The sequence below is a fragment of the Aplysia californica genome, unplaced genomic scaffold (assembly GCF_000002075.1).
Source record: "Aplysia californica isolate F4 #8 unplaced genomic scaffold, AplCal3.0 scaffold00081, whole genome shotgun sequence".
Classification (NCBI taxonomy): domain Eukaryota; kingdom Metazoa; phylum Mollusca; class Gastropoda; order Aplysiida; family Aplysiidae; genus Aplysia; species Aplysia californica.
This window is the reverse complement of record NW_004797351.1, coordinates 1179768-1251856: the sequence shown is the minus strand read 5'-3', so window position 1 is coordinate 1251856 and position 72089 is coordinate 1179768. Positions and strand designations below refer to the sequence as shown.

General features: G+C 39.1%; 2 protein-coding genes and 1 long non-coding RNA gene across 4 annotated transcripts in view; 2 read left to right on the top strand and 1 right to left on the bottom strand.

Annotated features, from left to right (window-relative positions):
- Positions 1–28847, top strand: part of LOC101857778 (STE20-related kinase adapter protein alpha) — a 29449-nt gene extending 602 nt beyond the window's left edge. Inside the window, exons 2-13 of the mRNA XM_005094409.3 lie at positions 4558–4642; positions 5879–5968; positions 7469–7574; positions 9111–9229; positions 11915–12023; positions 14198–14321; positions 16845–17016; positions 21658–21762; positions 23329–23410; positions 24345–24468; positions 25499–25623; positions 28560–28847. Of these exons, the coding sequence (XP_005094466.1) occupies positions 4631–4642; positions 5879–5968; positions 7469–7574; positions 9111–9229; positions 11915–12023; positions 14198–14321; positions 16845–17016; positions 21658–21762; positions 23329–23410; positions 24345–24468; positions 25499–25623; positions 28560–28633 (1242 nt within the window). The 5' untranslated portion in view covers positions 4558–4630 and the 3' untranslated portion in view covers positions 28634–28847. The remainder of the gene's footprint in view (positions 1–4557; positions 4643–5878; positions 5969–7468; positions 7575–9110; positions 9230–11914; positions 12024–14197; positions 14322–16844; positions 17017–21657; positions 21763–23328; positions 23411–24344; positions 24469–25498; positions 25624–28559) is intronic.
- Positions 28848–40923: 12076 nt separating this feature from the next.
- On the bottom strand, positions 40924–50957 carry LOC101857631. Its single transcript, XR_220262.1, has 2 exons — positions 50750–50957; positions 40924–41801 (listed from the first exon to the last, which is right to left on the bottom strand). It is a non-coding gene; the product is annotated as an uncharacterized LOC101857631 (long non-coding RNA).
- A 33-nt stretch (positions 50958–50990) lies between these two features.
- LOC101857239 lies at positions 50991–65538 on the top strand. 2 transcript variants are annotated; one of them, XM_005094408.3, is made up of 9 exons: positions 50991–51058; positions 56028–56324; positions 56742–56922; positions 57718–57915; positions 58777–58911; positions 60470–60546; positions 61781–61892; positions 63110–63271; positions 64039–65538. In XM_005094408.3, the coding sequence occupies exons 2-9, from the start codon at positions 56056–56058 to the stop codon at positions 64141–64143; spliced, it is 1239 nt and encodes a 412-aa protein (XP_005094465.1). In that variant the 5' UTR covers positions 50991–51058; positions 56028–56055; the 3' UTR covers positions 64144–65538. The 2 variants fall into 2 exon arrangements, with proteins under 2 accessions (XP_005094465.1, XP_005094464.1); XM_005094407.3 differs by lacking the exon at positions 50991–51058 and adding an exon at positions 51096–51440.
- Positions 65539–72089: the final 6551 nt, after the last annotated feature.

Genomic DNA, 72089 nt, shown 5'->3' with positions numbered 1-72089 from the left:
GAACACTAAAGCCAGAATCAAAATTCAATAGCGCTTTTTGTGCATCCCTCCCCCCCCCCCCCCCCAATTGTTATATTCGCTGGTTTGGGCCCCAAGAGTCAAGATTAGGGGGGTTTCAGGGAGGGGGGGGGGGGCATTTGCCCCCCTGACCCCAATAAAAATATGGAGGGGGGGTGGATTGAAGGGGGCATGCCCCCCTCGATTTTACCATAATTTGATGTTTTGCAGTAGGTTGTATTCCTCCTCTGTTGCCTATTTTGTCATCAAGACTTCCGGATTTCTTTCTGGATGTAAACAACTGGATCGTGGACTTTTAACGAACGGAACTTCAAGATCACCAAATGATATTCTCTGTAAATTCCTCAATGAGTAGGCCTACACAAAAAATGGGTCTACAGTCTACAGGCTGGACATTCTTGAGTAGTTATATATCTATTTGTGGTGGCCGAATTTTGCTATTCAAAATACTTTTTAATGGCTGCATCAATCGACATGCGGTTTTCGCCAAAAGATTCTTAAAAATATTCTCCAGATCATGACGCCCTTCGTTTTTTTTCAGTTTTGAGACTGTTTTGCAGCAATTATATGCTAAATTTCTTTATTTCGCCGATCGCCTTTGTAGGCCCAAGCTTCTGTCTCTGTAATTTTAGAAAATCCACCAGGTTTGTTTATTTTAAGTCGTACTTCTCTAAGTCGTACTTCCGTTCGATACTATCACACATTGTCGCGAAATACTGAGCTCTATTTTAGGTACACATGCGATCCGTATAGATCTAGCCTCATGTTTTCTTTTTTAACTTGATGCTAAATTCGACGGTGATCTTTCGTTTGATGCTCATCATCGCTTTTTCTGGACTCCTTTGTCGAATTCTTTTTCTTGCTACTAGGAACAATCAACTTGGAAACATGAGTTTCACTTTTCTCTCAAGTTTATTGCTCCATTCCAGTAGAGTGTAAATATAGTAGGCCAATGACTTTCAGTTGATGTTAATGCACCGATCATTCCTTTCATCGAAAGGGGGCCCAGCTAAAATATAAAAATCCATCAACATGATAAACCTGAAGTCCTTCTATAATATTTCTATACCATTTGTTTAGATTTTCAAGTTCAGCCTGTCTTTTGGGGGCTCTCGTGGCCTAGAGGTTAAGGTGTTGGCCTCTCATTCAAAGGTCACGGCTTTGAATCTAGGTAACGACCGGAAAAGTTTTTTCTCTAAAATTGTCTCCTTTCACCTCCTTTTCTGCTCTCCGTTCTGTCATCTGCTTTCATCTCCTCTTTCTGCCCTCACCCCTTCACCTCCTTTGCCCCCTCCTCTAGGCTCCTGACTCTTTCTGCAGCCTTTCTACTCTTTGGCTCCTTCTTACTGCTGTCTTTCTGCCCCACCCTTGATCTTCTGGTAGGAAAGATCTACCCCTAGCCTTCTCAGACAAGGGCGACAAATCTCGGGGCCCGTGTGCAAGTTGCGTTCGTTAAAGATCCCTTGGTGGTCTAAAATCGATAAGAGTAGGCTTCGGCCGCCACCCGTGCAAAATTCAAAATTTCCTACCAACTGAAAAAATTAGGTGTGTCCCGCTCACTCATATGATCTTATGTCAGTTGCGAGCGCCGTAAATCATCACCATCATCATCAATGTCTTTCACCCCTGGCAGGGTATATAGGCCACATACAAGCTCCTTCCATTTTTATCTCTGTCCTGAGCCATCCTTCCAAGCTCGTTCCAAGTGAGCTTCATTTCTCTCATGTCCCTTTCCACGCATCTCCTCCATGTTTCCCGTGGCCTACCCCTGCCCTGTGCTCCTTGTGGGTTCCACTGCAATGACTGTCTTGTGATGTTTCCGCTGGGCTTTCTTAAGGTGTGTCCCATCCATCGCCACTTTCTTAGTCCTATTTCCTATTCCGTAAATCACTTGCCAAAACAAAAGCCTGTTTTTTCCGTTAATTCATTTGATTGCTGCTGCAGACCTAGAATCATAGGCTACACTTTTAAGCTTACAAATCCATCTGAATTGATTTGATTGTTTGGAAGTAGATTAAGGACTAAGATCTGTCAACAGCTGCTGTGAAAAGGCAAACCATATTGTCATTTATAATGGAATTAAGCCTGATAAATCAGTTGGGATGAATTCTAATTGAAGAAACATGGCAATGCAATTTTTTTCCACTGTCTTGCTCTGTCTGTTGAGCACTTCTGTCTAATTTTCTAGAATAAACATTTTGTTCAAATAAAAGCATCAGCCCCCACACTGACTGTAAATCCTTTATAGGGAGACTGTTCCCAAATATTTTTGAAATGACCAGATCAACAACTGTAGGCCTAAACAATTCTAGTTTGTTGTATCATGACCTTGATTGTTCTAGCCGTATTTCCACACACATCAGGCTTACTTTGAGAACGTAGCGGACATTGTCCGACCAGCAGCAGAGCAAAGGCAAAGATTCTGCACATTTCAAACCGTCATACACATCAGAACCAAGAGTTTGCATATTTTCATAGTATGCATATTTAAATGTATGCCTTTTAAAGTTTTGAGTTCACTTAAAGGAAACAGAATCGGAAAAAACTGTTTAAATAAGTTGAATGACCAGAATGCTCATCCTCAGTGAGTAATTAACTTGTGATGCTTTCCTGTATTCTCTGTGATTTTGTTTTTGCCTGCTGTACCAGTCATATTTCATGAGACACTATCGCTGATGCATTGAATGTTTTTGCCAATGGGTGCTCTATTTCAAATCAAATTTGAACTGATAGCTGCTGATACCCCCTTGATATTATATTTAAAATGTACATTTCAAACCATGTAAATGAAAAAAATAAGACAACTCATTTTTAGGTCTAATACCATTGTGCTGAGGTTGATCTGTCGATCATCTCACTAAAAGGAGGAGTCAACATGTACTAATAGCTGGTTGTGTGGGATAACTTAAATGTTGTCTCCTCTTATCATTTTTATGTTAGTAGTCTAGTTGACAAATTTAACAAGAGACTGGAACAGAAAGAGTATTTACTATATGTTATATTTATAACCCCGTCAATATAATATTTTCATAGATTATCTCTATTTAAATTTAGTCAAGTGCATTGATTCTACACACGGTCATTTCCCAGTCTGTGTGGTTGTTTGAGCCCAGAATTACCCATGAAATTGGGGCCTGTGCCAAGAGAATAGGATGACCACCTGACTTTTGTGTGTGTATAGAGATGACCTTCTCTTCTGGAGATTTAGTTTCAGCTCCGAACTGTTTATGGCCCATAAAAGCTTGCCAAGTTATGATATTTATGTTCCACGATTATCGCTGGAATTTGGTTAGATTGAAGTGCAGTTGGTTGGAAAATATTTTAAAATTGTGTTGAATTTGAAGCAATTTTTTTATTTTAAAATAATATTTATAATGCTACTGAAGCTAAAGAAAATTATTGGGTCAGTGTCTATGTTTAAAGCAATTTTACTAATTCAATAAATGTGAAAATAGTAGAGTAAGTGCCTATTTGTATTACCTTAGAATCCCAAGAACCTGTCTGCTTGTGATTGCTCTCCTTCACACTCAATTTCCTGACTTTGAGTCATGATGTGAAGTGAATTTATTTTCTGTTGGAATTTCAATTTGTTATATTTGTACCCCCACCCCCACCCTGCAATTCTTCCCTTTGACTTTAATGAGTTGTGTTGATCTTGAATACAGTCGAACCTGCACTAACATCCATCAGTATAGGACAATCACCTTTAAAAATAGCTGTTTCTAATTTCTTTCTTTGAGTATTTTTTTTTACATTGCAGCAACACTGTATAAGATGGGCACTTTTCTCCACGATAAAGGGTGGCCATTTTAGACAGTGTCCTCTGAACTTTTATATGTTGCATCCTTTTATAATATGTGCTACAGATTCTTCAGGAAAAGGAAGGAGAGAAATATGGGCAAACTTTCTTTTTTATTGTCATACTCGCTATTTGTTCATGTTTCACGATGCGATGGAATCAGGCGCTCGTAAATTTTTTGACCCATAGAGCTATTGGTATCATACGAAAGCTCATTTATTTGCCTTGCTTCCCATTTATCTTTAATAAAATTCAAGATATTTGTGACTGAAGGAAATGAGGTCACCTGGTTTCAGTGGTGAAATTAACGAGAAAATGGCCACCAAAGTTTGGTAACTCCAATTGCTAAAGAGTCTTTGGAAACTGAAGAGTGACATATTTTTGTGTCTTTAATCAGTGTTTTCCAGTAAACTTCACATGGAAATGTATTTTTGTATTGACCTTTAAGAGGATGAGCCAAAAAATACAAATTCGACAAAAATGTCCAAACTGGCGGAAAAATGCCTGTTTCTCAGGTTTCAGTATTTTGATGAGTGCCCGATTTCACCACGCTGCCTCACATATAAGAAAAGATGAGAAATGCAGGAGATAAACAGACAGAGAAAGATAGAGGAGACAAGGTCGTTGAAGTATGGATATCTTCAATCGACGCTTTTTTCATTTATTTTAACATGCTCTTCAACCAAAATGGCATTCTTTTTTTCCTTCAACAACACGTGTTTATTTAATTTATCTTTCAGACCCTGTAGCCACGGAGTCCAGGGAGGAAAGAATTGACAGTGGTATAGGAGGTTGTCCTGCCACTGGAGACCAATGTCTCTACTTGTGAGTGGAAACTTCTTGAATTTAGGGATATGCACTGAATATGATATTACATCATATTTATGTCTTGCCACTTGTATGATTATATCTGAAAGTCTGAATTTACTTTTTGTTTGTTTTCTTTTCTTGACTTAAAGTACAGCCAAGAAGTACGAGCCTGTGTACAATCTTACCCCCTGCCTGTGGTTATAACTTTTCTTTTCCAGGACTGGTCTTAACTTATATGTTGTTTTGCGAGTGCTCTGCTTAACTCTGCTTCTTCTTCAGTCTATCCAGCCTGGTCATAGCAAAATGTAGCCTTTATCATTCTGACTTGCAGTGAATTCATGTGGAGCTATCCTAAGAATTTGTCTGTATTGCTTTGTTTTTGTGCCAGATATGGAGTAGATCTACATTTATTAAATATCAGAGAGGAATGGTTTGTGTTTGGTCAGCTTCCAACTGATGACCTAGCTCTTTTATTCAGTACACACAAACTGTGATACCACGGAACAGGTAGTGGAGTATGCGTTACATTGGGTGCAATTATTATTTTTTTTAAAGTATATTATGTAGAGGATGTGGAGTATAATAAATAGTGAATACATTACATGTCTGTCCTGTATTGTTATGATGTTGTGCACATGACTGCATACACGAGGCTCCCACCTATTCCCCAATCTCTTTATTGTAGAAGTTTGGGGTTCCTCCTGAACGCTTTCATGATAGAGCTTTTAGTATCACAACACTCGTATACAGCTGTAAATAGACATGAAAAACTTGCAACAGTAAAATGATTGATTAACAAATTTTAATCATGGCAAAAATTTGTGTTGCTAATGTTTATTTATTGTCCATTTCAAGTTTGAAAAGCTCACTTTTGCAAGTGTAAGGTAAAGGAAAATTCATAACAGGCTTGCCAACTGTCCTGAATTTCTCAGGACTGTCCTAGATTCTGAAATGTTTTAGCCTTATCACATACAGTATACACTTGTCCAAAATGATTCCTGCTTGATGTAACTGTGTCTGTTGTTATGCAATCTATTGTTATAACTTCAGTGTCCCCATTGGATTTGGAAGAAGTTGGCAAGCCTGCAAGATAGCTTTTTTAAAGGGAAGGGGATGAGGGCTTGAGGTGAGGATATGGAAGACTAGACAAATCCAAGATTGTGGTGGCAAATGTGGCTTGATATTTTATACAAAGGTCACTATTATCATGCATATTCACTTATAATGCCCTTTATTTTACTATAATTTCAGAATTGTGCCTGCTCAAAAGAAAACCGTTTGAGGGAAAACAGATCAGACAAGAAACTGTTGGACAAGGTGAAAGAGAAGACAAAGGAAGAAGTAGGTTGATGAAGTGTGAACTTGAAATTCTATGTTGTAACATAGTTGTGATTCACACCTCCTCTCCGAGGTGTTCTTGAGCTTGGGTTGCTGGGGAAGTCTTCAAAGATTTTTTTCTACTTCACTCAGCCCAACCTGGGCATTACATTTTAGAGGTCTTGCCTTTTGAATGACTTAATGAAGATAATATATTGTTACGGAACACAGCACTACCACATTTCTAAACTAATATTTCGAAGTAATAAATACGAAACTCTTATCGTAAGTGCTGGATCCCTTTATTTGAACCAGAGTAGTGCATAGTAGATTTCCCGTAAAGTGGGTTGGCTTTGGCTCTGTCCCTTCCTCTTCTCTCTCTCGTCCGACTGCCCCTCACAGGACGTGAGTGAGCAACTATATATAAGCCCACGTGAGCTTCCCCAGCACGATATCCCCGTGCTCCGCTCGAGACCCCGGCGCTCCGAGCAAATACAGACCAACCTCCCTTACACCAGCCGGGCTGCCAGGAAAGTTGTCATTTGCTAAGAAAAGTGGCCAAGTATCCACAACAATATATGGCATTTTTGTAGCACTCATGCTTGATTAAAGTACACAGCACTTTATAATGCAACAGTAACATATAAATAGTACATTGTGTTCTAACCAAATTTCACTATTTAGAAACAGAAATGACTTTAACTGACATTTAAATGAATAAAAAAAGATTTGATCTCCTTTGAATTAATGGGCAAAGCATTCCAGATCTTGGGCTGTTTACACAGGCAGGGTCGCAAGCCCATCTCCTAATTGGTCTAAACTGTGTCAATGGGAGTGTAAAAAACACCTTTTTTCTTTTAATCTCTGCCTCTCTGACATCTCAGAGTCTTGTGTGACCAAGTTCTGAGCCAGTGTAATGTTCTCAGCACTGAGATGTGTCAAGTGTGCACCCAGCACAGCAGAATTAGAGAAAAAGATTCAGACCACAGAGATGAGATGTTACCACAGACTCCTTGACATTTCGTACAAAGGCCACATTTCAAATGCTGAGGTACGAAAGAGAATCACCAACGCAGTGGGGCAATATGAAGATCTACTGACCACATTGAAGAGACGAAAATTAAAATGGTTTGGGCATGTCTCAAGATCCACAGGACTTGCCAAAACAATCCTGCAAGGAACCGTACAAGGAAAGAGAAAGAGAGGAGGGCAGAGAAGGAGATGGGAGGACAACATTACAGAGCGGACAGGAAAGACGATGGGTGAAAATCGGAGGAAAGCAGAGGGCGAGAGCTGGTTTTTAGATGCAGTGGTGCCCCCACGGTTGCCCCAACCACGGGATAGAAGAAGAAGAAGATGCAAAGTTTGAACGAAATTAATAGAAAAATGAGGGGAGGGGAGTTGGTGGAATTGCACTATGAATGGGTCCTCTTTTATTTTGTTAGACATACTGTATTTAAAGAGCAGTTTGCTAAATTCTAGTTTCTTCCAGCTTGTTTCAGACTAGAATTTTGCATTTTGCAGTCTGAGAGTGTGCAAGGAGCCGTAAGTGCCTCTCCAGAAAAGAAAATGGATGGAGTCATATGTTACCCGCCAGACAGTCAGCAGTACGAACTGTTTGCTGTAATCGGTAAGTAAATACTGCCATCTTCCTCTCTCGAGATTCCAGTGCTAAAAATAAGTTTTATCATAAAAGACATACCACTGTTCCAAAAACATTTTTCAAATTTATATCTTCAGTACGATAGTTTTAAAGATATGCCACATTTTGTAACTCAGGGTGTTAAAACAACGTTTGGAGAAGAACAGCTTTAACCTTAGTATATTGACCAATTTCTAGCACATTTTTAACGTTTGGTGAAGTACGACATGTGGCAAAATAATTAATAAACAGATATTTAAGCTTAAAATTTTTTTAATCCTTTCAATATGTTATTAAGTAGTGAATAAATGTGTATTTTCTGATGGAAGTAAAGTTTTGACCAACTGCAACTTTTTTTAACCTTTTCACACCGTTGCTCAAAAATAGCGTTACCGACAACTGGGACCTTTCTCCAGGCACACACACATACTCATTGTTGCTTTCACAAGTAGAATGAGTAGTTTCATTTGACGATGTACTTACAATGTTATATTATAAAGAGGAGTGAAAGTTTCTGTGACAGCACTGTCAGTGTCCTATTTTATGCATGAAATTGGCTCATCACAGTACAGAAATTAAATGGCTGCTTATTTTTTATTGAAGGAAGCTATAGTGAAAGAATCTGTTGGCTTGTGGAATGTCACCACACAATTGTGGTGAGGTGGAGGAGGGGGGATGACAGTACTCAATTATACTTCACAATGTTTCCCATAACATGAATTTCATATATTCATATATATATATATATATATATATATATATAATGTGTTTATTGTTTTTTAGATGCGTAAATTGATATCGCTTCCTTAGAATTTCAAAGTTCTATCTGACATTTTTGGCCATTTTGAGCTACTAGGACCACGAGTTCAGAAACCAAATGTTCTGTCTGCTCTATCAAAATTGTAAGATTATTCTGAGTCGTTATCAAGATATTCAAAGGATTACTAAAACTAAAAGAATTGACTTCTAAAACGCTTGAAATATTGTGAAACTCATGAAATTTTTAATGTCAAATTCCTGAAAACTAGGTACTGAGCAGATAGAACTTAACAATTTTAAGGTAGTGATATGTTGACCTAGATTTGCCAAATGCTGATTTCAGTGCTTTAACTTGTCAGAACTATGGTAAACTCGAAAATAACAGCAATGAGAAATCTTTTATTTAAAAACTTAGATATCACGTTGAGTCTTTCTTTCACTTGTTTAGGCAACTGGATTGACATCCTGCTCTTGAAAATGCATGCCTGTATTTTCCAGCAGAAAATAGTGCTCCTAGAAAATGTGTCATACCTGTAGCCTGAAGTAGTGTATCACAGAACAGCAACTGAATGGCTGCCTACATTTAATTAAATGAGGAAACAGGAGTCGAATCTGAAGGGTTGTCTGAACTTGCTGAATTTCACACCTCATATGAGTCCTCAATAGCAAGCACTATAAGCAGTATCAAAATTCTTCCTGAAAAATGTTCAAAGAACCAGTCTCATAGTTAGAGCGTAACACATCTTTAAAAAAATAAATTTTCAGGCAAAGGTCATTCCAATTCATCCACCATATCCCTGGCAAAGCATGTGTCCTCGGACGGTCTTGTGGCTGTGAAACGCATTAACCTGGAGATGTGGGATCGAGAGCTCTCCTACCTACAGGTAACATCATCACCATTATCCGTCTCCTTCTCTTGTCAAATGTCGGGGCACCATTGATGATTTTCCAATAATGTCATTCTTCTCTAGGAATAGACAAAGACATGAGAAGTGCCAACACTCCTCCAGAACATGATGAAACTAAAACTGAACTTTGGGCATATCGAACGCCATGATTTACCCGAGAACTATATTCTGGAAGCAAAGGTAGGAGGCTTAAGATAAAGGTTGAGAGAGACCTAACAGAAAATGGAAACCTATCTTGGAACCAAAACAACTCAGGCGAGCAGAATGGCCTTTTGACAGGGTGTTTTACTGCCAAAAAAAATTTTGAGTGGCAACATCCAACAACTGGAAAAGCTGAAGAGAAGAAGAAGAGGTTCACTCTGAGATGAAGAGGACCTTCAAGTAGCCTTGTTTACTCTTCTTACCCCGTCAGTCTATGATATATCATTGAGATACACTGCCGTGCCTGTATAATTCTGCAGTCCGTCATCCATGTAGTTTTCTGGCCTAAGTCTTCATTCTAGTCCATGTCTGTGAAACTTTTTAAAATTAACTATTTTTGATAAATCTTATTTGAATACTGTAATCTCCGCTTAAACGCATGCCATACATGCATTTTCCGCTCAAACACACGTTTTCGCCGTATGACAGTTTTTAAAAACTCTTTAATATAACCCTTAAAACCCTGAATTCTTTTTTTTTTCATACCTCCCTAGATTCCTGAATTAAATTGGAGATACTAGAAAAAATTAGGTTGGTTCATTGTTTTTTTCACTGTGTCTTTAATTGTTAGATTTTACTGAAGTTTGAAAAATGTCATTATATGAATGCATGTCTTGACAAAATGAGAAAAGGTTAAATCACTTGTTTTTATGACCAACTCTATTTGTAAAGTCTAATGTGTGATCCCTGACTCCACCTCAGTCGAAGCATCATTAGACCTAGCCGTAGATCTAGCCTCTGATAGCTCTAGTGGTGATCCCCTGCCACTTCCACTATCATCAGAATCATCATCGATGTTATGCGGAACATTGCAACCGTCTTCAATGGTCATATTTATTGATATATCCGACTGGGGGATCATCATTGGGATTTGGTTCATGATCAAAAATGTCAAAAATTTTGCGCCCTGAAGGGCCTGGCAGCGAAAAGTCACTAATTTGTCTTTAAAACTCACAAAATTTCCTAACTTTCGGTGTAGAACTGCTCTCATGACATTATCGGTACTTTCTGCTCGCGACAGAGTCATCTGGAGTTACATCCCCTGTTTCTAGCACCGGGAATTAAACGATAAAGTTGACCATTTAACACCTTTTGTATTCACAACCGCAGTCTGGGACTCCTTCATAAAATAGTCACGTGTCGTCACATTATCAGCCAAAGTGACTGTTCCCTCCCCCCCAAGGGAGGTCACTAAAATATCAAGGCAATGAGATGATATGCGTCCCTTCCTCCATTTGCACAGGTTCATGTAAACGCACGTCTCGTAAAAACACACGCTAAGGAGCTCTCCGAAGCACCGTGCGTTTACGCGGAGACTACTGTATTTATGTTAGAAACAAGAATCTTCTTATGTCTGCTTGTTAAGTGTTATAACGTTAGTTCTTATGCTTGAGGTGAAAGGTAGAACTGGGCAATTTTTCGGTATGTTTCCGTGAGCGCCTACGCATTTCAAAAGGTTCAGGATTTTTTGTCAGCAGTCACTTTTATCCCTGTATTTCATTTTGTCTCTATTTATTTATCCACCAGGAGAGACATTTTTGGCAGGGCGCCTCGTACATACAATTGAACATGCTCTAACAACTGTTTAAGACCTGCTCAAACTACCACTTCGTGGGTGGTTGGCAGGTGCTCTGGTGTGGTTTGCTCTTTCTTTCCTATCAAACATCTATCGTCCTTATCTCCCCTTCTTCTTTTTTATGTTTGTTACTCTCTTGTAACACCTCTAATCTTCTGGCGCTCATATGTCCTTATGCAGTTGCGAGCGCCGTAAAACCTCTACTAAAACTAAACTAAAACTACCCCTTTCCACTTCCCCCTTGTATATTATTGTAGCTGTAGTGACACTGTCCAAGACATCTACCTGTCTAAACTACCACTTTTCTCATCTACAATGAGTGGCCATCTTGAAAATTTTCAACTGCGGTATATTTGTATATATTTTTCTTGAGAATTTTATGTAACTCACTTCGCTGGCAGCCTTATGGTGTTTTTGTGGGCACTCCACCTCATGAACTTAAATACCCTCCGGGGTCACACTCATAACTGTGCCTGATCTACAACAGGGAACTGCTGCTTTTTCTTTCCTGATCCTTACTATTGTCATTTTCCTCTACTTCTTTTGTATGTTTGTCACTCTCTTGTGACCTGCTATTTCGGGGTGCCTTGATAGTCGAAGCAGACCTTGTGCTGTTGAAGCTAGAGAGGTGAGCAGTCTGATTCCCTTTAAAGACTTCTCTGTTAACACCCACCTCTTGGCGCTCAGAGGACCTTATGCAGTTGCGAGCGCCGTAAAACCCTCTACTAAAAAAAAAAAAATGAACTTAAATATAATGTGTCTGAGCTGGACTACCTTTATCCTTTTGTGTTCCAAAAAAAAAAAAAAAATACAAAAACCAACCAACCCAACAAACAAAACGACTAACAAACAAACAAAAATTGCTGAGCTGCTTGTGTCCCCAGAATGAGATAGTGCTGACTCAGCAGTTGTCCCACCCCAACATCCTGCCCTTCTACTGCAGCTTCATCACACAGCAGGAGCTGTGGGCCGTCATGCCTCTCATGGCTTTTGGTGAGTGCGCCCACCCGTGTGCTTTTGTTTGCCTTTGATTTTTCTAAAGAAGGGAGTGTCGACCAACAACATCATCTGGGTTTTTGTTGTTTATTGTGCATCTCGCCAAATTATGAAAAAACAACAATAACAAAAAACGAACCGTAAAAAAAGGTTGGTCCTTGTAAGAAAACTATTTTGGTACGTAACTTTAGACAAGTTATGGTGGGTAGTTGGCGGGTGCTCTGATGTGGTTTGCTTCTTCTTTCCCATCAAACATCTATCGTCCTTTTCTCCCCTCCTTCTTTTTTGTGTTTTGTTACTCTCTTGTAACACCTCTAATCTTCGGCATTTATATGACCTATTGTGTTGCAAGTGTCGTAAAACTCTTACTAAAACTAAACTAAATAGACATGTTATGAATACTGTAGCGTCACCCTTTTCTTCCTTCGCCTCTTGAAGCGTTTGCAAACTTTTCTTTATTGAAAATACCAGCACCATACTACCCTCTATTTTATCCATATTCTGATAAGGGGGCTTGAATGTTTACTGCTTTTAACCTCACAGTTATTTCGAGCATGTGTTGGTGACACAGTGTGTGTCCTTGAGAAAAACATGATCACTCTTGCTCGAAAATAAGGTGTTTCTCAGTGACAACTTACAATGGAGAATTAATCGCCTGTACTGGTGTGATATTGTTTGTTTGCTATAGTACCTTTGTGCTTGTATTATGAATGCCATTTTTTTTTAAAATTTCTCTTCGAACATCAGTGAAAGGGGAATTCGATTTATTTACAGTATTGTACAAAAAGTTTTAACAAATATAAAGTAATAGCTACAGTGGAAATCATATACAACAGGCCGGGTAATGACAGGGATCCGGTAATAACAGGGATTTTTTTAAATCCCCGTTTATTTCCTACTCTTTGTCTCTATTAAAAGTTATCGGCAATAACAGGGCCTCATCGGAGCCCTATCGGTTATAACAGGGACTAAGGCTCATTAACAATGTGTAAAAAGTCAGAAAGCACACTCAGCAGGTGAAGCGAGAGAGGGCTGCGATGTGCTGCAGACTTCGATCTATCCCTAAGCCTAGCTACACTCACACATAATGTGTCATGCGCAGGCCTGCCACATGGCCACAAGAGAGGGATGCAGTGTGCTGCAGACCTCGATCTAGACCTAACCCTGGCTAAACGCACGCGTAATGTGTCATGTGCACGCCTGCCGCATGGCCAAGTCTGAGAGCCCTGGTCATGCGCAGAGCTTGCTTCGAGGCTTTCACAGTTCACATGCATCACACCACACAAAAAAACCCTAACATGCAATAATTATTACCTAGTCCAAAACCCCTGTTCGTGGGTACTTGTGGTAAGGGAAACTACCCTTGAATTAATACAGCTGGATTAGTCCACAAATGCTTTCTTGCCTTGCATTTCTGATTTAACAGACAGGGATCTGATATGACAGAACTTTTTCTCTGATCCCACCATCCCTGTTTATATCAGGTTTCCACTGAACATGTCAACATACTCGCTGTTACCAAAGTAGCCACAGTGAAAGAGGGAGAGAGCATGGTCACAGTACATGTAGGAGTGTAGGCCAACAGCCTTTAATGCCAAGGGCAATGATGGAGGCCAAGGACTTTTTATTTCATGCATCACAGAAGATTGCAGAGACAAATCATGCCTGAACATTCCAGTTACGTGTGGGTAGTCTACAGCTGCATGAAGACACATCTGATATTTTCATCTCATGTGCAAGTGTGTTTTATCTTCAACAGAGATTACATAGGCAACTATTTTCCGGCTTTCTCTACAGATAGGCTTAGGTGAAGTTGTAGTAGAGAACGGACCATGGGGAAGCGAAAGAAGCAGAAAAGTTTCTCTGTTGCGGAAAATGGCTGATCCCAGCTCTATTTGAATTTTTTTTTTTTAATCAATGTCAGAAACCCAAATCTGGGCTGTTCTGAACCCAACTTGTGTGTTGTCATGGTATTGGGGACAAAATTCATATAAAATGTTGACCGAACTGTCAAACTTTTTCTGCCTCCCTTGATATAGCCAGAAATACGCACGTAGGAAAATTTGTACATGAGGAGAACATTTCCACTGCCCTCCGAATTCGCTTTGTGCACGCTAAACTTAATTCGTTAATTCATGACATGTTGACGTACACATTATATTTTATTTCAGGCTCCTGTCGAGATTTGATGCACGCCTACTTCAACTCCGGCCTCCCAGAGCAGGCCATTCTGTTTGTGTTGAGAGACGTGTTGTCAGCGGTGGAGTACATCCACCACAGGGGGGTTATACACAGGTCAGCTTGCCACAGGACCCGACTTGTCTCTTGTTTTGACCACTTGTCGGCTTTGATACAGTGCAGTCCGCTTGATCCAAATATGATTAATCGTAAAGTGATGATTAACCAAAAGAAAACCAAATTCCAGATTTTTTTCTATTCTTTTTGATCAACCTCTCTAAACTGAAGAAAATCTGGGTAAACCACAGAGTTTAGTTGAAAGGCAGACTCCATTGTATTTCGCTCTTTACTCCCATGATTTTTTCCTCCACTTTGTGAATTGCTTTGTTACCAGGTTGGTTTTTAATAATCTTTTTATTCATGACTCTCCTTTGGCTTAGCTTGCTGTCCAATTGGATTGGAGTTGGAGAATGTTGCTTGGACAGACCATGCCTCTAAAATGTCCTTGCTATGTGTTGAAAGAGATGTGAAATCCTTACCATGCTGATAGTAATCCGACAGTCGCGTCATAGTAACGGTCGAAGAAGTCGCATGAACAAGAATCACATAATTTTGCTGTTTTCGATACCTCTGTACGTTTCACTAGTTCTAGTGCCTCAGAATATGATGTGTCTGATAGCTAGGACCCTGGATATGTACCCGAACACGGCCAGAGTCAAAGTTTTAGGGCTAGATCTAGCACTAGATCTAGACTGGTGTTGTTTGCGCAACGAAATCACAATGTCATACCATACATCTGTCTCATGTAATTCAGTGTATGGGTCTGAATAAACGCACAGACCAGCTTTTATATTTTCACCAAACACTCACACATGCATAAAAATCAAAACAGAACACTGAACTTTTATTTTTGTTGTTGTTGTGAATTTCATTCTACCAGTCAAGTCTCTGGAAATTTTTAGGAAAATCAAATTCATGCCAATTTTTTTTAAAATCATACGAATTAAAGTATTAGACTTATACAACTTAAGTTTTTTGTATTTGATTAAGCTTGAATGTTACTTGAATGTGTCAAAAAATAATTACAATAGGGTAATTCTGAGAGTTGTGGTGATTTATTGAAATACGCCCAAAAACGCCAGTCTTCAACGTTTGTGACTGGTGAAAGGGCCCAGTAGTAAGTGAGTTAAGCGTTGAAGACTGGTGTTTTGGGGAATATTTCTGTAAACCACCACAACTTTCAGAATTATCCTATTGTAATTATTTTTTGACACAGTAAAGACCCCCCGGGGTAGTGCCACTGACTGTAGAGTCTTTAGGCCATTCCCAAAGGGGGACACTTCTCGTTCATGCACAGTAGAATTATCCCCAGGGGCAGTGCCACTGACTGTAGTGTCTTTAGGCCATTCCCTAAGAGGGGACATTTCTCGTTCATGCACAGTAGAATTGTAAATGGGCTGATTCATCCATGTCACGCTCATAACTGTGCCTGATCTACAACAGGGAACTGCTGCTTTTTCTTTCCTAATCCTAACTATTGTCATTTTCCGCTACTTCTTTCGTATGTTTGTCACACTCTTGTGATCCGCTATTTCTGGGGTGCCTTGATAGTCGAAGCAGACTTTGTGCTGTTGAAGCAAGAGAGGCGAGCAGAGTACGTCTGATTCCCTGTAAAGACTTCTCTGTTGACACTCACCCCTTGGCGCTCATATGACGTTGTGCATTTGCGAGCGCCGTAAAAACCTCTACTAAATAAAATAAAAACACAGTAAAGTTACATTCAAGCTTAATCTAATACCAAAAAAACAACTAAAGTTATCTAAGTCTAATACTTTAATTTGTATGATTTTTTTAAAATTGGCGTGAATTTGATTTTCAGAAAAATTTCCAGACGTGACAGTTAGAATGAAATTCACAACAACCACAAAAATAAAAGTTCCAAGTGTTCTGTTTTGATTTGTATGCATGTGTGAGTGTTTGGTGAAAGTATAAACGCTGGGCTGTGCGTTGGTTCAGACCCATACTCTGAATTATCTGAGACAGATGTAGGACAGGACGTTGTGATTTCGTTGCGCGAACAACACCACCAGTACTAGTGTTAGATCAAGCCCTAAAACTATGACTCCGGCTGTTTTCGGGTACATATCCAGGGTCCTAACTATCAGACACATCATTTTCTGAAACACTAGAACCAGTAAAACGAACAGAAGTATTGAAAACAGCGAAACTGTGATTCTTGGTCTTGTTCATGCGACTTCTTCGACCGTTACTACGACGCGACTGTCAAATTACTATCAGCTGGGTACAAAAAACATAGAGTTCCGGTCAGTTCAACCCCTTTTGGGGTGACTGTTCTTCCCCTTCAATAACTTAAAAACTGTCGGCCCCAGAGAGAACTAAGTCTAAGTAGCTCAGGACTGGCCAAACAAGGGCACAAAATGGGTCATGCGACACGTGCGCGATTTGTATTGCGAAAAAAAATTCCAAAGTTGATCACGCAGGACTTGCAAGAACCGTCACAAGCGTCGTGGCGGGGGTCACGCAACTGTTGCCTCTTTTGCCTTTTATTTTTTTAGTGAGGTTATGATTGTTTCTCTTCTTGATCAAGCTAGAATTGAACAAAAATGATTGTGTTCTCAGAGGTATCAAGGCCAGCCATGTAATGATCTCAAAGACAGGCCAGGTTCGCCTGTCCGGACTACACAATGCCTTCGACACTATACAGAGCGGCAAACGCATGCGTCGTGTACATGATTTCCCTGACCACACAGTGGACTGTGTGCACTGCTACAGCCCAGAACTCTTGGAACAGGTAACGATGGAAGGATATTTCTACAGCTGTTGGCTTGTAAATGTTTTTCGTCCTCAATCACCTCAGTTAAATTGTTTGCTTTGGCTACTGGCTGCCTGTCAGGGCTAACGTGAACTGACATTATATTTCTGCAGATAGACAGAGATTATTTGACAAGATGTATTTTCTCCACTCAGGAATGGAACTCACACAATCTCCATACCATGGTAAAGAACGTCACCATTACACTATAAACAGCCGTCCTCAGTTTAAAAAGTATAAGGAGAAACTTTTTTTATTTTAGGGATTACTCTCCTGAATCGCTGTTTTTGATATTTCTGTCTCACGATTATTTTTTTCCCTGCTGCGTAATTTGTGAGGCTGTTTGTTCTGTCCTAATGAAAAAAAGGCTCCCGAGATTTTTTGTTTGTATACCTGTACGTTTGTGTGGGCGTTCTGGGGGTGCGCACGTGTGTGTGTGCGTGCACATGTGTGCGTGTGTGTGTGGCGGAGATGGGAAGAAGGGCACGTTCATGTTAGGCTGCATGTATACATGTTTGTATGTGTGTGCATGTTTTGTGTTGGAGAAATTAATAGAGTATAATCCACTTTTATCGACATCCGATTTATCGACATCAACTTATTTTCCAAATACAAAATTTTTCCTTCAATATCTTCACTAAACAATTTCTCTTATATCGACCTTTTTTTTCGGCCCACTCTGCTTTATCGACATGCTTTCTGGGTACCTGACGAAGCCGACGAACATAAATGGGGGGGAAAAGCCACGCTAACTATCAATGCATTAGTTCTTCATTAAGTCCGCATACCCACCAAGTAGCTTTATATCGACACACCAGGCTTTAGTAGGTCGTGTAGGGCCTACACAGTGTAGTCTCCAACACAGTACAGTGCCTCACAGACGTGAGCGTCTCACGCGCTGGGCATCACCTCCCTACCCCCACTCCCGATCGCTCACTGCCCTTCTAAGGATGCTACAACAAAGTTTGCCCTGGAGTGTAGTGTGCACCTTGCATTGCTCAGTCTTTGGTACCGTAACTCCTACTTCCCCCCCCTGCCTCTTGTTAGTTTCACTGTGTAGTGTGTAAGCCTACATCATCTTAGTGGAGCTAGAGATCTATTTTTAGTAGTGTTGTCTTTTTACTTCCAACCCCTCGTCCACGCCGTGGGAGATGGAAACAGGACAAAGTAGGGGATAGCTGGGTCTGGGTGAAGTACGGTGTGACTTTATGTCACTGAGGCGTTACGCTAGCCGTGAAGGCCGACCCGGGTCACCCCGAAACGTTGCTGGCCAACGGGGCTCTGGTGAAACTGCGACTGGCTTAGCAGGCCGGCAGTGGATATAAACATTGCTCAAGAAAACATGAGACACAAACGGACTGATCAAAACGGAAAACGACCTGGCGAGAAAAATGGACAACGATCAAGAAAAAATGAAAAAATAGGGACATGGAACATTTGCAGCTTGACAAATAAAGAACCTGAGATAGTGGAGTTCATGACCCAGAACAAGATCTCCATCATGGGCATTACAGACATCAGGAAAAAAGGGACAGGCACAAAAGAGATCCACTCTAACTTTGTCCTCATTTGGAGTGGGGTAAGAAAAGAACAAAGAGCTGAACACGGTGTGGGTTTCATCATACACCCTGACAAAGCAAAGGAAATAATGAGTACAGACTTCATTTCTGAAAGACTCATCAAAATCAGCATTAGAGAGGGCAAAAAGACCACAAACTACATTCAGGTGTATGCACCGTGTAACGACTCCTACTCAGACGAAGAAAAGGACTCTTTCTTCGAACAACTCTCGTACTTAATTAGCAACATCCCAGACGAGGAAGACCTTTATGTAATGGGAGACTTCAACGGAAGAGTCGGAGAAAGAAGAACACCGTGGACAAAACACCTGGGTCCACACAGTGACCACAGAACACCATGCAATTATAACGGCAACCATGTACTGGAACTGTGTGCAGAGCACAACTTATTCATCACCAACACCTTCTTCCAGCACAGAGCCTCTCAGATCTACACCTGGTACAGATGGAACAACATCATGGTCTCATCACAGATCGACTTCATATTAACGAGAACACGAATGCGGATCACAATCACAGACTCAAGAGCCATCCCCAATGCAGGCCTGGACACAGACCACAGGCCAATCATCACAACGTTGACCACCAAGAAAGAAAGAAAACCAAAAAAACATAAAAGACAGCAAGAGAGACTAAATAATAAATATGCATAAACTCAGAGATGATCAGGTGCAGGCTCAGATCAGAAGCACGTTAAATGAAAAACTAGGCTCTATCAACTCTACAATACTAACCGTAGAGGAAGCTTGGGATACCTTCAAAACAACTCTCCTGGACACAATGAAAGAAGTCTGTGGTACCAAGAAAACAAGAGGAAAACACAGAAAAGCAACAGCCTGGTGGAACGAAGAAGTTAAAGATGCTATCAAGGAAAAAAAGAGACTGTATAATGTATGGGTCAAGTCAAAAAACGAAGAGGACTACATTAAATATAGACTTGCAAGAAGACACAGTAAGAAAGTCGTTATAACATCAAAAGAAAAGTCATGGACCCAGTATGGCGAAAAACTAAGTGAAACCTGCAAGACCTCACCAAGAGAGTTCTACAAGAAGGTAAAGACAATGAGAACGAGAGATGAACCCTATGTACCCACCACTGTCATCAACGATACTAATGGAGAAGCTCTGCACGAAGAGAAAGAAATAATAAAAAGATGGGAAGAATATTTTCAAGAACTACTAAACCCATCAGGAGTACAGGCACAAAACACACAGTGCCCATTCACCGCCAACTACCCTGAGCACTCAGAACCTACCATCCTGGAGAGTGAAGTGAGAGAAGCACTGAAAACTAGTCCAAAGAACAAGGCAGCTGGAGACGATGGCATCACAACCGAAGCCATCCTTGCATGCGGCGAAACCGGAATACATTGGCTTACAATCATCTTTCAAAAAGCATGGAAGGAAAGAAAAGTGCCAGCAGACTGGCAAAATGCGATAGTGGTGCCAATATGGAAGAAAAAGGGCAGCAAGAAAGACTGCAACACCTATAGAGGCATATCTCTTCTCAGCCATGTGGGGAAAATGTATGCAAAAATCCTAGAGCGACGTACTCGCGCAAAAACCGAACATCTTCTCAGTGACGCCCAATTTGGCTTTAGAAAAGGAAGAGGGTGCACTGATGCAATCTTCGCACTCCGACAACTGTATGAGAGGGCTTTGGAATACGACAAAGATCTCCACCTCGTATTTGTGGATCAAGAAAAAGCCTTTGATTGAGTAAATAGAAACAAGCTATGGAAGATCTTAGAGCAGTACGACATCAAGGGACAACTGCTAGACAACATCAGGGCTATCTATGCCAACAGCAAAAGCGCTGTCCGAACTACCAGTGGAACATCGGACTGGTTTCCAGTAATATCCGGAGTGAGACAGGGCTGCAATCTCTCCCCTCTGCTCTTCGTGATCTACATGGACCAGATAACAAAAGAGGCCAATCCAGACCCAGAGGCACTCAACGAACTCATGTTTGCAGATGACCTGGCAATGATTAACAACAAGACTCAGCTACAGGAGCATATAAACCAACTAAATGCGAGCTGCGAAAAATATGACATGAAGATCAGTATAAGCAAGACCGAAATCATGACAATTAGCAGGAGACCAGGTAAAGTGGATATCAACATCGATGGATCCCAACTAAAACAAAGCAGAGAATTCAAATACTTGGGCAGCATTTTCACAGAAAATGGAAAATTAGATCGAGAGATAGAGACTAGATGCCAGAGAGCCAACGCAGTCAGCTACCAACTGGGCCCTCTCCTGAAACATCCCAATATCCCCATGAGCACCAAGGCGAAGCTCATCAACGCCATTTTCCTTCCAACGCTCACATATCAGTGCCAGACATGGACTCTAACAAAAGCCCTAGAGAGGAAACTGGTCACATGCGAGATGAAATGCTTAAGAAGAGCGGTCAACAAAACAAGAAGAGACAAAATTAAAAATGAAGTCATAAGGGACACCGTGGGAGCAACACCAGTCCTACCACACATTGAAAAACAAAAGGTCAAGTGGTTCGGACACCTCACGCGGATGCCCTCAAACCATCCAGCTCTGAGAGCATACAACATTAAATATTCTGGATGGAGAGCCAGAGGAAGACCAAGGCGACGATGGAGTGAATCTGTGGCAGACACCCTTAAAGATCATGGGATGTCCCTCCTACAGGCCACACGACTTGCTGCAGACAGACACCTGTGTCTCCCCGCGACACCCCAGGGTACAAGCGGAAGAAAAAAGTAAAGTAAAGTCTTTTTACTGCTGACCTCCCAGTGTTTTTTCCTTTTTGGCTTTATATTTTAATTTTTTTACATTTTTATATATAATATCGACATCAAATCCACTTTCCAAAGCATGCCGATATAAGCGGATTATACTGTAAATATGTGTGTGTGTGTGTGTGTGTGTGTGTGTGTGTGTGTGTGTGTGTGTGTGTGAGCATTGGTCTGTGTTCATGTGTGCAAACTCAACCAGACTGTACACCCCTCAAACTCCGCCAGGAATACTGATACTAATTTTTCCATTTTTCTTTCCCCAGAATCTGGCAGGTTATAACTGCAAGTCAGATATGTACAGTATTGGAATTTTGACGTGTGAGTTAGCCAATGGCCAGTCTCCATTCTCAGACATGCCTGCCACTCAGGTAATTAAATTATTATAAGTGAAAATGTTCCATGAATTTTACATTTTGAGGTGTAGTGGCAATTCCTCCTTTGCCTTTTTGTTATCAAATACTTATACTTAACCCTCTGAGTACTGGCCTCCTGAGCCTACAGGACCTGTGCACCTGAGCTATGCTGGATATACACAATTGTAGACTGAGGGGTGCATTCAGTGCGCAGAAGGATTAAGGTAGCACATACTTGGGTCATTTGCCCTTTTAACCTATAGGACCCTTACACATTGAGCTTTGAGAGAAAAGCTCCTCGATTTAAGATGTGTTGTACTGAGGCATCCTTGCGAATGCAGAAAAGTAAAAGTATCACAAGGCTGGTAGTATTAGTATTATCCCTTAAAACCCTATACTGCTGGTCAACTTTATCGTTTAATTCCCAGTGCTAGAAACAGGGGATGTAACTTCAAATGGCTCTTTCGCCAGCAGAAACTATCGATAATGTCATAAGAGCAGTTCTGCACCGAAAGTTTGGAATTTTTGCAAATTAAAAAAAAAATATTGACTTTTCGCTGCCAGGCCCATCAGGCTGCAATATTTTTGACATTTTTGATCGTGAACCAGACCCAGATCTTGATTCCCCGTCGGATGTATCGGTGGATATGACTGTTGAAGAACGAGTGCAGTGTTTCGCATAACATCGATGATGATTTTGACGATAGTGGAAGTGGCAGGGGATCACCGCTTGAGCTACCAGAGGCTAGATGTACGGCTGGGCCTAGTGATGCTTTGACACACAAGATTTTACTCATAGAGTTGGTCCAAAAAACAGTGTTTTAACTTTTTACCCTTTTGTTTAGACTGTCCATTCGTATATATACATAACTTATTCAAAGTTCAGTAAAATATGACAATAATTAAAGACACAGTAAATAAAACAATGAATCAACTCGATTTTTTTCTATTATCTCTATATTTTATTTCAGGATTCTAGGGAAGTATGAAGGAAAAAATCAGGGTTTTAAGGGTTAAATTATTAAAGTATCAACAAATTCTTGTGCCAGTTCTCCATTTCCAACAACACACATGGCTTTCTTCCTCCTCTCATCGTCTCAGATTTCTAGGAAAATGATTCTCAAATCTTCAGATTTTTCTTTTCCTGATATTTGATGTATTTAATTTGAGCTTTTTGCAGAACACTTGTAAAGGAATAAATGGTGGGCCTACTCCCAGGGTAGTTTAACCCTTTGAGCCCTGACCTCCTGAGGCTACCATGCCCCTCTACTTGAGCGATATATTACTAATATTTGTATGATCGTCAGAATCACATTCCATTATATCCCACTCAGGGCAGTCCTTTTCATTACCAGCATCTAATTCAGAAAGATCTTCAAATTAATCAATACTGCCTTTTGTAGTAAATGCTGCTTTCAGTACACGTTTTGTCCCTGGCAGGGCGGGTTGGGGGTGATGTTTCGCTCACCACTGTACCGGTGGCTAGGCATACTGGCAGTTTTTTAGCGCCACCGATTTACCGGTTGCTAGGGCTGAAAGGGTTAAAGGTACAGCTCCTCCATAGAACTCTTCTGTTTTCAGATGCTCCTTGAGAAGCTGAGTGGTACAAAGCCTCGACTCGCAGACTCAACAACAGTGGGCGAGTTTATTATCGATGAAGATGGTGAGCTATGTCACCCACTTTTTCCTCAGTTGATGATAATGATAATGGTTGTAATAATAACAGTGATAATTATAATTAGATGATACTGATGTTAAGAAAAATAGAGATAATAATTATTGAAAGAATAATAGTAATTGTGATTACCATGATAAATGACTATAATAATGAATTATATATATATATATATATATATATATATATATATATATATCTTTGACCTTTTGGTCCTCAAATGTTGTTAAAATTTCTAGTTTTACCTTTGTGCTTTTTTTCTTCCCGATTGTCTGCCTCAACAAATAAATCTAGCTCTAAATCCTCACCATTGTCCATTTTGTTTTTCTGACAAATCGCTAGATCCTGCCCCCTTATTCATTTAGCAAACTCCTGACAGATTACAATAACGATATAGTAGATTGCCATGGTGGAAAAGATCAAAGATTAAAGATTCAAGCTCTACTCGGACAGGGGGGGTAAAGGAATTGATGAAAAAAATGTCAGATTCTAACAATCTAGACAGGCAGGAAGGCTCATGTAGTGATCAACTTTGGTCAATCTGGACAGGAATGGCTAAAGTCGAGTGGATTCTCTCGCATCACCATAAGTTTTGCTCTATTGTGTAGTGTTTTCTTTTTTTCTATTTCTATTTTTTTAAATCGCCCATGTTATCTTTGTAGGTCATGAAAAAAATTAATCAACTTGGATGTGTGCAAATGTTTAATCAGATTTTCTTCTCAACTTGAAATAAGGAATAGCAACCATTGCAGATTGCACTGTAGTCAAAAAAGCTTAAATTTGGCTGTTCTAAAATAGGTTGTTGCAATGTATGTTTTCGAAATGTCTCTCTGGGCTTATATATAGAAATTGTTGCATATGGGGCTTGACATGTTTACCTGTTGTAATGGCATTTTTTTTTTCTTTATCATTCATCTTATAGAAAACGCTGATGACCAAAGTGGCACCCCTCAAGAAAGAGCAGATGATATTTTTTTCAAAAGAACATTCTCACCGCATCTTCACGACTTTTCCTCTTTGTGTTTAGAGAGGGAGCCTCTGAGCAGGTAGGCCACATTGCTGTTTCAGTTGTGGTTAATGTGTTGGAATCTGCAAATCCCTGCCAGTGTGTGTGTGTAAATGATGCAGTAGTTTTTTCCACTTTATTTCAAAATAATTTTTAATCTTTTGATCATGTCTCTCTTCTTTGGGTGCAGCATTATCTGAGGATATCTTCAGCTGCGTTCTTCAAGCCCATAAGTCATTAATTGAAGTTTTGGGAAAACTAAAGAAACAGAGAGTGTGTAAATCAGAATCATGATTTGAGCACTCCAAATAAACAAACAGACAAAGTTCTATAAAATTATATAAGATTCTCAGTGCTGTCTTTATCTAAATAGTATTCCTGAATTTATTATTTCTTTTTCATATTTTAACCAATTTATACTCAATGCATAAATATGTCCAGTATAATGTTGTTAAAAAGCTCACTCAAAGTTGAAGAGATTGAGATTATTTATAGCCGGATGCCAAGATTGGACACAGTGTGCCAAATGTGAAAAGGAGGTCACTCCCTCGATTCGTTGGTTGAGCAGTGGTAGAGTCACCAGTACACAAGTTTTGCTTCCCTTAAAAGCGAGCACAAGATATCATCCTATGTGCTCATCACCGATGGGAAATGAAACAAAAAGAGAGACACTCTTTCTAGAAGTGTATTTTGCTTTTCTTTTCAGTGAATAGAAACTTTGTAACTTTTCAATAAAATCGAGTGAAAAAAGCATGTTTCCTCTGGCTAGTGGCACAATAGCCAGTTCTGAGAACCTAATATTAGTAAGGGGAAATTGAAATGAAAAATAAAATGTCATAGATTTATTTTCTATTTTACTCCCAAATTAGTAGAGGGACATTGAAAAATAAATTGTCATTAATTTATTTCTATTTCTATATATAGACTCCCAAGTAGGGGGAAATTGAAAAATAAAATGTCATTGATTTGTTTTCTATAAAATAGCAAAGGGAAATTGAAAAATGAACTGTCATTGATATATTTTCTATATTAATTTAACTGATTTTTGTATTACTCTACTCCTCCCTCAGGCCCTCAGCTAGTCAGCTACTTAGCCACCCTGTCTTTAAAGCCATCCACAACAAATCCTGCTCCATTCTGCCCAGCCTCCTGCAGCCGGTCACACCTCTTACAGATATCAGCCGAGCCCCAAGAGGTGAGAAATCCTTTCCGTTGGGCTAAAATGAGTGTCTTCTGACTGAAATTGTCCCGAACCAGAAACTTAGTAATTAAATTGCTCTGTCGCTCTGTACATTATGAAAAAGTTCCGCTTTTCCTCGTTACAGTGGTGTAGGTTGTTTGTATGTTTGTGTATTTAGAGCTGGAGAATCTTCAGTGAAGGCGAAGTCCCTCATGGTCAGAATGCGAGGCCAGCCAGGTAAAAAATAAACACCCAAACTTTCAAATGCTTCGTAGAAAGATGGATGATTAAATACCAATGTTTCATTCATGGGGAATGACAGAGCTTCGAAAAGCATTTGAAAGCTTGGATGTCAATTTTTTTTAACTGGCTTACCTCACTTTCCCCTGCTATTCTGTGGTTTTCCAAATACATGAACGTAAAAACAACATGCATCATTGTAGTGAAAAAAGCGAAAGTTTTTCAGGGTGCGCAGCATTTGGTGTTTAATTGTGATAGAACAAAGAAACAGCCATCTGAATTACCCCGTTTTCTTCATCTAAACCACCCACTTAGAAGGCCACGAATCGGCTTACACGCAGAGTTTATGCGACTGAGAGTACTGAGACATTGTTAGGCATCATCTTCGAGGAAATGATGTCTATATTGGTGGGTTTTGTTTGTCTACATCTTCTTTCTTTTCTTCTTCCTGCCCCTTCGCCTCTCTCCCCATCGTCTTTTTAATGTTTTGACTTAAACCCATGAACTGATTATGTCTGAGAGGATTAGCAAATCAGACGTCACTGTGATGTGATGACCAAATTTGTTGGCCGTTACTTTCTACATGACAACAGTGCTCTCAAAGTACTGTGAAAGATGCTGCCACTGAACTTGTAATCAAGAAAACTTTGAACTCACTGAAAGGAGAAGAAATCTTAGGGGGAGGGGAGAGTTGATTAATTAAAATCAGTCAAATATCTCATAATAAACTAACATGTAAATGAGAAAACTTGGACTCACTGAAGTCACTTACAAAGCAAACAGCACCTGCTAATGTGGTTTAGTGAATTTTTTTCCCTCAGCAAACCTTACCAGATCTACTCTATTCCAAGGGACTGTTGACCACTCTGCTCCAAGGATCTTTACACACTTAGACAACCAAGGGTATTGAATATAATACACAAATTGCAAATGTACGCGGTACACTAAGAGTGACCTCTATGAGAGACACACAGCCATCTTGTGGAACTAATCGGAGGTTCTCTTCCACACTAACATGTGTGGTGTAGGCACATGCGCAAGACACAAGTCTGAACATGTACCAGGGTCAGAAGAGGTCATGAGGGCGACTAGTAGGCCTACACATGCTGTATATGTGCTGCCCCCAGGGTAAACATGTGGGAAACATTGACTGTTGGCAGAGGTTCGATGCAAACGTGTCATAATATTTTTTTTCCATGATAGATTTATGCAGATGACCCCATTATCTGTAGATAGAATGGATTTGCAATATTTTGGCGGCATCTTCAATACATATCAGAGAAGTCCTTGTATGAGCAACCTTGAAAATAGTATTTTGGATTTCGTTTTTCATCTTGACCTTAAACGTCGAAGTCAAGGTCACAAAAAAACGCAAAGTTTCAAAAGTCTATCAGATATTTCAAAATATATTGCTAGACCTGCATGTTTGCCTACAATCGTCTGAAATCCGACAATTGCGACCCCGACCCGCGAACCGGCCGATGCTATGGCTAGGCCCACCTGTATTAGTCAATGTTCGAAGTGCGAGGCCTGGCCGTGTGCCAGCGACCCTTTTTTCTCCCGTCGGCTTTGTCGGCACTTTCGTTTTCGTGTCGACCGCCGACGCGCGCACCGCCGACTGCCGACGTCGGCGTTTCCGACATAATTGTCGGAACCTGAGTAGAAATACGAATACGAAAAAGTACGACGACTTAAATTATCTACTTTCAGTTTCTTGCTCGAGCGGCCATTTTGAATTTCGTTTGTTTACTGATTGTTCAGATCATGTGGATTCTTTCAAGTCCGACTCACTTGTTCTACTCTAGATCGAGATTTATATAGATCATTATAGACCTCAATGGAGGATTCATATTCCAATTCTATTGTGTCAAACCATATTATAGGTTGTGCTGTAATATTAATGTTGGTAAAACGCATTTTATCAGGTGCGTGAATTATTTACTTAGAATAAAGATCTATCTAGATCTAGATCTAGCCCCCTAGACTCAGCTGAGTCCCTCTCTTCGGAATCGGATGCGGATTTCTCGTTCAAGGCCTAGATTCTAGATCTATTCCTATTCACTTGTTCTACTAGATCTAGATCTAGATTTATTTAGATCACTGAGATCTATATGGAGGATTCATGAGATCTTTATCCAATTCTATTGTATCAAACTCTTTTATAGCAATGTAGGCCATATTATTTTGATTATAAATTATAAATGCTCCTTGTTTGTTTTGGAGTGTGCTTATTTCTTCTTTCTTTTTTTCTTTTTTTTTTGGACTTGTGCTGGCCTTTTTACACGAGGGCCGTTGCAGGTTCTTTTTTGGGTTTGGCCTAGGGGTAGGCCGATAGGGTTTGGGTTAGGGTTAGGTCTCTTCTTTATTGTGTTTGTTCGGGTGGTCGCTCGTTACTCGGAAATCCTTCCTTTTATGACACCCACAATTTAAAAGCTCTAAAGTTAAGGGGGGGGGGGTTGCACAAAATTTTCAGACAATCTGGTTGAGGCTCACATGCAGGTCTATATATTGCATAATACCTTTCTGAAAATGTAATAGATTTATAGTCTCTAATGGTTTACCTAATTTCTAATATTTTCTAAGACCCATAAAAAATCTGGACATCATCTCCCCACTACCGGTGGTTACTATCAATAAATTTTTTAGCTTAAAATGACATTTGCCATTGATTGTAGAACATTGAAGAACGCCATCAATTTCATCATCCCCAGATGTCTCGGCAGAGGAGGAAGATTTCAGCAGAAAGATGAGTGAGGTGTCGATGCAGGATGACTGGGCGTTTTGACGGCAGCAAGTTAGGACCAGAATAGCAATCTGTAACTGAAAACTTCATATTCTCTTTTTGGTGGAGTCTGTCCAACTTTTATATGCTGCTTTTGATTTCCAGGATGTATTACTAGGTACCACAAGTGAAAATTGTTTTTGAAGAGTACCATAACAGGACTATAATTTCCATATAGTGCTCAGTGAAACAAGAACTATAAAAAAAAAAAAAAGAATTTTCAAAATCCATCAACAAACACCAGAGATATGAGATTTCAAATATTTATTGGACTTGCATGACTTGTGTACAACTGGCTCGTAATGCTGTTTCATGGTCACACTACATGAAAAATGTTGAAAATCAAAAGTGTGTAACATATTCTTAGACAAAATCACTCAAACTTAGTGTAAAAGAAATTAAAATATAATTCATGTAGCTATTGAAGTGATTATAGTAGTTAAAAACCGGAAGAAAACATGAAAATGAAGTTAAAAAATGGATGGGAATGGCTTGGAACCCCCCTTTTCAAAGGTACGTAAAATAAACATTTATGTAGGTAGCGTAAACACGGCCTCGCGGGCACTCGCGGCCTTCCGACAGCTTGGTATCGGTGAAATTGGGGTAATTCCGATCGCTGTTTCTTTGCTCTTTCGCTATTAAACACCAAATGCCGTACATCTAGTAAAAGTTCAGCTTTTCCTCGTTACAATGGTGTAAGTTGTTTATATGTCCGATTATTAGGAGCTGAAGAATCGCCGTCGAAAGCGAAGCCCCTCGCAGTCGGAATGCGTGGTCGGCCGGTTCAGAAATTGACACGCGTGCATTCAAATGCTTCGCGGAACGAGGGATGATTAAATACTGTCTTTTCATTGGCGGAAAACTGTAAAGCTTTAAACGGGCTTTCCCGTGGTATATATTTGGCCTTTGGCGTTTAAATAGAAAGCTTTTAAAAATGCTGTCAAAATGTTTAAAGATCACTTTTTACACAAAATAAAATACCGGCTTAAAAAACCTAGGCCCAAGCTTTTCATCATACTTTCATGGTTCATATTTTTATGAATAAAAACACCTTTGGTCAACTTATTATGAAAAGTAGTTGCATTGAGGTTAAAAAACCTAAAATATTACCAAAAGGTAAGGTTGAAAATGTGCGAAATCGGAAGCAACATTACTACTTTCTGTTTCGAGGGATAGAGATTAAGATCATTTGGCTGTTCTATCAGTGTGCATTGACTCCCGTGAAATGACCAGTAGCTTAAGTACTAAAATATTTTTTTGCTCGGAAAAATCTGACGCATGATCTATCTTAAACAACTAAAACGTGAAATTACTTACCAATGAGATTGAACAAATCCCACCGTTGGCAGATTCGTTGTTTCCCATCTTAATCCACTCACTTGCCGGTCGGTGTGTCGAGTGCCTCGACAGCTGCCTCTTCAGCCATTATTAAACAGAAAGATTTTGCCGACACACGCTTCCACAGTTTGAAGTCCAATAACAGTACAGTCTGTGCCGGCTTTAGGTATGCTGGCATAAAGCGCATTTCGGACTCAAGCACTCTAAACGGCTCTTACCGAATATTTGCTATAGAATAAATCACCCGCCTTTAAGCACGGTAACTTCGGCTTCAGGCTCGCTTCACATTTACAAGACAATCAATACTTAACCCTTCCATGATGACCCATCGAAGTTTGAACACAGTCTACACCGCAGAAGTGGAGTATGTTAAGAGAAACACAAAGAGCACAAGTGATGGAGACACACACTCACACGGGCGGAGAGGAAGGCAGAGAGATGCACACAGCCGCACGCGTGGACATAGGATCTGATCTAGGGCAAAGCTACACACAGACCAAAAAAAAACCAAAGAGAGTCGTGGAGATGAGAAAGGGAGGCTGGCTGCGATTTCACCTTTGACCCTCGCTGTCCATTAATCCTGATTGTGTATCACGCGCGAGGTGGGATGAAGGCAATGGTATGAATGTGGCTCAGCGGGCAGTGGTACATACAGGCAGCGTGTAGGCCTAGTGTGCTGTATCGTGACTGGGCGTGTAAATCAAGTTTTCATTTCCGATTCGACCACAAAACAAAAACAAACAAGCAAACAAAAATTACCACGGCTGGTAAAAATAACAGTACACACTTTTGCGGGACCGCTTTAGGCCTACTTACAAAGGGAAATAGCACGTGAAATTTTCTACTTGAAATCTCTGGATTATGTCTACTTCGCACTCAAGTACGCTTCGGCATTAAGCATGCTTAAGCTTTCTCCCGATGACCGTGCTTAAAGACTGTACTGCGATTAAAAAAACTTTCACAGTACCGGTACTTGCTTGAATAAAATATGTTGTGAACTAAGTGCATGTGTAAAGCAGAATGTCCAGAATACTGAGATTTTATTGAAATTTCTCACAACATTGTCTTTCCATTTCAAATCTCACACTATTTTTCAAGTAAATTCTGGCATGCTTAGGATGGGGGTAAAAGTCAGATTTTCACCTTTCTTATAGTGTAAAAGTTATTTTCGTACACACAATCGCGACCGAGCAGTTTATGATAAAAAAAGAGTGGTTGTGGCAAGGTTTCGATGCAGGGCACCAGTAGGAGGCAAAATGCTTCTTTTTCCCCAATTTTAGAGCTATATTAAGCATATTTTCACATATATCAATTCTGTCCATGAACAGCACACATATATTAGAACAAAACAAGCTCTTTTAACCAATCAAGCAATCATGAGTGAAAAGGTACGTTTGTGAAGTTGGTCAAAACGACAGTTTTCCTCCTCGGGAAAAGCGCTGTCTAGCGCTATCGGTAGACCGTTTTGGTACCTAGTATTACAATACACATAGCTGTCCATGTTCATCTTAGTTTATCATAGCAGAGTAAGTACTTTTCCCCAAGCATTATTCAAATATTTATTTGTTGAATTTTGACCATGCTTTGTTGGGCATCTATTTATAACTCTCAATTAATTGATGCCTTCACTTTTGACATGTTTACGTTTTGTTTATATTGATTCATAACTGTACATATTCATTTGCGCCTGTTTATTTATTTAGTTACCATGTTCTTTTCCTCATTCCATTCCTCCTTATATTTCTATCCTTTTCCAACTTTCATGCGCAAACATCAAAATGGAATAGTTTTGTCATATATATCCACAAGCTGTAATGAGAGATGATTGAGGAGGACGAGTAAAAGTGATTCTTAAATTACTTAGAATTTTTTTTTCTCCTTTGGATGTGTTTAGTTTTTACGTTAAGAAATGTTTTCAATGAATTGTAGTTGTAGTAGCCTATGTCTTTGTGGTTAATTATAATATGTATTGGCCTCTCCTGTTATCATAATTTGCATCTTTAAAAAAGTGATATTCCATTATATTTATAGGCCCTATGTTTAAAAATCTGTTGTGGGTTCATCTGTTTCTTGTATGGTATAAGTATAACTAATTGGGGTTGCTTCTTGATTTGACTCCACGTAATTAAAATGAGTGGCTTCTTACTTCTGTCTCGTAAAGTTTTGTTATTGGGGTTTTTTTACGAAGCTGAGAATGAAACCTAATGGAGGTTTCATTTTGAAAGATTGTAGTAATAAATTAATTGATTAAAAACTGTTACTCATCTCTAGACTTGAAAGTGTTGTTTCTTTCTCTGGGGGGAGAACTTTGACTTTGAGTGACTCCTTAAGGAACACCACGGCAGTAGCCAACAGCCAGAAAAAGTCGATTTAGGTGTCTAAAACCGATTTTTCGATTTTGGGCTATTTTAGTAGAACAACATCTGCTCTATCGATTGGAAATATTTCCAAGTGTCTAAAACATCTATAAAATGCTCAAAATTTGCATAAAAGATCGTGACTTGTGCAAGTTTTTGGGTACATTGGTAAAAAAAAGCACCTTTTTTACCCCACCGTTACCCGTTTATACACGCCGACAACCCCTAAGTGTTTGGTACCGTTGTAAACGTCAACATTTCGCGCATTCACTCATCAACTGCTCGACGCTGACATACGGATAGAACATTCCTAAACCGGTCAAAATACACACTATGTGCAAGTAACAAATTCTCGCATTTCGTTGGCTGATTGGGACACACCCCCCAAACTACGAATTTTGATTGGCCAGGTCATGCCCCCGAGGTGACTTCCGTTCGCTATTCCCACTTTGTTTACCTTGACAGCCAGCAATTGTGAATTGTGACCACCATCAAGTTTTTCCAGTTCGACTGCGTTACAAGTGCTTTATTTCCAGCACAAATCTTTGATTTCAACCCTGTCTGTAAAGGCAAAGGTAAGTAAATGCATTTTTTATCATTGATTGTTGTTGATTTTGTCTTTGAAGCCAATCTTGCAGCCGCACTATTAGAATTCGAAGCAGAGAAACGATCAACCACGCTCTTTCTTTTTCGACCACAAATTAGGAATCCCTCAGATCCAGACAAAAAAACTAAAAAAACAAAGAAGAAAAAAGGAGCAACTCTCAGATCTAAGTAGAGAGTTATGTTTAGATTGATGTCATGTTATTTTCCTTCAGTTTCAGATATAGATTTAGAGCTAGATCTAGATCTAGATCTAGAATCTTTCTCGGTTCTCGGTTTAGCTTGTGTTTGCTTACTTACATTTAGCTAGATCTAGATCTAGATTGTCTAGATCTAGATCTAGATTTAGATCTAGATCTAGATCTAGATATAGATCTAGATCTAGATCTAGATCTAGTGACTAGATTTCTAGATCTAGATCTAGAATCTAGATCTAGATCTAGATCTAGATCTAGATCTAGATTTAGAGTCTAGATCTAGAGTCTAGATCTAAATTATCTACTTGACTTATTTTAGATTTTAGGATTTTAGAATGTCTGTGCATGGTGAAGGATTTTTTAGTCATTTTACTGTAGGTTTATCGTTATTTTTATAAAATTTAGCTCTGAGGGAACAGACTCACACTGGTTTTTACTTCTCTAACCCAGACACTCAATTCATTTTATGTATGTTTTGAGTTTGAATAAATGCCATTTGCAGTTTGTACATGCTGACGGGGCTTTTTATATTTTTACAGGTGACTCTGCCTCGGTGACTACACTCTGCCTCGGTGACTACACTTTGCCTCGGTGACTACACGACCAGTCGCTGAAACCATGTCAGCTCGTGACTCTGCCTCGGTGACTACACTCTGCCTCGGTGACTACACTCTGCCTCGGTGCTTCGGTGACTACACTCTGCCTCGGGTGCCTCGGTGACTACACTCTGCCTCGGTGACTACACTACACTCTGCCTCGGTGACTACACTCTGCCTCGGTGCCTCGGTAACTACACTCTGCCTCGGTGCCTCGATAACTACACTCTGCTTCGGTGACTACACTCTGCCTCGGTGCCTCGGTGACTACACTCTGCTTCGGTGCCCCAGTGACTGCACTCTGCCTCGGTGGCTACACGACCAGTCGCTGAAACCACGTCAGCTCGTAGCTCTGCCTCAGTGACTACTCCACCAGTCGCTGAAAATACCGCAGCTTCCTCACCGACATCTTCCAAAACTGCTTCACAAACGCTTTGGACTATATAACAATTTTACAGAAGTACCCACAGGGGATCACAATGAGAACTTCACAACAACCGCAGTCCATCTTGAGATGCTTGCTGGACTGTTTCGCAATGTTGTTTGTGGTAGACGCCAGGCACCTGTTTCCTTTGGATTACACCTTTTTGTTTTGATTAGAGAACTAAGTTTACATATATCTTGGTCTGTCATGAAGTGTGACGTGTGAAGTGAGGATGGTTGGATGCAGCATGTAGGGAGAACGGGTTTTTTTTATATTTAAAAAAAAATTGTAACCTATGTTTTTATGCCGCTTTCAGCACAACTTAGATCATTAGGAGGCAGGCTTTCAACCCTGCCTGTCAGGACCAACTCAGGCTGAGAAGGATACAACATCCCAGCAGGAAGACAGATGTTTGATAAAAATTTCTCCCCACTCAGAAATCGAACTCGGGTCACCTGAGTGCGACAGCGACTATCCTAACCGCTGCACTATAGATAATGGTGTAACCGATTTGTATTTCATTCTATATTTTGATTACAGTACTAACTGTGTTATAACATTCCAGGGCTGTCTTGGACTGTCTTGAAATGTGAAGTGAGGATGGTGGGATGTAGCATGTTTGCAGGGGAAATTTTTAAAAAAATTTTTTATCGATGTCCCATCGACTCAATTTAGATCATTTAGGAGGCAGGCTCCTGACCCTGCTTGTCAGGGCTAACCTGGGCTGTGAAGGATACAGTACCCCAGCAGAAAGATTGAAATGCTTGATAAAAACGTCTCCGCATTCGGGAATCGAACTCTGGTTGCCTCAGTGCGATGACATGTGCGCAAGTGTTTACGATTTTCATTTCAATTCTTCTTTTGATTGCAGTAATAATATAATTCCAGGGCATTTTGGTATAAAATGTATAATTCCAGGGCACTGTGTACATCCTATATAATATTCAAGGGCATTTTGATCTAAAAATCAAAATTCTACCCTTTTTAGGGTTTATCAGCTTGGTTTTTTTAGGGTGGTGTCGAGGGTTTTAGTGTGATATTTTTTCCAAAATCAAATTGTTTTCCATTTTTATATAGTGTGCATCTTCCAGATATATCAAATAAATGAAAAATATACACATATGCCATGTTTTTGAACATTGTGTTGAAATAGACCAGTATGAATTCGTTTTTTTCAGTTTTCTCAAAACTATTATTTTCTTAGGGGGGTGGGTCACCTACGCGGAGATATTTCTGAAAGTACATGTCACAGCTCAATCCTACTTTGCATGACTGTTTCTAGATAATATGTTTGCAACGTACTAAAAGATTATTGTGATATTGTTATAAGTTTTCTGTCAGTGTAAAAAAGACTGACGGTATCACTCTGATTTGTGATCAATTTTTTGTCCGAGTATCATATATGACACTAAAAGGGCAGTTACAAGAAAAGTATGAGACTAAGGAAAGTAAATCTTTAGTACGTTGCATGTAGTATATTCAGAAACACTGTGTGAAAATATCAAGGCTGTATCAATTCAATCTTTTTCACAATCCCCGCGTAGAATTTGAGCCAATTTTGGTCTGTCGAACCCATTGCATCTCAAGAATTCAGAAAATTGACAGGGAAATCATACAGGGATAATATGATTCTGTTTCTTGACCCATGTTGGTTATTGGGAATCCCAGAATACTTAATTTAGAGCCCAAACAAAAATTTTCAGTTCAGCTGTACCTAGTGTCCCTTAAAGACTACCTGGACACAGCATGCCCAGAAGGCATTATTTTAAGCATATGCATCACCATCATACAGGGGAATTTCCTACTGTTCACATCTTTGTACAATGAAACAGCGGACTACACTTATGACAGTCTTGGTAATAACAGGATATCCACTATCATAGAAGGCTTACAGTTACAGTCATTTAATCTGAGTGGTCTCTTAACCCTATCCGTACGTCATGTTTTACTATCGTATCCATACAACATGGGGAACTCTGTGCCACCACTTTCCAAAGAGGAAATTTACTCGTTAATCCAATCCATATGCTTTACATAGCAGTCTGTCAAAATGATTTTTTGAGAAATACTGACATTTTGACATAGCGACATATTTTCCAATTATAAAATTTTTCTTTCAATATCTTCACTAAATAATTTATCTTATATCGACTTTTTCGGCCATCTCTGCTTTATCGACATGCTTTCTGGGTACCTGGCAAAGCCCACGAACATAAATGAGGGAGAAAGCCACGCCTATTCGACACTCTAGGCTTTAGTAGGTCATGTAGGGCCAACACAGTACAGTGCCTCACAGACGTGAGCGTCTCGCGCACTGGGCATCACCTCCCTACCCCCACTCCTGATCGCTCACTCCCCTTCCCCTTCCCCCCATTCTCAGTCTGTCGCTGGCAAGTGCCACGGTCAGCGAGTCAGTGCCTCGCCTTTCCATTTCCCGCAACCATAAACCTGCCTTAAATAAAAGGATGCTACAACAAAGTTTGCGTTGGTGTGTAGTGTGCACCTCGCGTGTTGCTCGGTCTTTGGTACCGTAACTCCAACAACCCTCCTCTCCTCTCCTCTGCCTCTTGTTAGTTTCACTGTGTAGTTGTGTAATAATCAAGGGAAGCAACCAGCTTAAAAAAGTAATTTGTCTTTTTACCGCTGACCTCCCCTTGTTTTTTCCTCTTTGGCTTTAATATTTTCATTTATCGACATTTTTATTTATCGACATCAAATCCACTTCCCAAAGCATGTCGATGTGAGCGGATTATACTGTAGATCTTTGAAATGGAAAGAAAATCAGCTTTCAACTGGAGTGAGAATGGCTTAACAATGCTTCAAAATCCAACTGTGGTAAAAAAAAAAAAAAAAAACTCAAAAGGAAAGTAAGTTGAGTAAATTCATGCAATAACATGTATAATCATTTCATGCTCATGAACAGGGCTTATAACATATTCTCTCTTACCATATAAGCATCGAAAAGGCTGTTGTGGTACCAGCACACTACCGCCAATTTCTCCAACTCTATAAATTAAATGGCAATGAACTAGACGCTGTTCAAAAGTTAAACTTCTTTTACTTTTAATCCACAATCACCAACTCGCCTTCCCTTGATTTAGGCAGACTGACAAGGGCCTGGAACTGGAACAACAAGGAGCTGAACACAAAAACAAAGATGTTGATTTACAACTTAAAGTGCAAGTGTATCGGTGTAACTAACTCCCCTGTCAACACTATTGGGTTATTTAAGAGGCGGGATCTCCAAATTTAACATCCGTTTCCGATAAAAACAAAGAGAAATGGGTTGAGAGCTTTAAAAACTCTACAAAAACGACCCAAGTTCAAGAACACCCTGTCTGGGATTTCAGCTAGGGCCATCCGCTCTATATAAATGATACCAACTGAGCTAACTGAGCGCCCACAAAGTGTGAAATGACATAGGTTTAACTACGGCCCTATCGACACTAGTAAGTAGGTTATTTAAGAAGTGGGACCATCTCCGAAAAGGACCAAGCCACAGAGGAAATTAACGTAAATTTCTTTTCCCAAGGACAAAATGTCTGACCGCGCTGAGGCTCGAATTCCCAAACTCACAATCTCACAATTACGGGTCCAGTAGCCTAACCATTAGGCTACCAACACCACCTCACCACACGATGTGTGCTCAACACATTTTTATTTATGGATCAGAAAAATGGACAATATACAGTAGACAAATAAAGAAACTCGACAGCTCCCACGATGTGTCTACTATGTCTTCTTAGACAGACAGCGAACATCAAAGGCAAAACTGAGTGCGAGGTCCTGCTGTGTACCGGTACCAACTAGGCCATCAAACTTGCTAGAGACAGGAAGCTCTTTCTCCCCTCGATGCCCTAGAGGTACAAACAAGAGGACGGATAAAGTAAAGTAAAAACCACCTTGTCTTCAGTCATGTCCATCATTAGCAGAAAAAAGACTTTAACGGCTGCGTCATGTGCGCAGAATGGAAGGTAGTCACATACCAAAACAAGTACTAGTACTATTTGGAAAATTGTCTGAAGGAAAACGAAGGAAGAAGAAGACCAAAGCTTTGTAAATGTGTGTTTCAAGGACTGCTGCTAAAGCACTATTAAGTATAATTAATTAAAGCATGCAACATTGGCCAACAGAACTGGGAAGAGTAATAAGATCGTGACAAGTAGAGGTAAATTGTGCATAAAGTTGAAAGACAGCTAGATGCGACTTGAAGAAAAGCAAAATGAGAGAAGCCAAAGATGAAAAAAAACAGGGAAGTCGAAATACATTGAAAATCCATGACTTGTGTGCTCAAAATGCAGCAGAGTCTGTCTTTCAATCACACAAAAAATCAGCTCTGAACAAAGATGTTGCTTACAAGAGAACTGCAGCTGAAAACCACAAATAACAACCTTAAAAGCTTTTATGACCATCTGTCACAGATGTAAAGAGCCATTAATTATTTGGTAGATCATAAGATGCCAGGGAGGAAGAAGCGACTATGTGAGTCTACACAGCACTTCATGAGGTGTAGGAATACAGGGCATATCATTTTACATGTTTTTAGCTAACAATACATTAATACTAACATGACACTTCTGACCTTTTTACGTCTGCTTCTATTTTGTCTGTGGCAGTATGGATTAGGTCTGATGAATCGAGTGTCTGTCGTGTAGTGATAAGGTGCTTCGCTGTCACATGCAGCAGACGAGTTCAATTCCCAAGTGGAAGGAAAATTATTATCGAGAAGGCCCTATCTCAGTCTTTCTGCCCGAATGTGTTGGAAATGAATAGAGCTCTTGACTTAGCCCGGGTTGGCCATGACCGACAGAGTCGTAACCCCGACTCCTAAATGATCTAAATTGTGTCGATTAGGGTGTAAAAACACCTGCATTTTAAAAAATATGATAGTAAAAGATTGTTATTCCATCATTAGCGTATTTTTTCAGGACGGCAAGATGTGAAGGATTTTCCCTCATAGACTCACAAAGTGTCCATAAGGACTGAGAATTGACTAAAAGACAAGTTCTTTATGATCAAATAAAGAGTAAGAAATGTAGGCTCTGACATTAATTTGAAGGCTCATATCTACTCAAGCCTACTGTCCCTAAGTCAGCACCTTTTCAAGACCAGTATGATTTTTAATATATGTGAATAGTGTTTATGCTGTACGCCTACCTCTGTAACCGTCTACATTCTATACTATTACACGGACACATTTTACAATACAATTTTGTCTGGCAAGTTCATACCAAAACATGTCAGTGTCAGTCGCATAGAGTACAGAGAAAGGACTGGTGATTTGTACTGTTTCTTGAACTTTCGAAGTAAGACTTGTCTGGGTCTATGCCTCTCATGCCTTTTTCAGTTGTGACATTGATAGCCTACAGTTTAACAAACGGAAGCTATAAAAAGCAAGCTGCATTACAAAATAGGACCTATGACTATGACTATGATCCATTCATATAAAATCATTCAATTACAGTTGAACCCTAAAAATGTTAAGGACTTCCAACATTTATACTTTGACATAGGAGAGCCAGGCTCCTGACAGACCCAGCTGGAGAGCAGCAGCCACAGTCAGCGGCAAATTATGAGGCTTCATCATGAACAAGAAATGCTGAAACCAAGAGAGAAGCCCACAAGCTGTGCACATCCTTTTAAATGTTCAAAATGTGGCAAACTTTTCTCTGTCAGAATTGGACTCATCAGCCACAGCAAAATCAACAAGTCATCTCAAATTCTTCTATTTCACTGGAGAAATTATTATTCTCCTCTACGGATGCATTGATCATCATCAGACATTCATTGACAGATGAGTTATTACTACTACATGTATTATCATTACAGTTGAACTTGTTGTTACATGTCCAAGACTATCACTCCCCACTCCCCCAATCTCCCTTGCATTTTTAGATGACACTGTCCAAGACTTTCACACTTTTTTTATTCACCAGTCTAGGGCAACCACTTTTCTCCTGGACAATGGGTGACAATTTTAACAATTTCAACTGGATCTCTTCAGGCCTAGAACCTTGTACAAGTACGAAGTAGTACAGATGTATCACGAGTAAAGCACCAAGAGGTGATGACCGCATGGATGATAATACATGTCAGGAGGAACTTCTATTTCATGAGATAACAAAGCTTGTGACTTGGGACATCAATTCATAAGTTAAGTGGCTATGCTCTCAGACTCGCAACCGTGAGTTTGTGGGTTCTAATCCTGTCAGGGGCCTGATATTGGGTACCTGATGCTGTGTCCTCACTTCACCCAGGTAGAAATCTGACAGTTTAACTGTTAGTGTTTGAGCGTGTGAAATCTGCAGCTTGCATTGTATGCTTTCCGGGAAGCCAAAATCAAGAATGTTTCTGGGTGTTCTTGGGTCTCCTGTGATAATGATTGTTGTAAAGCGCATAGAGCATGCTGTAGAGCAGGTACTTTTTTCCTGTCCATGGATACAATTATTGCTTCACTTACTTTAAGCCAACAGTTGGATTATCTTGATGATCGAAAGCCATCACTCCTTCAGCTTGCACCTCTTTTGATTTTCCCATCACTACGCAAAATTTCACCTGTCCTTTGATTTTTTCCCAAGAGATCAACTGGAAAGGAGAGAAAAAGCTCAAGCCAGCCCTCCCCCCCCCCTCCCAAACCACCCCTAATCCAGAAAAGGAAAAAAGTATTTCAAGAGATGTTTTACAGTGTAATTTGTCTTTCAAACACAAACATTTGCAATTTTGCACTTCCTTTTTTAAGCTTCCTTAATCAAAATCAAAATATAAAACAGTAGCAGAATTTCACTTTCAAAAATGGCTTATTCAGGTTTATTTCAACACCAAACAAAACAAACTTAACAATGGCATAACAGTTTACAAAAGTACAGCCAACCAAGTCATTATCAAAATCACAGCACCACACATTTTCTCTTGGACAGTTCTACTCACTCACACCTTAGCCTTTAAAATGAAAAACCGTTCCTTCTTATAACATTTAGTCATGATCATAACAGACTCTCATTCAAACTAAAATATATAAACTGAAACTCCATCCTGCCTTTCACTTATCAGACACCCTAAGTCTTTGAGTCACAACCAGACCAGTCAGCCTCTCTTAATCCTAAACTCGACTTTTGTACATCAACACAGAGTCAGCAAAGCTTAAAAAAAAAGGTACTTTTACTCTGAACTTTACAAAAGGAGGCACAGAGCCCACAATACCCCAGGATGAAAAGTACAATGTTCATCAGCAAATATGATTCATAAAACAAAGCTGGGCATCCAAGGGATAGCAAACAGAGTACTTTCACACGGTAAAGTAAGTACTAGTTACATTCCACAATCCTTCATAAGAAATAAATTGCTTTCAATATAATCTCTATAAATAGTATATAATATCTTGTGACAATCCAATGCTGAATCTAATCTAAATTTTAAATTTAAATCTTTTGTGCCTCAACAGAAGGAAAACAAACGGAACCAGTTTTGTAACTTTCCAGCATTCCTCGCTTGTTAACTTATGGTGTCGATTCTTGAAGGTGACAGTATCAGTCCACCATGCTCACATTCACATGCACACACAAGCCAAGTCATCACAGTCTGTTCATCATCACTCCGGCACTTTGTCAAATTCTTCCAGGAGTTTCCCTTGACGAACAGAAAACATTGTATAGGAATCTGGATCTCAGTCAAGGGAAATTACTTTTTCTCTGTAGGTATCTATTGCAATGACATCTTTGCCTCAATGACACAAAACAAAATTTTTAAAAATTCGTTCTCACAAGAGTATCAATGGAGTCCGGCACACCGTCTATGACGATGAACATAAAGTGCTTTTTTCCTTACAAGCGAGATAACATTGTCCAAAATATGAACATGTACTGATAAAAGAAACAAAAAAAGGACACCATCACACAGCAATACCCTACTGTTACTCATGGAAGTGGATAAATGGATGTTGTAAGTAGGTTTTGAATTTGCAGTTCATTGCTGCTATAGACTGGACCCCCAGGAAATCGCGGTCTTGCGGTCGCGCTTTTCGTTGAGTTCCACAATAAACCCACAATTTATCGCAATTTTCACAATTTCTTGAAATTTTAGGCAAAATTACATCAACACTTCTATTTTAATAGAATCTTAAATACTAAATGGTGCCAGTACGGATTAAATCGTGGTATCGGCCCAGCTCATAGAGTAAATCAGTAAATCTCCTTTTGCCTAGTAGTGTAAATCAATGGCCCAGCTCTAGCCCACTGGGCCGTACTCTAAAATCTATGACCGGAAATTCAGCCTAAAATACAAACACGATTGATCAAAGAAACGGCAAGTGCCACAAACTGAGACATAGATCTAGATATTATGTGTGTAAGCGTGCGCGTGTGATAAGCAAGTAGGTGTGTGGTGTGCGTGTGTGTAAGGTGTGCGTAAGAGTGTGTGTGTGCGCACGCGTGCGTGCGTGCGTGAATATTGTTAGTACATGATGCATTTAGGTAAAGCGCCTTAAGCTGTGTTCACGCGGGAGTGGACGCTGTAGAAATGATCTACATTATTATCATTATTGTTTATAAATGGAAAAAATGTTCTTTTGCTGTATTTTACAATTTAACTTAGTATTAAAACTATACCATACAGGTTTTAAAATAGAAAAAATTTGAAATAGCTCTAAATACAGATTACAGGTGTATCGAAGGTTTCAAGAGAGAAATGGAATGGGATCTGAACAGATTGGAGCATAAGCTTCTTGTATTTTTAGAGGTTGTTTCGTAAATCTCCCGTCACATTTTCGTTTTTTTGACTAAACCTCACGAAATTTCATACACTTCTAGAACTTTGCATGAACTAAGTACCCGGTATGTACTAAATTTGGTCAAATTTTAAGCATTTATTTAAAAGAATCACGAAAACCAAGGGTTCCGTCTTTTTGTGTCACACAGTATTATATATTTGGTCGATAACTTATTGTTAACATACTCGTGAGTTGTTACTAGAACTAGTAAATGTTGTCAATAAAATTTGTATTGTGCATTGTTAAAAGGCTGTTCTGCTTTTTTATGCTACTCAAATTGTCAAGGTTTTTCTTACTGAAAATTTTAAGCCCATTTTAATGCGCCAGGGGCCAGAGATTGGAAGGTTGCAATATTTTTGCAAGTTTCAGTTTCAGGCAGTTTACCTTGCAATTTTTATTTTTAAAATGCAATTTTCTGCACGTCAAACACGGGTAACTCCAATTCTTTTCTGGCTCCCTTGCGATTCCGTCTTACACTTACACAGGTTCGACAGTGTGTGTGTGTGTGTGTGTGTGTGGTGTGTGTGTGTGTGTGTGTGTGTGTGGTGTGTGTGTGTGTGTGTGTGGTGTGTGTGTGTGTGAGAGTATGTGTGTGTGTGTGTGTATATGTGTGTGTGTGTGTGTGTGTGTGTGTGTGTGTGTGTGTGTGTGTGTGTGTGGGGGCACCAGAAACAACATTTTCAAAGTAGCTGTTTGCCAAATTTATCTCTTCCATTTGAAAGGCCTATATATATCCACTGAGCATGCTGTTTTTGATTTTAATCTTGTTCTACAAAACATTTGCAGTAAAGCTATAAAGAACTCAATGGACACCATCCCAAGCTACCCCACACATATAATTGCCTCTACTCCTCAAAACAACAATTAGAACAGACATGCAGCTATTACCGAATGGCATCATGCAGAAGAGTTAACGCTCAGATGCTACTGGATCGCTAACAACAACAAAATCCACTGAGCATTTTGGTACCATTCTTTAACTCCTCAGTCAATTTTTAATAAAACGGTAGTTGTTTAAAATTCGATCAAATTTGTTAAAGTCAGTCACTGGCTGCAACTCAATGTTTGACAGATAATAAAAGAGTACCAAGTGCACTAAACATCTCCACATTAACAGAGTACAATCACTATAACAAATATATGGAGCCTAATTTTTTTCAAGACTGTGAGATCATTACAAATCAGTATTTTATCGCCCCAAACACGATGATCTGTCGTTATTTCAACAAAAACACCGAGCGTTGACCCGGCCGGCGCCGCACCGGCCCCCGCGGCGAGCAAGTCGGCCCTATACTGTAGTGTACCCAGCGTGGGGGGTCACATGCTTTCTGAGTCTCGCCGAAGGATTGATGCAAAATAATTCCAAACTGATTACTTTATTCTTATAGACAATAAATTGGTCTTTTAATTGATACCTTTTTTAGAGCCGATATTTTGCATATTTCGTGTAAAAAATTATCTGAAAAATATTCTACGGTATTTTTAAAGGCTTTCAATTTAAACGCCAAAGGCTAAAAATATACCATGGGAAATCCCGTTTAAAGCTCTACAGTTCTCCGCCAATGAAAAGATGGTATTTAATCATCCCTCGTTCCGCGAAGCATTTGAATGCATGCATGTCAATTTTTTAACTTTAACAAGGTGTATGGCATTTGGTGTTTTATAGCGAAAGAGAAAAGTAACAGCGATCGGAATTACCCTGATTTCACCGATACGACGCGCTCGGAAGACAGCGAGTGCCCGCTAGGCCGTGTTTACGCTACCTCGTGTGTGTGTGTCACAACACAGTGGAAATCAGGCGCTCATAAATTTTTGGGCATGAGAAATTGATATCATGAAAGCCTTCATTTGCCTTGCTCATGGGTCTCAACTCAGAATTTCTAAAAAGGAGGAACTTTCTGCGTGATCGTGACAGAAGCCCATTTTCGCGAGACACCCACTATTATTATACTGTTGGACCCTACACGGCTGTCTAAATCGCCCCAAAACCGCCAGTTTAGTTACCGGGCAAGGGTTTCCAGCCGACCACCCCGAGATGGTAATAAATCAGCTGTCAGATGTGCAAGGTACCGTGACGGCAGCAGCACTCCCGCCGCGCCTCGGCCGTGCCCAGGAAACTTGATTCCAGTCATTTTCGATTAATTTGATCCCCAATATCTCCCGATCTAAAGATGCGATGTCTCCATATGGGGTCTCATTTTAAAGGGCTGCTTTAACCCAACAAGAGGATATAATTTTCTTTAGTGTGCGTTCACTAGTGTTAATCCTGCTGGCTGAGAAGTGCTCTCCATCCTTCATTACTTTTAGAGCAACTTTTATCTATTATTTTTATTTGAAGTTATTTTTCTCAGTAATCTTACCTACAATTAAATTTTTTTTTCTTGATTACTCTTGAGAAAAGTGTACTGAGTTACATGTGAAAGTGAGAACATTGTACTTATTCTGTGTGATTCATAGTGATCGATTTTGTGTAGACCTAGGAGGTCAAAGTACCCCAATACTCGTTCACCTTGTTTGGATTTCTTGTGCTTTTTCTTTTGCTGTGGAGTATTGGGAATATTGATATATTCATAATGGAGTGCCATAGTGAAGTGTCCCATGTTCGGTATATTCATGAACTTTGTACAACATGTGGTGGTAGAAGTCTATCAAGGAAACAGAAATTGCAAAAGAGAAAAGCGTACAAATGCATTGACTTTGCACATGATATTTTGTGGTATTTGGGGTTACGATAGCAGTAGGACACATTCGTATGCGGGAACTAGATCTATAGTAAGGCAAGAAAAGCAGATGAAACCTACTCAAATTTGTGGACAGCTTTTTGGTCTGATATAAGCGCTAGTGACTGTTCGATAGACACACTATCATCACACATCAATGGGGAGCAAGAACATTCCAGTAGAATTAGAAACAACAAAAGCATCGGAAACTACAGAGACAACACATTCACCACATACACATATGGAGACTCAGCAAACTAAGCAAACAACTCAACTGCAGAGCCATCTACACAAACACACACAGAGGACAATACTAGGCTTGAATAAAGACAGGACGAAGACATCGCATCTCTCGACACTAGCGCTGCATCATCAACAATAGGCCACAGTGAGGTTGAGCTTCAAGTACCCCCCCCCCCCTATTGCTACATCCACGCTATCCAAACCTACACAACTTGTGGCAGATAGCAGCACTTCTCCAGCATTTAAACACAGCAGGCTCTTCTCTCAGCCTCTAGAGATCTCTCCAACGCGACCACTTACAAAAGAAGAAGAAAAACTTAATACTCATTTAGTTAGGAGAAAATTAAACAGTCAAACGCAGGAAAATGACGCAGGACTGACGAATTTTCCCAGTTTCAGGGGTAGGCCTACATAGTTTATATGTATGTACATGTGTAAATGAGTAGTAAGTGCACTGTGATGACATTATTATCAAGGACCCTAATTTTCTGTGATTCTATATTCAAGCTTCAATATCTTTGCTTTGATTTTGATGAAACGTACAATGATGCCACCACATGAGTGTTTTCTTTATCCTATTTTCATCATGCTAAGGTAATTTGGTCAAAATCTAAGGATAGAATCATGTTCTATTTTTACTTAAAACATCTGACCCTTTAACAACTTTGCATAATTACTATACAGTTTTATGGCAACTGCAAGTCTGTAACAGTACCCAGTACAGTTTCACGATCGCTTCTACGTGCCCACACTATATTGATCATTCAGTGTGTGTGATTTTCTGTGAGATCGCTAGAATAGTTTTCGTTTACTGCCTCAGTTTATACGCTTAAAAAACGATGTAAAAACAACCGTAACTGGGCATCGGCAGTGAACCGGTGGCTCTGACCTGGTGACCAAGGTCACAGAGTATCGGGTTACGGGGAGTGCCGCGAGCTGGCGGTTTGAGTAAGTTGGCGGTCGGTAACAGCCATGTCTAGAATGTTGAAATAAAAACCATCAATTTATCAAAGCAAGGTTATTTCATACCAGTTTGAGGGTTTGGAAGATAATTTCAAGTAAGAGTCACTTACCAAATATTTACAATCTTGATTACGTACAGAAAGTGGAGGCGCACTGTGGTCTTGTGCGACTTATTTATATTTTACCTTCATCATATTCACCTGCATATATAAACTATATAAAAATGAATCTTGTTTTGACCCTGGGAAAAGGCCTAGAACCAGAATATAGACTGTTATGAACCAGTCTGGGTGTAATGATTCATATAATAAACGTGAAAGACAAAATTAATGCTCAAACTCAAAGTAGAGTAATAACTTGAATAGCTCAAGTAAACCTATTCAGTGTGAGAGGTGTAAGAACTGTGGGAGGGCAAGATGCAGTGACACTGAAAATCTGCGAATCTTGAACAAAAAGCAAAAACATAGAGACATTTACTTACAGTCACCCATACAATGAAACGTGAGCACTTAAAATTAGGCCCCTGCCCTAAGTTTATTGACACGCTTACAATTTCTTTTTCTTTTTTGTCCTCTGGTATTGCGTCCCCCCATCCCCTTGTGTATCTTTTTTTTTAAATCAATAATCTCCCCCCATTCCGGAGTCCTGTACTTCACAGCGCTCAGAACGCGCACAGGTTCATTGACCGGTCACAATGACGAGCCCGACAAGACGCTTATATAACTTTCTTTTCTTTTCTTTTTTTTTTTGCCCCGGGGAACCTCCCGGAAACAACTGAAACCTCCCAAAACCACCCGAAACCATGCAAAAACCACCGAAACCACGCACAACCATCCGAAACCCCCTCAAAATGTATATGATATGATGTTATTTGCTATGCTACCTATCGCTCAGTGGATAAAATATTCTGTTGGCTGGTTCTTGGTTCTTTTTATAAGAGAAAATGATGGTTTGCGAAATCCTTTTTCAACTCCATTCTTTATTTTGTTTTAACGGATGAGCGACTGCTCAGGTTGCAATTAATAGCCTGTACTTCTTAGAATTTTAATTAGTATTATAGTAGTATTCAAGTATAGATTTTCACATAATGTTATGACGCGTTATTTAATTTCTGTTATCTTGTGCATGTTGTGAAGTATTCTAAGGAGAAGTGACCATGAAGTGACCCCTAAAATATTTTTGGGTGAAATTATAAAAACTTGGATTATCACTTATTATATAACATATTTCCTGGACAAAAGTCCTGAAACGTATGTACAATTTTCTATACCCTAAAGTGGTGTTTGAAGGGATTTTAGAGCAGAGGGTAGAGAATTTTAAAAAGAAAATTATTGCCACTTTTTTCTCAAAAGGCATGTTTTACACAGCTTATATGTTTCCGTTTTAGTAGGAAACGTTCATTCTATTTATACTGTGTTAATATTATCAAGAAGTTGCCATGTTCGAGTTTAAAATATGTTTTTACAGTTTCTATTTGGAAAGAGAACTATTTTGGCCTTTTCTGACCTTTATCGGCCGTTTTCTTAAAATGCTATTTTCACACATTTTATCCCATTTTCTTGCTGTATCTTATTCGATTTTAATGTAACTTTCACAAACCAAAATGTCAACGACTCCTATTTCTAGAAACTGTTTTGAGGAATTTTTGATTGCACATGTAGCTTTTGATAAATGGCGTCAGAAAGTGGTTTTTTCCCTTTTTTCAGTTATGCAAAAAGCCGATTTTTTAAGTGCTGTAGAATAAAAACTAAAGCATATACCAATAATTCCCCAAGACTATTTTTAGATATGTACTTTTCCTATGTACATGCCAAATAAAAAGTGTTTGAAATAAAAACAAATAAGTCAAACCAAGTGAAATATTGTCTCTTATTTCTATTGTATTGTTTTTTAGTTTTAATCATTTTTTCGGGATCAAGAAGTATCCAAGTGGGTGGTTGGCGGGTGCTCTGGTGTTTTTTGCTCCTTCTTTCCTATCAAACATCTATCGTCCTTATCTCCCGCCTCCTTCTTTTTTGTGTTTGTTGCTCTCTTGTAACACCTCTAATCTTCGGCACTTGTCTGACGTTATCGTGTTGCAAGTGCAGTAAAACATTTACTAAAACAAAAGACAATATTGTATTACAGATCAATGTTTTTTCCACAGAGCGATAGATAGCATAGCAAAATAACATCATATCATATAAATTTTGAGGAGGTTTCGGATTGTTTCGGGGGGGGGGGTTTGGGTGGTTTTTGCGTGGTTTCGGGAGGTTTACGGTATAAACAAGTACCCCCCACAAGCGACAGCACAGTGATGAATATTATTTTCATGGCGACACCACGTTTGTAATGCATGCCAGAACCTGCATGTTATAAATGTTGCGTATTCAGACTTTTACAAACAAATTTCTGAGATCTTGATTTTCCGGTCGAGCTTCGATGTCACATACAATTCCACTTGCCGCCATAGCCGCCTGTTCGCGTGAAACATACTCTCAGACCGGGAAAAGCCGAATTAATATCACAATCGCAACCAGCAAAAATGAACTTTTAAAGACGTTATCGGATTTGGTTTTCAAACAATATTCGAGATCTTTTACGTATTTTCCCTCGTCTCAGCGATTTTTTTCAAATTCCTGGGTAATTCCCGAGGCCTGGCAGTCAATCTGCTCCCAGCAACTCTCTTTCTGATTGACCCGCTGTCGCGGTAGCAGAGTTTAGCAGAGGAAATGGCGGTAGCGGAAATCTGCTAAATAGCGGAATATTGAGACCCATGCTTGCTTTGGATATATTTGTTAAAATACCCATTTATTTTTATTAGAAATCAAGATATCTGCGGTTGAAGGAGGCCGGAGTCGGCTGTTTGCAGAGGTAAAATTAGTGAGAAAATGAAAGTTCAGTATCTTCAATTTCAGTAGGCCATCTAGATTGAGAGTCCTCGAAAACTGAAAATTTACATACTGCGTGTCTTGAGAAATTCACATTGAAATGCGTTTTTATAAGGACATGACTAAGATCTAGATCTAAAGATTCTAAAAGGTGTCGAGACAAAAAACAAAATTAGATCTAGAGTTGATGTGCCCGACTGCGGCGCTGACTCCAGCGCGGAAGTTGGTCTAGTTTTGGCAATTTCTCACCTACTACTTTTGTTTTTGTAAATTTAAAACTGCACTGATGTCCCTTGCGCTGTTCGTTTCTTTTTTTTCGGATCCATTGCGAACACGTGGACAGTTTCAAACCAAGAAGTCGAAATTTTGTAGTCGTACCAATTTTGACTTCGCTTTTTTAGTTTTCCGGTGTGTTTGCACTTTTTATCACATATTGAAAGGGTGTTTTCTTAATGATGTCTATTGTTATTTATTTGGTGGTTAAATGGCTACAAAGGATTTTGCATATGATGTGTCGCGATTCGCTCATTTTTCACGGCATTCACGGGTTGAGAGAAAATGCCACGGTAAGGGCACTCTTCTAATCTCTATGACAAACACTTTGCACCGCAGTGCCGCACAGGGTTTAGGGGTCAAGAGAGTGAGACAGAAAGAGAGAGGGGGAGAGAAGTGCACTACATTGATTTAGTCAATTTATTGATGTTGCTGTATTCATTTGAGTGTGTGTGTTTGTGTGTGTGTATGTATGTGTGTGTGGGGGGGGGGGGGGTGTACATGTGCACGTGTGTGTAGTGTAGTGTATGTGTGAGTGTGTGTGTGAGAGAGAGAGAGAGAGAGAGAGAGAGAGAGAGAGAGAGAGAGAGAGAGAGAGAGAGAGAGAGAGAGAGAGAGAGAGAGATTATTTATAATGCAACACAATCACAAGGTATGGATTATGTTACCTATATTGCATTTATATAAGTGTGGCATTATTATTTTTAAAATTGTAAAGTAGAAATAGCACGGGGCTGACGATGACGAGGGGACGAGGGTAAAAAAGGATACATATACCAAAAACTCCACATGCCAGGAAGAAACCAACAAATTTGTTCTTGCCCTTCAATGCAACCATTTTCGTTCCCAATCGGGCTCTGTTCTTTTCAACTTTGTTGATGAAATATTTATCGGAATCGGCTTGCGACAATTTGTCGACCTTCGTTATGCCACTGTTGTCAGCCATTTTGATACTAGAGTGAGTGACTGAGTGATACTTTTATAACTTTTGAAGGAAGAAAAACTCGATAAACAATACCAGAGAGCAAAGACTTGGCTTGGCTCTTGTGTGCATAAACCTGTGTTGTAATTAGCCTATAAGTACGTCCATTTTTTTCAAAACCATAACATTGAAAATAGATCTAAATCTAGTTATGTAGAAATATAGATCTAATCTACTCCTTCAAGTGTAAAGAGTTAGTCCAAGCAGAGAGGTGGTCTAAGTAAAAAAAAAAATTAAAAGCGTTTAGTTTAGTTAGTACTGGTAACCTTTAGTAAATATTATGATCACGTGATGGAATTGCTTCCCTTGACCTAATAATTGGGTTTCGACTGTCCCAATCTGTTGCCTGCTGGCCCGAAGATGGACGTTTCCATTGTTCTTGTCCGTACACTATAACTATAACAATTTCGTGAGCGTGACATTGCTCGATTTCTCTTCTGGAGTCTTTTCAAAATATGTTACATGCAGACTTATTTAGGGGTAAGTAATTAAGCGTAGCAATACATTTCTAAGGTGTACTTTTGTGCATTATTATGATCTGTTCTTTACACTAAGTCACAGTCGACCTATTTCAGTGCACAGCTGATCATAGCTTGCTACCATGAAAAGAGTAACGTCCTATACATCTATATATGCAGATGATTCTAGTTTGCCCCAATTTTGGAGAATGAATTAATAGAACTAGATCTAGAATCTAGGTCTCTAACAGTACATCGTTCTTATTTTGATTTGCACTCATTTGCCCTTAATTTTTGTTTTTAATATCAGAGCAAGAGAATCTATTTAGAGATAGATATCTAGGCTAGAAGATAATAATCTATAAAAATGTCAATGTCTCAAACAGTGCTACATAGTGACATCATCTGATAATATACTACTAACTAGCGTACTTGATGGCCTACCGTCATTTAATCATTTTATATGATTTATTATATTATGTCAACAACGCTTTTTGTGTGTGTGTTCTGTGCAAATCATATTTTGGAGTTGAGTTTGAAGCTTTTTTAGGCCTGCAATTTGAGTGCAATTGACGTAGGTTGCTGTTTCTTTTAAGAAAACGAGTAAACGAAGTGACTATTACTCTGTACGCTCGGGAAAATAAACTTGAACTCTATTTCTCCTAACGGTTTCCGTTCTCGGGTCTTGTTGGTTATTTGCTAGAGTTCAGCGTCATCTATCATTCTGCCATTCTGCGAGGACTGGGAAGAAGCATTTTTTTTGCGTGCATCAAATTCAATATCTAGAGCTAAAAATTTTTAGTTCTCTGAATATTCAAAGATACTTAAATTGTAGTTGGGGGGCAACGTTCGCGGACTATAGACTGTACTTCATTTGAAAATGTCTTCAAAAGTAAAAGGTACTGCGAGAATACAAGACTGCTTGACTTAGACAGTAACCTATAAATTTTGCATTTAGTCCCCCCTAAAGCAATAACTAAGTCACACAAAAATCCCCCCCCCCCCCCCCCCCCCCCCCCGGGTTAAATTTTAACCCACACCCTTTTTACACATTACCCCCCAAAAAAACAACCCCCCCCCCCCCCCCGGGGGGGGCGGGGCCACTCCATTCACAAATAACCAAAAAGTCTCGAGAAAGGAAATTGTTTGGAGAAATAATATTGAAACGGCCCCCCTAAAGAAATTTTAAAGTCTGTTCTTTTTCAGAGCAATTTGATTTGAATCGTGACTTTTTTATTTATTTAGATGCCATTGTTGAGATCATCTGCTGTCTTTTCATGTTTTTTTTTACCATATTGATTATTGATGCTGTGGGCTTGAAACTGATAATGATCAGATAGAAAATGTGATACAAGTGTTGTTGTTTTTTAAAAATATTTTTTAATGTGTGTGGGCATTCATGGGTGAGGTCAAGCGCTCGTCAAATTCTTTTTTGGGCCCTTGGGGCAATTTTTTTATGGGGGGGGGGGGGGGGGGGGGGGGCTCAGCATTGTATGTCCACTAAAAGCATTTCTTTATATGGATTTTGCTGTGAAATATTGATCTTTTAAAATAATATGCATTTGCAGTTTCCAAGCTTTGGAAGCTATCAAACTTAGATGGCCATTTTCTATATATATATATATATGAATATATGTTACCTTTTAAAGCAGGCAACTCGCACTTCCTTCAATCTCAAATATCTCAACTGCTCTATTCAAGGTAGATGGGTATTTTAAAAATCATTTAAAGTAAGGTACATATATATGTATAAACTATGAACAATTGAAACTGCCTAAGATGGCCAGCCATTGTTTAGGAGAAAAGTGGCCTCAACAGGTGGCTGTCTTACACCAATTATTATTATTATAGGGCTTGTAAAAAATGGGCAAGAGAGGAAATGGGAAGTGGTCGTTCATACTGATGATTGTCTTACATTTTATACAGGTGGTTGTTAGAGCATCATTTTTTCGACTATACCAGTGCCCTGGAGTTACCCTATAGGACTGGTCTCTTTAGTACCCATCTTTTATGAGTTTGAATAAGTGAGCCGCTTGATGTGTTGTGATGAAAAGACAGATATGTCTGAGCCAAACCGTGAAAGAGATCACTATCATTAAGCTTAACCAAGGAATACTGGCAGTGATCAGCTGCCACCACCCTTTTTATTTTTGTTTTCTAATTTCAAAGCTTCTTTGCTTTCAAGCTGCAGCAGGTTGATGCTTTTGTTAAGTTTGGGGTTTGTCCTTTGGACTGATCTTTAAACTTTCAAACCTCTCTCTACAAGTCTTACTATACCACATTGCAATTTCACTGAGTTATTCCTATTAATAAATCCACTGGCCATCACAGTCCATCCATGATCCGGTGATAGCGATGACTTGGAAGAGAATCAAAATGTGTGACATTGTTTTGTCTCAAGTTTAAACAAGTATCTCTAATTTTATAACTATACAAGATTAATTTGGTTGCTAAAATCATAATTATTATTGGACCAATGATAGCCGAGATAGGGTTCATATTGCTTACACAGTCATCAACTAGAGACAGACCCCATGTGATTACATTTCGGCAAACCTAAAGTTATAACACGTTAAGGAAGTGATGAGGATATAGCTTCAAGATTTGGTCATTCTATGCAAAGGGAGGAAATGAGGCATGTGTTCTGCCCCAAAGGACAGCCTGGGGGGGGGGGCGGGGATCTAGAATAGGAGCTGAAAATGATACTAAACGGCTAACTAACATTATCATCATCATCACTTTCATAGATTCTCAACTGCGTTACTTAATCTGCTTTGATATATATATCATCATTATCATTATGTTGTAGACGGTAAAAAAAAAATGGTGGAGACTGCTTTGAATTTCGAAACATTTATATTATATTCAATGTTTCGCCGCTTAGGGCTTTGTCAGGAAAATTTTTTAAGATAATATTAATGACTAGACTAGATCTACACTTTGGAAACTAAAGTGTTTAAACAGGATAGGCCACAATCCTCAATGGTGCGTGCGAGGAACATATATCGGAAGGCCAATAAAAGGGGAAAGCTATGATAAGGAGTGATATAATGAATATATATATATGTACCGTCATATCATATTAATGGAATTGTTATTTTTCTTGTAAAGATAATAAGTGGCGCTCATATCATATGACCTTATGCAGTTGTGGGCGCCGTAAAACCTCTACTAAAACAAAACAAAAAGATAATTAGTAGTAGTAGTAGTCGTCGTCATCATCATCGTTCCAAATCCAGACAAATGTAGCCATCTTTCTCCAGGAGCAACAACCACAGCAGCAGCAACAACTTCCAAAAAATTTTTTCAACCACTACAACGTGTAACACTTTTAAGAAGTATCCCACATGTAATCTAGCACCCATAAAACCAGGACACAGAACCAAAGAAAAACACCTCCATTCGATGCCAATTCTTGGCTTCCAAATAATATTTTCAGTTGTGTTTTTAATTTTCTTAACATGCTTACAGTTTTATCGTCTTGGTGATAATTTAAGACTTTAGGTGGCAATATAAGAATCTAAGATAAATGTACACAGACCTGCTCTAATGGCTACCTGTGCAAACAATCAACATGGTCTGAGATGTCCACCTGTCTAAGACAAACACTTTTTTCCATGACAGTTGGTGGCCGTAATTATAGGACAATTTTGACTGTACCTTAAGACTGAAAGGTGAAAGACAGTACCCGCTACTAAAGAAGAACACGCCATTTATAATGCAATAAAATCATCTCACCCTCAGTTCTTAAACTGTTTACTACTCCAGAGATCTAGCTAAGGGGAGGACGTAGTACTACTGGTAGTAGACAAAAATAAAAGAGCAATTTTGGAAATCGATTGAAAACTAGAATGCTTGCTTGATATACTTCAGTGTGTCTGCTCCTGCCGCCCCCCCCCCCCCCCCCCCCCCCCCCAAATTCCTTTTTTTGGGTTTGAGGGCCCCCCCCCCCCCTTCCCCTTCATGGCAACCCCTATCCCCCCAAAAAAGCTGATAGATAAAAGGGTGTACGTAACAATTGTATTGGTAATTTTAATATGGTTGTTCTAATACGAGTAGCTGCGAATGCCTAGGTAGGTGAGAAGGTGAGAAGTGTGAGACATCTGTTTCATAATGGAAGGAAAGGGAAGGGGGGGGGGGGGGAGATCTGATGACATGAGTGCTAATCATTGACAAGATCCAGGAAATCTGTCTAGGCTGGGGGCATCAATCTAACAGCTGCTACAGCTAAATGAATATTGAGGACTTGAAGAAGAATTGCATTTACCATATTTAGCCCAGCCTCTGCTGACTGGCAGACATTTATAGATTTTTGTAGGATCTTGTACAGAGATCAAGCCCTCAAGCTGTTGCCCCTTAGACACTCATAGGTTGAGATTAGTCCTGCCAGTTCTGGAATTCTATTCATTTTATTTCTAACAGTGATTGTATAATGTGATATTGACAGAATCCTTTTACTGTGGCATTGATGGGCTCAGTTCTAAGGAAAGGTTTTCTTATCATTAAGAGAAGCTGGTCTTTTTTAGCCCAATTCTAGTATTTTTCATTGCTTATTTTTGCTTTTATTCTGGAAAAAAAATATTTTCAACTTTGTTTTTTCTGTGTTTAGTTCCAGGATCATCATAGTTTCTAAAAAAATGGGTAACTCTGTGACCCACTCTCCAAGGGAGGGCAGAAAAGGCAAGAAGAACAGTAAAGTTGAGTTTTACAATAAACTGAAGACAAGTCATGTGGGAGATGAGCTCCTGACTTGTTCCTTTGGTGCTTGGTGCCGTGAACAGAGGCAAGTGTGCGGATTCTCGGATAAAGCAGATTACACTTCAAGCCGACACTCACTGCTACAGCTCAATGGCTCCCCAAACAGGCCGGATACGACGGAGGGCCGCTTCTTTAGGAGCGGATTCAAGTAAGTCAGTTGCAAAATAAACTGGAACAGGGTTGGGTTGCCTATTTTTAACTGCCTAAATTTCATAATTCATTTTCAGTTTCAAAGTTCTGTATATACTCATTGATGATAAAAATTTTAGTTAAATTGAAAGAAAGAAAAGTATCCTCTTTTCAGATTTCTGTGAGCAAAAAAATACCCATTTTATGAAAGATTTCTATGGAAAGAAAAGAAACTCTTTTATTTTAGATATATCTAAGACCTGTGTGGAATAAATTTAAACATTTTCTTCAAGTTCTGCAGTTTGACTCTTGATGTAGTACATTGCTGTTGTACGTATGAAGTAATGCACCAGCCTAGAGTCAAGCATAATATTTGAGGAAAAAAAGACTAGGTGATGCAAGTTTCCATCCTCATCTCTTTACCTCTTTACTGCAGAACCCAAAATGAGTTAATGATTCAAGAAAAGGAGACGTCATGCTGCATTACGATTAAAGTTCCGCGAGTCACATCAACAGAGTTGTCTGCTTACCTGCGTCACAACCGACCTCGACGGAAAAGGAGAAGCCATCGGTGCACTCGGGTCGTGGCATACCATAAGGGATACATCATTGTGCAGGTACGTTCTTATCCGCATTCCGTGTGATATGAATAAGATCATAATCATGGCACTTAGAAGATGGACAGAGAGCTCTCTTGGCCTAGAGAGTAAGGTTATGGCCTCTCATTCGAAGGTCACATTTTCGAATCCGGATAGCGACTGAAACATTTTCTTCTCTAATATTGTCTCCTTTCCCCTCCTTTCCTGCTCTCTATCAATATTCTGTGGTCTGCTTTCGTCTCCACTTTCTGTCCCCACCCCCTCACCTCCTATGCCCCCTCCTTTGGGCTCCTGACTCTTTCTGCTGCCTTTCCACTGCTTCTCCTTGGCTCCTTCTTACTGCTGTCTTTCAGCCACACCCCTGATCGTATGGTAGGAAAGATCTACACCTAGCCTTCTCGGACAAGGGCGAAAAAAATCTCGGAGGTTCCGTAGGCTTCGGCCGCCACCTGGGCAAAATTCAAAATTTCCTACAAAATGGAAATGTTATGTGTGTCGTTTGTCCTTATATGCAGTTGCGAGCGCCGTAAAACACTTACCAAAAAAAAAAAGGGTAGGGGGGAGCTCCATTCCTTGTTACTCCTCTTCCTAAAGGAATACCAGGATGGAAGTGATAAAGCAAGACTCGTTATTCATCCTAGATCCACTGTATTAGATTAAGAATAGTTGTGAATTTTCTAAAGATTGTCCTTTCCCCTGTACTCAAAAGACAAAAGTTTTTTCTTTCTTTAAAAAGGAGGGTATTTAGATAATTTTGTTTTTTAGAAAAGGATTTTTCTTCTTGCAAAAGACTTGCAAAATTTCTTCTTTCAGGTCAATACAGAGAGATTTATACCCTTCTCTAAGTTTTACGTCATTGACATGGACCAGCAAGTCTGCAGTGGACATTTTGTGATTGCCAACAACGTGCGGCGGTGGTACGAAGTCCACATGTCCCCAAGTACATCGCACATTGTCCTACGGCCAGATGTACGCTACCATTTCCAAGCTATAATTAACTATGAAGTGCAGGTGGGTGATTGGTCCGGTGTTTGTAACTGTAAGGTTGTTTTTTTTAAATTTTTTGATAGCTTTACTTTTTCCAAATTGAAAGCAAAATTTGCTGAAATGTGTTTTTCAATGTGTCAAAAATGGGTTTTTACCCTCCTTGTATTCCTTTTAACTATAGAGGTACTTTAAAGGGCCTCAGCTCTGATTCCTACGTCCATCTGTGATAATTGAGAACCAAGTGAATGGAGAGTTTGAATATTATCTGAGTTCAAAGACCTCAATATGTTGCAATGGACAGTGTTAGAATTTGCAGAGGCTGTCTATCAAGATCTGAGACTGAAGTTATTTGAAAATGGTACCCTCCCATATCATTTTATGATTTTACTTCTCCACAACATCAAATGTGAGGCAGCATGGTGAAATCAGGCGCTCGTTAAATACAGAAATTGGAGGAACGGGTATTTTTCCGTCAGTTTGGAAAGTTTAATCGAATTTTTAATTTTTTGGCTTAACCTCTTTTATGTACATACAAAACACATTTCCATGTGCATTTTACCTAAAAATATTGATTAAAGGCACAAAATATGTCAATTTTCAGTTTTCAAGGACTCTTTAGCTATTGGAATTGGAGTTATCAAACTTTGGCGGCCTTTTTCTCACTAATTTCACCACTGAAACCAGGCGACATCACTTCCTTCAATCGCAAATATCTTAAGTGCTATTAAAGATAGTTGGAAATATATTTCATTGGAAGCAAGGCAAATAAATCAGCTTTCAGATGATACCAATAACTCCACGTGCCCAAAAATTTACTAGCACCCGATTCCACCGCGTCATGACACAAATGTTACCCTCCACTCCCATGTCATTCTATTTCCCCAGAACATCAAGTGTTACCCTCCGATGTCGGACATCACGATCAGCAAGATTCCTACGTACCTCCCCAACTGTAGCATCACCTACAATGCTCTCTTGGGGGACGAGCATGTGATAGCTGCTGGTCAGCGCATCATACAGGTGCTGAAAGTGCCACTTTTCTAGATGTTTCCAGAATTAATGAATGCTGAAATATTCTAAACTTGTTTCACGTCCCAGTGATTTTCTGTTCTATTCTACTGATGTGGCTTTCTATTCTTTTGTCCCGCAGCACTTAAAAAGTTTTGAAAGTTTAGGTGTAGGTTTAGACTCGCAAAATATCTTTTAAAATATTCTGTTGCAAATTGAATGGGACTGCACATGCTTTCTTGGGGATCATCAGTTATTCTCATAGGATGTGACACTTTTCAACATTAACATAATGTGGTGAACAACTAGGAGTTTATGGAATGTCAGTGTTTAATGTCCTCATTTAACTCTTTTTATCCTGGCCGTACCCCCGCAGACTCTGTTCCCGTCCTTGGGCTGCCGCGCCATATGAGCTGGAATTCAGCGTGCATATTTCAGAGTGCTGTATTTCTTGCATTTACTCTTAGATTTTAAGGACATTTGGCAGTTATGTTAGAAATTGAATGTAGTTTTTGTAAATGTATGTGGTTAGGAATCACACCAATTGCACCATGCAGGTTTTGAGATGTATTCCTCCCTCCAACTTGATCCTGATTGCAGCGGCCTCGACATCCCCTTGGATTTATAGATCTAGATCTGCCCCTACCCATCTGTACCGCACAAATTCCAGTACTGGTCCAGTCGTTGTCATCCACAACGGAATTTGTGGCATGTGATTCAGAGTCATTTTAATAAAATTAGTCTCATTCCCCCCTCACGACCCAGCGCCACTTCAAAAGGTACTTCGTCGGTTGTGAATGTGGGTTTTCAAGACATTTTTCAAGCTTCTACACCCATCAAAAACAAAGAAACCGTTGTTCATTGCAACATTGAAATATTCAGACAGAGCTGGCATCGCCGTATTTGCGTATTTTGGTAATTGCAAGCAGAACTAGCTTTTTGACGTGACCGTATAGCTGTTCCGAGTTTACTCGTAGCCTGGACTGGTCCTCGTTACGAGTTTACTCATAGCCCGGATAAAAAGAGTTAAATACACTTGCGGTGGCGCTTTTTAAAATTTCCCTCTTTTCCGGTAAATATAGGTGCTTGTGCTATAGTAGCTCAGCTTGTAAGACCCTGAAAAATTATATAAATCGTGTGTGTTTGAATCCCTTTCAAGACTTAAGATGTTAACAGATTCAGCCCGCAGATATTTTTGACTCAGGATGCAAATAATTTGTGACTGCTTTCATGACCTCAGGTGTAGTCTCACAAAAAGTTAGTAAAGAAATATCTACATTTGATAAAACTCTCTGTATGGCATATAGAAATGTTCAGAATTTTAAAATACTATTCAAAGACACCAGAAAAAAAGATGCTCATAGAAAGACGGACTTTGGTGTTTTTTACAGAATGTGAAATAAAAACCTTTATAATATGCCATTATGGCTCAATGTATAAAGTATAAGACTGGTATCGCTGTCATAAGAAAGATGAATAACTTCTTTTTTACTTGCCCTTTGAAACAGGGTCCAAACAGAGGTGCTCGGGTTTTTTTTTGAGACAGTTTAGATGTTTTTTCGTTTTCCAGGTGTATAAAACAGATGACTGGTCTGTGGTTTCGGTGCACAACTTAATGATTCCTCATGCTCACATACATCAGATCAGGTATGTGGAAGTGTACGCACATGTAGGTGTGAGTGTAGTTTTTTGTGACAATTGTTATGTTTTGGTTAAAATAAAACACAGTTGATACAGGTATAAAAATTATTGAATAATCATATATTGGGTCTTGGTTAGTTCAGTTCGAGGCAGGGAAAGTAAAAGCTTTTAGGGCTGCCTTTGTAAAGATCAAATTTTTCAAGATAAAAACTTGGTCTCCTGGATATCTGACTATGTTGCTGAAAGTTGTAGTTTATGCTAGTTGTTTATTCAGATTAGACAATTATTGTAGACACTAGCTTGACAGCTGGTAACTAATTGGTGTTCAAATATAATTTTTTAAGTTGGCATTTGGTTCTCATCATAGTGGAAAGTTCATATCAGAAAATGACCTTTACTTAGTTGGGTTTTTTTAAGAGTTGTGTTATGTAGAGATGTCTTAATTTCACCTACTTTGTTTACCAAAAAATTTCCAACAAAAACAATTGACAATTTAATTCTTAATAGAAATGCAATAATATTGAACATGTTTATGTTATAATTGTTCTGAGGTAACCCTTTTTTTATGTGTTTGTTTGTGTGAAAGAGAGAGGAAGAGAAGGGAGAGAGATACAGAAAAAGAGAGAAAACATGGGTCTTGGCTTTTAGTTGTGGACCGTGTCAGAGACATTGTGTTTGTGGCATCGGGAGCCTAGTGGTCAGGCTACTTGACTCGCTATCGTGAGATTGTGGGCTCAAGCCTCAGCTCAGTCCGACTTGTGTCCTTGGAAAAAGGCACTTTACACAGATTTCCCTCTTGGCTCGGTCCTTTCGGAGGTGGATGTTAAACTCAAAGGTCCTGCCTCTTAACTAAACTAATAGTTTTGACAGGGGCTATACCTATACGTGTAGACATGGCGTTTCCCCTTGTTGATCATTATGTAATTACTTGTGACTTTAGAGTTTGTGAAAGCACACTGTTAGTTAATACTGGGGTGGGGAGTGGGTGGGTGAGGGATTAGAGGGTGCCACTGGTAGGTTTTTTATCCTTTGTGTTCCCTCTGTTCTCTACATCTGATTGTTTTGCTTACATCAAATGGCCATAGTGAGGTTGATGTGGTTCTCATGTGATTATTCTATTTGAAAATTTAAAATACTAATTAATTTTCTCAATGGATTAACAAAGTTCATCTGAAGTTTAATCATTTCCCTCAGTGATGTATTTTGCGTCAAATTCTCAGACTCTGTTTTCTTTTCTCAGGTCCAGTCCAAGTGGAGATTTTCTGGCCGTAAGATACACGTACCCAGCTGACGGCTGCCATTTCAACAGAATTCTCATCCTGCATTATCCGTCTTTCACCAAGGCAATGCGGGTTGGTGACTATTTTGTTCTTTCTCGTTTTGTTTTTGTGTACTTTTGGCTGTGTTTTGTCACACTTTTTCTGTGGGATGAGGGTAAGGATGTCCAAACTTATAATAATCAATAATATTAGGTACCAGAAACTAAATTTTCAAAGTAGCTATATGCCAAATTTATCTCTTCCATATGAAAGGCCTATATCTCCTGAGAATTTTTTTCAAGACTGTAAGACCATTACAAATCAGTATTTTATCGCCGCAAACATGATGATCTGTCGTTATTTTGACAAAAGCACAGAGCGTTGACCCGGCCGGCGTCCCACCAGCCCCCCGCGGCAAGCGAATCGACCCTACTATACTGTAGTGTACCAAACGCTCCCCGCATGGGGGTCACATGCTTTCCAAGTTTGTCGGAAGGATTGATGAAAAATAATTCCAAGCCAATTACTTTATTCTAATAGAAAATAAACTGATCTTTCTATTGATACCTTTTTGGAGCCGCTATTTTACATGTTTTATGTAAAAAATGATTTTTAAAAACTTTGACGACATTTTAAAGGCTTTTTATTTAAATGCCATAGGCCAAATGTATACTACAGGAAAGCACGTCCAAAGCTCTACAGTTCTCAGCCAATGAAAAGACGGTATTTAATCCTCAATCTTTCAGCGAAGCATTTGAATGCAGGTGTGTCAATTTTTTAACCAGCCGACCACGCGTTCCGACCGCGAGGGGCTTTGCTTTCCACAGCGATTCTCCAGCTCCTAATAATCGGACATATAAACAACTTACACCATTTAAACGAGGAAAAGCTGAACTTTTACAAGGTGTATGGCATTTGGTCTTTTATAGCGAAAGAGCGAAGAAACAGTGATGTGAATTACCCCAATTTCACCGATACCACGCGCTCAGAAGGCCACGAGTGTGAGGCTGTGTTTACGCTATCTAATAACAGTAATGATTGCATGTATATAGCGTGCTCTATGCAGTTTACAACTATCACGTCCAAAGTTATGATGTATATGGTGTCTATCAAATGACGGTTGTAGGAAGTAAACTGTCCTTTTTTTTTTTATAACTATAAAAGTTTTTTAATTTACCCGGGATTTGCACCGAAGGAGAAAACATGATTCCTGAAGTTCCACCGTGATCTCATGTGTTTGGTTTTGTAAGTGCTATGGAGTTGAAGTCAGTTTTTAAAATTTCTCTGACTAGATTTTTCTTATTGTTCAGGTTGAAGTGAGAGGTGCGTACTGGCCAGTGTCGGAGTTTGTGAACCTGCAGGTCTTTCCCAGATTTTCTCTCAGTGAGTCGTGTTTGGCAGTGATGAAGCAGCGGAACTGCGGCCGCAAGGTTTTTGTGTACAAACTACCCACAGAACTGCGCTCTTTACAGGTACTGACTGGGTAGTTGGCGGGTGCTCTGGTGTGGTTTGCTCCTACTTTCCTATCAAACGTTTGTCGTGTAGCTGCCAACCAGTACGTAAAAAATGTATTTCAAACGTTTTTCAGGGTCTGAGTATGCAAGTCCGTTTTTATGTCAGAAAATGTGTATTCTATTTCCTAGTAATTTTCTTTGCAGACTTGCAGATGATGAAAAAAAATATGAACTTACAAGACTGGATTTGCGAATGATAATGAGAACGAAGCCCATAAATCGAGATATCTTTTGCTGCAGGTCTACTCTGAATAGCTTGGATTTATTGAATGGAGAAAAGTGCACACCATGCACACAAACTCTCTCACTCATCTCATTGGCTAATCGTGCCCTGCCCCTTCAGTTCTGAAGCCTTTCACTTTAAACACTCACATATTTAGCTGATCTGTAGGATTTCACTCAAGACTCTCACATATCTGGCTGATCTGAACTAGCTGCCTGCCATTCTGGAGGGCTGTTGGAGGGTATTACAGGGTAGGTCCTACTTCTTGACTTCCCATGTGTCAGCTGGGTTTTTTTGTTTTTTGTTTGTTGCTGAGGGGGTTTTGGGGGAGGGGGGGGGGTGTTGCACAACTTGACCATTAATGTGTCAACCTGCTTCTTTTGACTCTAACAAAAACAGACGTGAAAATAACCAACTTGTGTCTTACGCACTCATTTGACTTAATGCAGTTGTGAGTGCCATACAACTTGCACCAAACAAAACTGCCTGTGTTTTTCCCCAGGATCTGTGTCGGCGAGCTGTCCTTCACCTCGTGTCCTGTAAAGATGTCAATAAACTGCCTGTGCCTGAGCTGGTGCAGAGGTACATCTGTCAGAATGCAAACTGAAAACCTTCCATGAAGTGACAGAGGAGATCACCTCTTATATAGACATGAAGTGGCTGGTTTTGAATTCAACTTACTTGGCCCATAGAAATAGTTGGAGTACAGTTTTAGCCTAAATAGATTTTTGCGACTAGTCATTGTAATAGATTGATTTATGTGCTCAAGTTTATACATTTTACCCTGTACCTTTGTTTTATTTGGATGCAGAAAGTTATGAAAGTGTTTTCATCTTTAAATACTGAATTTCTGTTAAGTTTTTTTATGGTAGAATTCCAGTTTCAGATGCATTTTTGGAATCTTTTTTTTTCCCTTAAAAAATGTCTTAAAATGTTCATTTCTGTTTTAAAAAAATTAATTTTCACCTTTTTCCTGCAGTATAAATTGCTGTTTCATGTAAGTAGTATGAAAAAGAACATCATATAAATGATTTTACTCTACTGTTTCATCTCATTTTAGAAGTGGTTACCAAAGTGATATTTTCCTCTTTTCTCAGTGTACCTGTACGCAACTTTCCCATTAGTCATCGACATAAATACCTTTTCCTAGTGGTGAAGTGTAACACAGATCAACATCAAGTACTGAATTTGACTATAATTTTGTGTCCAAATACATTTACCATTTTCAATGGTGAAGTGTAGCACCCCACAGATATCTCATTCCCTTAGCTGATTATTCAAATTTGTTTGGCTCTGTACGAGGAGTTGTCTGAAGATCCCAGGGCAGTTATGTGGTCTGTAGCACCCTGGTTTCTTTTCATTTACACAACATAGGGATGTATTAATCTCAGGCTACAATTATAATGATTTAAGTTTAAAATAATAGAGAAATTACCAGTGCACCCAGTAAAGCCTGAAACTATAGTGAGCAGGGGAAGTAAAATTTCATGGAGGCGATGTGCATTTCTATTTTTTCTTTTTTTTTTTAAATCATAGTGCTACAAATGTGTGTCCCCTCGCCATCATCCCTGTATCTACCTTTCTCTGAGTGTTACTGATGCCACAGTCAGATTGTGCTCTCAGATATGGACATTTTGAACAAGGAATGATTATCGTTTGCAAAAATTGTTCACTTTGGATAAGTGACAGTCAGTCAATGACCATCACCCATTTCTGTCATCAGCTGCTCGCCAGAGGGATAGATAATCATTTCATAGAAAGTTTTACAGTCATCAATGGTTAGATAGTTAAGCTCTTTGTCTTTGCTTTGCAAATGAAGCACTTAACGTTTATTTCCATTTTGGAAAGATATTAAATTGATTATCCTTGTCTTTCTGCTGGAGTGCATCCCACTTTTCCTGAGTAGGGCCCCAACTTCCGTAATTGGAAAAAACAGATGTTGCAGGCTGGTCTTGCAGAGTGGCAGGCATATGTGGTTTGTTAGACACTACATTTTTTTACAGAAAAAGAAAATATTCCCACTCTAGTTATAACACACAAGTTCAGCTCTTGATGGGTGACATGAGACTTTGTGAACAGACATGAACCCATCTGTCTTGTGTTTTTGATTGGAAAGCATCTGGTGTATGCCTGATTGTTTAGAGTATAAAAGTGGTTTGGCAGTATTTTGTGACCCAGGAGTCACTTTTCATCGAAATATGTAGAGGGATCATAATTTGCACTTTTATAAAGGTCTAAGTTTTGAGATCATAAGTGTACGTTTAGACTTCAGTACATATTTACAAAAACTCCAAACAGTAGTGCAGTTCTGGAATGGAGTCTGTATTGCAATGGTTAGACTTTGTTTTTGTGTGTTAAAAAAAACCCACGAGTTAGATTCCCAAGTAAGGAAGTTTTTTGATGAAGTATCCAAGTCTGTCTGCTGGAGATGTTGTATCCCACTCTGCCTGGACTAGCCATAAAAGGAAGGGTTGAAGCCAACCAGGTCCTGAATGATTTGGTGTGTCAATAAGAGCATAAAATGTTTTCGAGCAAGCAATAAGTAACCTAGATCACATGGAAGTCTGTAAGAGTGTAAATACTGTTTAAAATGTTTGTGGAAAAGATCTTGTGTTGGTATTCAAGATTTTCACAGTTTAAAAAATTCTCCTTTTTTTAAAAAACTGCTGTTCCTTCCACAATTTGAGTGATATATATTTTAATGTAAAGAGATTTTTACGGGTTTTTAGCTGTTGTTTCTTTGGTTTTTACCTCTTTGTGATTATTGTAATTTAAGTTTATATGGATAAGCCGTTCAAATTTATCAATTTAATCGGAGAAAGGAAAGACTTAGAGCATATGTATGTTTATACACTATAATGCATTGTACTGATGTCTTATGTCTCCTTAAACTGCTCACCGTCAAATTTGTTTTGTGCTGATTGTAGTGATGCGAGCACCATTGTTTGTTAATGTCTTGGGAATGGCTTTTTAAAGCCAGTTTGTTTTTTGTAAAAGAAAGTCCATCTTCATTTATACAGGAATGGGTCTACGTGTGATTTTATAATTGAACTTCAAATATTTTTTTGTATTCTCCACTTTTTTAAAATCTGTAATTTTCCTTTTTTTTTTGTGAGGGTGTTTGTTTTGTGAACACACTACCTGAACATATTTCTCCAATCATTAAGTTTGATTTATTTGAGGTATTGAAAAAATGTGCAAAACAATTATTGAAGTATTCTAGTTATACTCAGCTTTTGACCGTCTAGATGCATACACACACACACTCACACACACACACACCCACACACACACACACACACACACACACTCACACACTCACAGGCCCACACCAACACAGTCACGCATGCATACACACATTTGCACACGCACACACCCACGGGCGTGCGCGCACACACACACACACACACACACACCCTCACGCATATTTAAGGTGCATCCCTTGATTGCATAATAAAAGAGTCCCAGGTCACATGCCAATTGTGTATAATATTCTTAATGAACTCTTGAAATGATCTCAGTATATCGTAGTCAAATTGTAAAGTTTTTGGATTCACTCAAACTGTCATTTGAACCTGTCAGGTCAATTCTCATGAATATTTTTGTATCAAATTAGAGCGCACTTGTATTTCCGACTGTTCATTTTTACCTACTTTTGCTTCGTTCTGCTAGCGATTGAAACAAAATAGTTTCCACACCTCACAGCACTGAGCCTAATTTTTCTGTACAATGATTACCTACCACACTACAGCACTCACTGTTGCTGCATCACCTTGTCAGGCCCATCTCTATTTAAGGCAATAAACTAGAACCTCAGGTTGTTCTCTGAGCTGCCCCTCTCAATCCCTTGGCCAGTAATACATTGTTAAAAGAGTGAAAAGAATCCTTGGGCTGGTTGTTTTATTTAACTCTTCAGCACACATTACAACACACATCATTAGGAGAAGTCCATTCACTCTGATTTTTAACGCCACCCCTTTGGCCTTGTGAGCAATTAGTTTGCCACTGCTTGCCAGCGCCTGACGCCACCATTGCGATCATATTGTAGTATTTCAATTAAAGCAATGTTAGTTTTTCTATTTTTTAATCTCATTTGTTGAACATATTTTGACTTTGGGAGATTCTAAAAAAAAAGGCTGTGAGACCAATATCTTAAAACTTGCTCTGCTCTCAGTTCTGTGCACGCCTGTTATATGTGTGTGTGTGCCTGGAGAAAGGTCCCCTTTGACGGCAAAGCTACTTTTGACCAATGAGGGGAAAAGGAAAAAAAAAAAGTTGTACTGGTAAGCAATTTAGTTATATCATAAACACACGTTTAACCATTTCTTAATAACATATTAAAATGGATTTTATAATATTTTAAGTCTAAATATTTGTACTTAGTTATTTTTGCAAAATGTTGTACTTTAGAAAAGATTAGAAATGCGCTAGAAATTGGGTTTTCTCCAAACTTTGTTTTTACACCTTGTGTCACAAAATGTGGAATATCTTTAAAACTACTTGAGATATTTGAAAAAGTTTAAAATCAGCTTGTTGCATGAATTTGTACCAAGAATGTGCCATTATTTCAATATCCAAAATTTCAGACAACTGGGACCTTTCTCCATATTTATTTATTCCGTTTAATTAAACAGAATTTTGTGTGGTTGCCCTGGAGCCATTTTAGGATACAATTTGAAAACGTGATGACTTTTTTATATTAGTAAGAGAATAATGACAACATAAATAGATCATATAGTGGTGAAGAATAGAGGTGTTGGCAGACAGTAAAGAGGTATTACATATCCAGCGAAAACTGACAGTTGCACAGCCTCTTTGTGTCAAAAGAAATTAATAAAAAATATTTTCTTTGGCGGGTGAAAGACTGGCCATCTGCTGTCCACACAGAGACTTTTTAAATTGGGTGACCTCTCTGTGACCATCACATGTTGCACAAACCTGCTCCAAGTCTTTTGCCTAATGTTCTATGGGTTTTGTAGATCAAGAAAAGAGAGGACAATTAATTTTGAAAAATTGGACTGACCCAGCAAGCATTAGGACCCAGCTGGTCATATAAAGTATAAAGTGTACTCCTAGTTCATTTAAGTGTCTACAGACACTTCTTAAAAGTACAAATAGTTTTTAAAGCCAATTGAGAGATCAGTGCTGCAAAATATACAAGTAGTATAAAATCTAAAGATACCATACTTCGGAACATATTTGCTTTGGCTGTTCAGTATTCTCTCGCCTCATTTAATGATTATTTAATAAAAAATTTTATTGCCCACCCATATCTATAGAAGTAGGATAAGTTTTTATTAGCTCACGTAATTGTTCATTATATTTCATCCATTTTCACTTCCAATCAGTAACAAATCTTCCACCGGCTTGAAATATTTCAGCTTTTAGAAATGCTTGTAAACACTGATGATGTGCAAGAATTTCTTGTTATTGTTTGAGGAAAGCTTAAGAAGAATTATTTAACATTTATCTTTTTTGATGGCATCTTTTAGGTAACATATTATCAAGTTTTGTACAGAAACAGTGTGGTTTGCATGCTGTTTCAGACTATATAGCTCTCACAGTGGATATTGTTGTCAGAGATGTTTGACTATTTTTGTGAGTTAAAAAAGTACATCGGCACAGTAAAAGTAATTAAATGCTTGAGGAAAAATAAGCGTCACAGGTAGAAATAACAGAGGGAGAATAAAGAAGTAGGACCTATACTATCAGAGGAGGCTACAACTACCCCCCCCCCCTGTTTGAAATGTTATATTGTCTGTGGTGTAGCATTTAGGCACTTCACTGCCACAGGCAGAGGACCTGAGTTAGATTTTTGCATGTTGAGTTGAACGGAGTATCTGTCTTTCAGCTGGGATGATGTATCATTCTCAGCTCAGGTTGGCTGTGACAGGTAGGGTTGAAGCCTGCCTCTAAAAATTATACAAAATAGTGTTGATGGGGGCATAAAAATATGTACGTTTAAAAAAGAATTAATGTCTATTTAGAACAAGCAGTGTTCACCATTAGTTGTTACTAGTGCCTTATGAATAGGTGTAGTTGTGCTCCTCTCTTTGTTTACTGCATTATCATTGGGGTCAGTGCAGAGGCCTGGATTCCTTTAGATAAGGCTTTTTTTGTTCAACTTTGTCCTGCCATATGTTTGTACACTGTTGCTAATTGAAGGGATTTTTTAAAATTCTGACGATATTTTGGCTTGCCTAAAAAGGCAAAATTGGTTATGGGTTGGATTTTTTCTCAGCCATATTCTGTTCAGTCCATTTTTATTGAACAGTGTCCTACTGTGTTTGCCTATTTGTCTTTTACCTGTTCCATAGGTGCTACAGTTTTGCTTTTTTAAAAAATATTTAAACTTATGAGTTTTGTCTTTCCTTAGCTTTGCAAATGGGAAGAACTATGTACGACTCAATTAGCTGTTTGCGTTGTCCATGTATTGACCTTTGGCTTTTTTCCCCAAACCTGAACAGGACAAAAATCTTGTTATAATTATTGATTGAGTGTTTATCGTCATGCTCATAAGATAAATGCCTAAGTCATTTTTATCCATTTTGAGAAAATGGAAAAAAACTGTTTCTTTCGTCGAACAATTGACTCTGTGGAATGCTTGAATTTTGGTACTCTCAATTGATTTTATATGTGGATTATTCTTTTGTCCAACTGAACTATACTACCAAGCTGGCTCTGCTCTTCATTACAGAACCAAAAACTCCAAACCTGCCAAAAACGACTTCCTTATGAACGTGATGTAATGTTACTTGTGTGTGAGCCAGGTGATACTTTTGCTCCAGTCCTTAGCCCATGTTGTAGTGCAACAATTGGGCTGTTTGCAGCTGCACTCAGAAGTTGTGTGGGTGGTTGGCGGGTGCTCTGGTGTGGTTTGCTTCTTCTTTCCTATAAAAAAATCTATCGTCCTTATCTCCCCTCCTTCTTTTTTATGTTTGTTACTCTCTTGTAACACCACTAATCTTCTGGCGCTTGTATGACCTTATTCTGTTGCGAGTGCTGTAAAGCCTCTACAAAAACAAACATCAGAAGTTGTGTGTTGTATACCTATGTGGAGAAGTAATGTCATTTAGTGTCTGTTGGGACATTGTGTCCCGTTCAGCACAGGTTGTCCCTGCACTGCCAGGCAGGGCTGAAGCAGCCTGTGTTCTTAAAAAATCTAAATTTTGTCATTGGGGGTGTAAAATTGCTGTCAATTATTAGCCTGTTCTCATCTCTGGCTGTCTCTGTTATCACATATCACTACTCAGAAACACAGCGCAACCCCTGTGCTACACAGATGTTGGCCTAATCAACTGTGGTATGCTCTGACCATGTAACTGGGAGAAATAGGTCATAGGTCAACTCTTTTCCTCATTGTAAAACCATTTCAATAAAAATTAAGTGTTGCCAAGTAGTTTTAGCAGTATGGAAATTCTATGGGCTTATTATTTTTTACTATGTTTTCTTTCATCATTTGAATCGGGGGGAGGGTTATGTGAAAAAAGTTTCAAGAAACCAGTTACATAGTTAGAACATAACACCATTATTATGTACAGCTTGACTGTGCAAAATTTAAGGCAGTGCTAAATTGGGGTTTGAGGAAACTAATGTTCAACACGATATATACAATTGGGAAAAAATCAGAAGCATTTTTATCTAAAGCCCCAAAATAAGAAATTGTTAAAATTGTATAGCTACTACCTTACTTGTAATTTTTTTCAAGTGATCCAGTCTTTTGCAGCTTCAATAATTTATTCATATTCAAACTGATACTATGCAGACCTGATTGGGAATGGCATTCTTTCTCAACATTTTGCATGTTTGTATTCTGGCAAGTAAGCCTCCTTTAAATCAAAGAATATCTCAGTTCACTAGACATTGTTATGAATAAAGTTAAACAATATAATTTAAGCTTAAGTTTATTTCTAAGAGCTCACATTCCAAAATAAAAGGTCCAAAGAGTTATCCAAATTGGCATTAGGTTTTATAATATTATGTAAATGGGTTACTTTGTTCCAATATCTTGACATTTATTTTTAAAAAGATAAGTAATTTACATCATCAGTCAAGCTAGTAGGGAATAATATTATTATGTTCAATCAAGTACCTATACCCTGAACTGAATTAATTGCCAGTTAGTTTTGATCTTTGTTCTTTGTAAACTCTTTCACTTTCAGCATTGTGCTCCAGTTGGTAGCTCAAGCTATCTCCCCATATCTCACCTTCATAAACAATTGCCCTACCTAGTCATTTTGGTTGTTTTGAGAAAACTTGAAAAAAAAATGTGCCTGTTCTACTACTACTTATGACTAGAGAGAAAGTGATAACATCTCAATCCTTGGATTTGTAACTCTAGAAAATAAAACCCTCCTTTATAAAATTTATTAAGAATACCGAACAACAGGCACTTTTGGCGTACCGAAGACCTCTTCTTCTTCAGGTGTCAGGTCTGGAGCAGACATTGAGGATCATGGTTCCCGGCTCCTTCCTGTTGTCTGCTTGATTTTTGTCAGAGTGGTATTTATCGAAAAGTTGTTCTGGCCATCGGTGTATGTTGCTTTCTCTATT

What these genes read in the sequence shown, in the direction of transcription:
- LOC101857239 (XM_005094408.3), top strand. Translation starts at nt 56,056, where the DNA reads ATGGGTAACTCTGTGACCCACTCTCCAAGGGAGGGCAGAAAAGGCAAG. An exon ending in TAATTAACTATGAAGTGCAG is followed by an intron (nt 57,916 to 58,776) that starts GTGGGTGATTGG and finishes CTATTTCCCCAG; the next exon opens with AACATCAAGTGTTACCCTCC. An exon ending in GCTCACATACATCAGATCAG is followed by an intron (nt 60,547 to 61,780) that starts GTATGTGGAAGT and finishes TTCTTTTCTCAG; the next exon opens with GTCCAGTCCAAGTGGAGATT.